The sequence below is a fragment of the Trachypithecus francoisi genome, unplaced genomic scaffold (genome assembly GCF_009764315.1).
Source record: "Trachypithecus francoisi isolate TF-2019V2 unplaced genomic scaffold, Tfra_2.0 Lachesis_group18, whole genome shotgun sequence".
Taxonomy (NCBI): Eukaryota; Metazoa; Chordata; class Mammalia; order Primates; family Cercopithecidae; genus Trachypithecus; species Trachypithecus francoisi.
This window is the reverse complement of record NW_022681463.1, coordinates 24,888,033-24,960,121: the sequence shown is the minus strand read 5'-3', so window position 1 is coordinate 24,960,121 and position 72,089 is coordinate 24,888,033. Positions and strand designations below refer to the sequence as shown.

The following is a 72,089-nucleotide window of genomic DNA, read 5'->3' as shown; positions in this document are numbered from 1 at the left end:
CACTTTTTCCAATATCTACCACAACTCTTTCTCCCTTAGCTGTTTTACTCTTACATAAAGTTAGATTTGCATCACCTCAACTTAAGGAAAAAGGCCCTAGAAGTTCTAATTTAAAGTAGCCTCTGAATGAGTTTTAGCTCTATCCTTTTTCACAGAAAACAAAAATAGAAAACTGCAATACCTTTGGAAACTGATAGTCAAGCCATTCCTGAAATACGGAAATATTTCCACTGAAAATGTGATAGATGAAGCTCAATCAGTTTTGATGGCTAGTGTATACTTCAACCACTGAAACAGGAAAATTCTGCTAATTTGCAAGAAGGTGGAGGGATAACACATGACCCTTTTTTTCCCTGCCTCTGTTTGAGAGGCCCAGAGGATATTAACTGGAAATGGAAGAAAACCTGCGGCAATGCGCACAGTGGGCATTTTAACCTGTCACAGTGTGTTAATGTATGTTTGTATTTTCTGGCCTTTTGGTCAGAATTACAGAAGATTAGCATTAACTCTGCAAGAAAACATCCAGGCCTAGCTACAGTGACTGCCTGCTGTAAGATGAAATTAGGTCATAAACCTTTCTGAACTTTGAATATCTGATCTCCTACCAACACCACAGTACATATCAAACAGGACCAATAACAAAGCACAAGCAAGAATTAAATCCTCAACATATCACATTTATCATGCCTTTTCCCAACTGTCAATTTTTTAAATGTAATATTTAATATGCTTTGGCCATAGGCCTCTTCAGGTAACACAACCACTGCCCATAGGCCCTTGGTTGTGTTACTTGCTAAAGTTTAGCCCCTCCCCCATAATCCAAACACCTGTGTTGTCTTCTGTTTTACCTCTGAAAATATAGAAAGCTAGCAATATGCCAAGCATCTCTAAAACAATACTTTAAAAACAGTAGTCATTAAAAATATGTAAATTACATCCATTTACATTGGCTCTTGCTAATTTTAAGGTGGTTTACCTCTTGCCTAAATTTTAAAACTTATACTAGCCTACACCTCTTGAATGTACTTTGCCTAAGCGAAGTTAAAAGCTGTAGCTTATAAATGAGCCAACATGACCTTCACTGTCTCTCTAGCATGATTCATGCTTCTCATTCTTCTTAGTGTAAAATATATATTAGGAAATGCAGGTAGTGGAAAAGACTGACTTAATAGTTATGACAACGAGGGTAATTGTTAGCTTTCTTTTTCTTTTCTTTTTTGAGACTGAGTTTTACTCTTTTTGCCCAGGCTGGAGTACAATGGTGTGATCTCTGCTCACCGTGATCTCCACCTCCCAGGTTCAAACAATTCTCCTTCCTCAGCCTTCTAAGTAGATGGGATTACAGGCATATGTCACCATTTCCAGATAATATTTTGTATTTAATAGAGACGGGGTTTCTCCATATTAGGCTTGTCTTGAACTCCTGACCTCAGGTGATCCACCCACCTCAGTCTCCCAAAGTGCTGGGATTAGATGTGTGAGCCACCATGCTCGGCCATTGTTGGCTTTCTTAATCACTAATACAAATATAGGCGCTCTTTAGCGAAGACATTCAGTCACTCAAAATATTTGCAATCTCAAAGTTTTCTTTCTTATTTTCTTACTATACTATACTTGGTATAAGAGTTTTTTCCTCCAGTGATGTATTAGGTTCACAAAATGCCTACAACAGTTCCAGGAGATGAACACAATAAATGATTTCACCTATTCCCTATATATCCTTGTATTAGTCCATTCTCATGCTACTATTAAAGACATACCTGAGACTGAGCAATTTATAATGGAAAGAGGTTTAATTGACTCACAGTTCCACAGGGCTGGGGAGGCCTCAGGAAACTTGTAATTATGGCAGAAGGGAAGCAAACACATCCTTATTCACATGGTGGCAGGAGAGAGAAATACAGAGTGTAGGTTAGGGGAACCACTTAGAAAACTATCAGATATTATGAGAACTAACTCACCATCAAGAAAACAGTATGGAGATAACTGTCCTCATGGAGGGACCCACTGGGTTCCTCCCATGACACATGGAGATTATGGAAACTACCATTCAAAATGAAATTTGGGTAGAAACACTGGCAACCCATATCATTTCATCTTGACCCCTCCCAAATCTCATGTCCTCACACTTTAAAACACACTCATGCCTTCCCAAGTGTCCTGGAAAGTCTTAACTCATTTCAGCATTAACTCAAAAGTCCAAGTCCAAATCCAAAGTCTATACACCCATTCCAAATGGGAGAAATTGGTCACAACACAGGGGATATAGGTTCCATCCAAGTCCAAATTCAAGCAGGGCAGTCAAATCTCAAATCTCCAAAATGATCTCCTTTGACTCCATGTCTCACACTCAGGCCTCGCTGTTGCAAGAGGTGGGCTCCCATGGCCTTGGGCAGTTCCACCCTTGTATCTTTGCAGGGTACAGCACCCCTCCTTGCTATTTTCATGGCTGGCATTGAGTTTCTGTGGCTTTTCCAGGTGCATGGTGCAAGCAGTAGGTGGATCTAACACTCTGGGGTCTGGGGGATGGTGGCCCTTTTCTCACAGCTACACTAGGCAGTGCCCCAGTGGAGACTCTGTGTGTGGGCTCCAACACTACATTTTCCTTCCTCACTGCCATAGCAGAGGTTTTCCATTAGGGCTCCGCCCTGCAGCATAATTCTGCCTGGACATCTAGGCATTTCCCTACATCCTTTGAAATCCAGGTGGAGGTTCCCAAACTTAAATTCTTGTCTTCTGTGCACCTCCAGGACCAACATTACTTGGAAGCTGCCAAGGCTTGGGGCTTGCACCCTCTGAAGCAATAGCATGAGGTGTACCTCGGACACTGTTAATCGTGGCTGAAGTGGCTGAGACACAGGGCACCAAGTCCCAAGGCTGGACCCAGACCTGGAAACCATTTTTACCTCCTAGGCCTCCATGTCTGTGATGCGAAGGGCTGCTGTGAAGGTCTCTGATAAGTTCTGGAAACATTTTCCCCATTATCTTTGTGATTAACATTTGCTGCCTTGTTACTTAAGCAAATTTCTGTAGCAGGCTTGAATTTCTCCCCAGAAAATGGGGGTTTGTTTTCTATCTCATTGTCAGGCTGCAAATTTTCTAAACTTTTGTGCTCTGCTTCCTCTTGAACAGTTTGCCGCTTAGAAATTTCTTCCATCTGATACCCTAAATCATCTCTCACAAGTTCAAAGTTCCACAGATCTCTAGACAGGGGCAAAATGCTCCCAGTCTCTTTACTAAAGCATAACAAGAGTCACCTTTGTTCCAGTTCCCAACAAATTCCTCATCTCCATCTGAGACCACCTCAGCCTGGATTTTATTGTCCATATAACTATCAGCATTTTGGTCAAAGTCATTCAACAAGTCTATAGGAAGTTCCAACCTTTTCTACATCTTCCTGTCTTCTGAGCCCTCCAACTCTCTAGGAAGTCCCAAACTTTTCAACATTTTCTTGTCTTCTTCTGAGCCCTCCAACCTCTGCCTGTTATCCAGTTCCAAAGTCGCTTCCACATTTTTAGGCATCTTTATAGCAATGCCACACTCCTGGCACCAATATACTGTATTAGTCCATTCTCATGCTGCTAATAAAGATATATTTGAGACTGGGTAATTTTAAAAAGAAAGAGATTTAATTAACTCATGTTTTCACAAGGTTGGGGAGGTCTCAGGAAACTTATAATTATGGCAGAAAGGGAAGCAAACACGTCCTTCTTTTCATGGTGGCAGGAGAGAGAAGTGCGGAGCAAAGTGGTCGGGGGTGGGGAGTCCTCTTATAAAACCATCAGATCTTGTGAGAACTCATTCACTATGACGAGAACAGCATGAAAGTAATCACTCCTATGACTCAATTACTTTGCACTTGGGGATTATGGGTCCCTCCCACAACACTTGGGGATTATGGGACCTACAGCTCAAGACGAGATTTAAGCGGGGGCACAGCCAAACCACAGCACTCCTTTTTTCTTAATTAAGTGTGAAGAGGCCTCAAAGATTATCTATATTTTTCTAGCATGTTGCTGGTCAGATTTAAATCACATGGCCATCATTAAATCAAGTTATAGCAAAAGAAATGGAACACTTTGATTGGCTTAGAATAACCAAGACTCATATCTTATGATTTGGAGTGGGTTTCCTTGGATGACAGTAGACACTTGGACAGCACTGGGGTTTCTTTTGGAGAAACGGTTGGGGAGGATGGACATTGAGCTGGTAAACAACAATGCTTCACTCTCCTTTCCATTAATCAAAATTTTATTTCAGACAAACACACATGGCTGTATGAAAACCTCTCTACCTGAGAACTCTGAAAAGTAATAATCTATACTACTTATATGAAGGTTAATTTATCATGCATTGTAATTTTAGTTTTAATTTAATATGCACATACTGTCTCTCAAAATAGATATGAGCTCTCTGAAAACAAGAATGTCTGCTTTTTCTTACTAATTCTCTTTCAACCTAAGATAATATTCCATACAGAAAAATAAAAAAGCAAATGCACTAATTAATTGATTGAATTAAGGGGTGTTTTATTTACATTTATCTTATGTTTTAAAATTACTTTTTCATCTTTCACTGACATTTCAGGAGCTTAAGGTTTTAACATGAACAAAAGTAAACTGAATTGAAGAGGATAAATGGATACCTGAGAAGAAGCTATCTAAAAGTCATACCACTCTAGAAAAAAAAAGGCTTATTTTAAATATAGAAACATCAAAGAAATGTGCAATAGGAAGTATTTACTCATAGATAGCTCTGCAATATGTTACTAATTAACACTAGCTGCTGCAAGATTTGTCAAATCATATTATTTAATAATTACAAAAACCCACTCAAATTTTAAAACACAATTAACAGCAATGCTTTTTCTGTGATGCTTTCAGGAGAGCAACCAAAGCATTACAACCATCTCAGCTTGTAATAACCCCTTTAGGTGATCTTCTAAATGCTGCCTTTGCAAAAATACATATTTTTTCACCTTTTTAAAAATAATTTCAGAATTAGCAAAACTTTTCTTATTCATTTTTCTCTGGTGAATATACCTACCAAGGTAATCAGGAATAAATTGGCCAACTAAATCAAAATACAAATCTTTGGTGTGATTTCAGCTCAGTGCAGCATCCGCCTCCTTGGTTCAAGCAACTCTCCTGCCTCAATCTCCCAAGTAGCTGTGATTACAGGCACCCACCACCATTCCCAACTAATTACTGCTTTTTTAGTAGAGATGGTAATTTTGCCATTTTGGCCAGGCTGGTCTAGAACTCCTGACCTCAAGTGATCTATCCGCCTCAGCCTCCCAAAGTGCTGATATTACAGATGAGAAAATCTTGTGAACTATGGAAAGATGGAGAACCAAGATGAACATGGTTAGTTTTAGAGAAAATCTGAAGTCAGCAGTGGGAAAAACATGAACCAGATATTTACATATTGAATATTTAATGTCCAAGAGAAACTTTCCCTGATGCATTAGGGCAATGGTTATAAAATATGTTTGAACATAACTCTTTCAAATGAAAACCTATACTGATGACATACACACAAAGCTGATAAAAGAAGAAATAATAAGCTTAATGTTAGGCTATGATCCTAGAATTTGTATGTTTAATTAAGTACCTCCTAAGAACTTCCGAGGATCTCCTGACATATGGAATAGCACAGTTTGCAAAGTATGTAATTCCAGTGAATCAGGAAGACTCCTGAGATAAAATAAACTCAGTTATAAAAATGAATATAGGTAATTTTGGCAGAAACATAAATCACAAAAGACTACTAGAATTTTAAAGAAAACTAAAATATTATCAGTAAACGTTAAATGAAAATTCAATAAATATCTCCTAATTTGTGTTTCACATATGAATAAAAATAATTTTGCATTTAGATAATTTTCTCTGATATAAATGCATTAAAGAAAGTGTCACATGGGGAAAAAAAATCCCAGGGGTAAAATGCATAATGTGATTTTGCCTACATATCAACCAAGGTTCCCTAAAGTTTTTCATTATTTCTGAAGAACTAGTGCTATTAAAGTCTGAAAAGGAACTGGGAGGACTCAGTCTCCCAAGTTAGGAAGAGGAAAGGAATTTATTTGCACTTTTATACTCTTTTCAATGAGTATAAAATAATTAAAAGGCTACTCACGTGTACTTTCTAGTGCTATAATATATTTTTCAGGCCAGAAATAAAAATGTGAACAAAAATATTCACATGTATGTACATCAGACTTATAATTTGCAGTGTGTGATTTAGATTTGTGTTAAAGCCAGCATTATAGAAAAAGTGGGCAAAAATATATGGACCAAATTAGAAGTAAATTCTGGGTACGGCAGTGTACAAAAAATTAGAATGATGAAAGGTTTACTGCACTATTGAATAGGAAAAAAAAAAACTGAAATAAAAAGAGGAGTATCCAAGGGAGAAATTAGAAAGGCGTTTAAAAGAAACTGAGAATTACCCAGAAACCTAGGTTGAAAGGACAAATTAGAGTATTTATCCTTAAATAGCTAATTTTCTCAGAAAGAATAAAACTTTTACTTTCGCCTGGTAAATTGGCTTCCTGGTCATGAGTCCGCACCTTGGAAAGAAATGCAACTGCCTTCAAAATAAAACTAAGCATAGAATGGTAATTCTGTAGAACAAGGGAATTTAAAACTGTGTGTGAGTTGGAAAGCTTATGAGGAAAAGGTACATTTATCTGCCAAAATCTCAGTGTTGTGTTAAATCCCTAACATTCAGCACTGGAGATCTCAGGGGACTGTTGTAGACTTTAATCGAAAGAACATTTTGCAGTTTGATTTAAAAGGTCAAACTTGCTAACTTATCCTTATGTGATGGTAGTTTAGTAATGGTCTAGTAACTTGGCTTGTGGTTTGTCATGACCTAGATCACTCTGTGGCAATAGGAGATTGATGTGGATACTTTGAGCTTTATTCAACCATTATAAAGAGAATTAGCCAGGCTTTTGTGTCAAACACAGTATAGCTACTCAAAGAGAGAAAGTCTAAGAAGTTGCAAATAGAGAAGATCCAAGAATATTAAACTTTTTTCCCCATAAACATTTGAATGTAACACAAAAATGTAAACATCAGGCTCCTTCACATAGAATGAAAAAAAGTTGAGAACAAAAGGCAGAAAAGGGTGTTGGTGCATTTGGCTACTATGAGTGTCTATGTCCCTATCAGTCCTGAATATTTGCTCCAATATGGAAGATAAGGAGAAGTGACCTCTTATACCTCCACTACTTGTACTTCTAAAATGAATGTTTCACAGATACTTAAGGCAGGAATGGATAGTAAATGAGTTATCCAATTATATAGATAATTAATGAAAACATTGATACCAGAAAACTAGGGGAAATTATCTATTACTTTAAAGAACAATGTTCTCAAAAATTCAGGTGGGAAGGGAGAAGTTTTGGCTCAGATACTTCTTGGTTCGGTGCATATATGAACATAGTTAGCATAACATGTGAGTTCTTTATATCTCTGAGTCACTGGACAGATAGTGCTAATAAATAAGGTAGCACAAGGTTTATTAGATAATCAGGACATTGTTGAATTCAGGCTGTTTTAATTCCTTACAGTACTATATTGAAAGCAATGTACTGGTTTTGGTTTCATTTTATTTTGACTTTTTTAAAAATTATACTTCTTAAATTGACACAAATTATAATTGTACATATTCATGGAGTACATAGTGATATTTCCAAACATATAACGTATAGTGATCAGAGGAGAGTAATTAGCATATCAATCATCTCAAACTTATAATATTTGTCTGTGTTGGGAATGTTCATCGTCATCCTATAGCTACTGGAAACTATATATTGCTATTAACTATAGTCATCTTACAGTGCTATAGAACACTGAAACTTACTCCTTCCGTCTAGCTTTAACTCTGCATTCTATAACAAATCTCTCATTCTGTAGGTTTTAGTAACAGTGCTTACATAATTTTATTATCTTTTTATAAATATATAGAGTATATAGGTGAATAAATTCTTCAGATCCATACATCATGGTAGTTTTAAAGATATGTCCACAGACTCTCAGATACTTCTTTCTTCAAGACATGGAACTTAACTCGCTTCCACTTGAGGGTAGACTGGTTTCAGTGACTTAATCTAGAGAAGAGAATATTCTAATGATGGGATTCTAAAAATACTATAGCTTCTCATGTTGATTTCTTCTCTCTCTTCCTGTCTCAATGTCTCGCTCTGAGGGAAGCCAGTTGCCATCGTGTGAGGATCCTCAGGCAGCTTACAGAGAAGCAAGGCAAGGAACTGGGGCTTGTCAGGATTTGTGTGACCTTGGAAGTGGGTCTTGCCCCACTCAAGCCATGAAAAGATTGCAGCTCTGACCAACAGTTTGATTTGAAGTTCATGAGAGCCCATGAGCAAGAGCTTCCCAATTTAACTGCTCTTGAATACCTGATCCCCAGAAACTATGAGTAATAAACATGTGCTGTTTTAAGCCACTGATTTCAAGTAATTTGCTATGCAGGAATAGGTAATTTATGTGTATACAAAATGCAATTAGGTTAAACTAATACTGCATATATATGCATATTTTTAGAATTTCCAAAGACTATACCTATGTGAATAAGGAGGAAAAAAATTCAAAGACAGTGATAAGGCCAGGTGTGGTGGCTCACACCTGTAATCCCAGCACTTTGGGAGGCAGAGGTGGGTGGATCACGAGGTCAGGAGATCGAGACAATCCCGGCCAACATGATGAAACCCCGTCTCTACTAAAAATACAAAAATTAGCTGGGCGTGGTGGTGCATGCCTGTAATCCCAGCAACTCAGGAGGCTGAGGCAGGAGAATCGCTTGAACCCCACAGGCAGAGGTTGCCATGAGCTGAGATCACGCCACCGCACTCCAGCCTGGTGACAGAGCGAGACTCTGTCTCAAAAACAAAAACAAAAACACCAAAGACAGTGATAAGATATTCTTAATTTTCACATTAAGCCATGGAAGAGTTTACCTGATTTTCATTTCAGAAAATTGAAGAGGCTTTTGGATTTTAAAGGGCTGTTTTAATTTGCTGGACACTGACGGCTGACCCAATTTTAAGTAGGAGAATGATATCAGAGTGGTAGCCAGTAAAGTGAATAGTTTGCTTTAGTCTCTCTGGTTTTTTTTTTTTTTTTTTACACATATTTAGCTAGGCCATCAGGGTTGAAAGCAAATATTTCAATAACGGGAGCAAAACAAAGGAAAAAAGTCAATCTAAACATATTTAAAAACTTGGTTTTACATGACTGCTCTCAATGCATATACTTCATTTCAATTTTTTTTTTTACCTTTACTTTACTAATCTTTTGGAGCTATACAAGATCATTAATGACCCATTCCAAGGCAAACAAGTTTAATTGTATGAATATATCACTGGGAATCTAGGCACTGACCTGCTGAACAATCTGGGAAGAAAGAGGAAGACAGAAAGCAGAGACTGAAGAAACTTCTCTTCTTCCTTCTGCCATTTTCTTCCTTCATTTCCTTCCAGAAGCCTGTCACATAAACTAAGTGACCACAATCACATCTTGGAGAGCAGACCTCCATTTATCTCCATGACACAAACAGGAAGCATTTGATTGAATAGAAACAAAAGTCAAGCATGTGATTGAGGTAATCATTTTTAGTAATAGAGGCATGTTGCTAGGATGAACACCGTCTACAACAACCATCTATGATACTGAGTTTCAAAACATTAAGTTCTACAAAAATGTGTTTATAACCTGTCCATCTCTCTCAATCTATTAAATATTCACATTCTTTTAAAAAAAATAATGGCAGTTCCTCTTGTCAGGCACATGCTAGTTCTTTAGTGCAAACTATATTATTTACTCATTATAAAAACTCCTATGAGATCGATATGGTTTGGCTCTGTATCCACACCCAAATCTCATCTCAAATGGTAATCCCCACTTGTGGAGGAAAGGACTTGTAATCCCCATGTGTTGACGGAAGGAAGTGACTGGATCATGGGAGTGGTTTCCCCATGCTGTTCTTGTGATAGTGAGTGAGTTCTCACAAGATCTGATGGTTTTATAAGCATTTAACAATTCCTCCTTCACTTGCTCTTGCTCTCCTGCTGCCTTTTGAAGAAGGTGCCTGCTTCCCCTTCCACCATGATTGTAAGTTTCCTGAGGCCACCTCAGCCACGTGGAACTGTGAGTCAATTAAACTTCCTTTGTCTATAACTTACCTAGTCTCGGGTGGTATATCTGTACTGGTGCGAAAATAGACTAATACAGAAATAGATATTATAAAAACTTTTTAAAGAAAAATCCAAAACTTAAAAAATCAGGCAAGACGGGGCCGGGCATGGTGGCTCACGCCTAAGTAATCCCAACACTTTGAGAAGCCATGGCAGGCAGATCTCCTGAGGTCAGAAGTCTGAGACCAACCTGATCAACATGGAGAAACCCATCTCTACTGAAAATACAAAATTAGCTGGGCGTGGTGGTGCATGCCTATAATCCCAGCTACTTGGGAGGCTGAGGCAGGAGAATCGCTTGAACCCAGGAGGCCGAGGTTGTAGTGAGCTGAGATCGTGCCATTGCACTCCAGCCTGGGCAACAAGAGCAAAATCCCATCGCAAAAAAATAAGGCAAGATGTTACAGAAGTAAAGGGTTTTATTTCTTGCCTGTGCATCCAGAGTCTATGTTTGTTCTAAGATTCTACACTGTCTCATACACTAAATCAAGGAAGGCACAGAATGTGGATTGCCAAATCTGGGTTCTATTTATTGTTCATCCACTAGGTATCTTGCTGTTTCAAGTAAACGACTCAACAGGTGTAGGACTCCGCTAATTCCTTGAAGTGCTTGTGTATTTGCTTTAATTTTTAAGAAAGACTGGTTAATTAAAATAATCAATTCCAACATTTTCCAATCAGATTTTTGTCATATAACGGATCTAGAAAGAGCCCCATGAAATAAATTGCTCATGCCTCTGTATAAAGTGCTATGTGAAAATTTTCTTTCAGAATACAGAGCCCTCCAAAAAATATGTTTCTTGTAATGTGCACCAGAAAACATGGCTACAGTTTTTAAAATAAAACCATGAAACGGTGAAAAGTTTTGAATGCAATATTTAGAAGCCAATGTGATTTAATCACATATTCACCCCTCTTACAACTCTGTAATTTCCATTGGATTTTTCTGTCTTGATTCATTATTTTGTTTAATATGTTTTATAAAATTGTTTTATATAGTTATGTAAAAATATATGGCGCATATATATTTATAACTTATTGCTTCAGTTAATATATGTTTAATGTGTAATAGCTAAAAATCCTTTGTAAAATAGAGTGAAAATGAAAACAAATAAGTTGTTTCTTCCCACTTTTTTTTTCTTTTTTTTTTTTTGAGACGGAATCTCCCTCTGTTGCCCAGGCTGGAGTGCAGTGGAGCAATCTCGGCTCACTGCAACCTTCCCCTCCTGGGTTCACGCCATTCTCCTGCCTCAGCCTCCGGAGTAGCTGGGACTACAGGCGCCCACCACCGTGCCCGGCTAATTTTTTGTATTTTTAGTAGAGATGAGGTTTCACCGTGTTAGCCAGGATGGTCTCGATCTCCTGACCTCATGATCCACCCGCCTCCACCCCTCAAAGTGCTGGGATTACAAGCGTGAGCCACCGCGCCCGGCTCCTACTTCTTAACTTACGTCATCAGCACAGCCTCAGACCCAGTCATCTGAACTATATTTAGCAATATTACCAAACAATAGCTACATTAATCAACAGTACTAGGAGAATCATAATAATTCAATCAGAGTGGTTATTTTTAATTATACAAGTTAAGAAACATTTCTAAATTTTTCGTTTTTGAAACACATTGTTTAGTCTAAGGCTGTGATAACACCTTTAGTCCCTTGTCAAGTGAAAGCACATATCCAGGCCATGGCGCCGTGGCTCACGCCTGTAATCCCAGCACTTTGGGAGGCCCAGACGGGAGGATCACGAGGTCAGGAGATCGAGACCATCCTGGCTAACACGGTGAAAGCCCGTCTCTACTAAAAATACAAAAAAATTAGCCGGGCGTGGTGGCAGGCACCTGTGGTCTCAGCTACACAGGAGGCTGAGGCAGGAGAATGGAGTGAACCCGGGAGGCGGAGCTTGCAGTGAGCCCAGATAGTGCCACCGCACTCCAGCCTGGGCGACTGAGGGAGAGAGACTCCGTCTAAAAAAAAGAAATAATAATTTAAAAAAAGCACATATCCACACACATACATTCACAAAGCATATATTTATATCTGTTTACATAAGCCTTTTAAATTAAGTGGAACACAAATCAGTGAAAGCAGCTACCTGGCACAGTACAATCAAAACAGCTGGCTGATTGATTAGGTTTTACCATCTGTAATTAACTATTGTATATGTATAGCTTCAAAATTAAAATACTCAAGGAATATAAAACAGATGCAAACTGTATGCTCTCATTTGGTAAACAACTTTAATTTCATGCCTTTTTGCTGCATTGTTTGGAAGTTCTTTGAAAAGCATGTATTATTCAAAAACTGAATTTCAGTCTGTTGCTTCTGCTGTGTGGAGAATGCATGTAAAAAAAAATACACAAGTATGCAAGTTATTACTGGGTTCTAATTTATAGAAAATTGCTCTCTGGCATGGTTTTTCCACCCACTGCATGTCCTTGATGTAGAGTATAATATATACCATTAGTATTCATCCATGAAAAATAAAATTTAAAAATAATAATAAATCAAATCTTAATGTTTTACTTCAAACTTTTTGATTTTATTTTATTTTTGATGGAAAAATACTGATTGTACATATTTGGAATACAATATGATGTTTTCATATGTGTATATATTTTATAATCATCAAATCATGTTAATTAGCATATTTGTCACTTGGAACATTTATCATTTCTTTGTGGTGAGAACATTCAAAATCCCCTCCTATAGCTATTCTGAAATATACAATTCATGATTTTTATCTGTCACTCTTCTTTGCCATGAGAATTCCAGATTTATTCCTCCTATTTAATTATAACTGTACTCATTGACTATCATCTACCCTTTGCCCTTCCACCCAGCTTCCCAGCTTCTGGAAACCACCATTCTACTCTCTACTTCCATGAGTTCAGTTTTGTTTAGATTTCACATATGAGTGAGATCATATATTATTTGTCTTTCTGTGCCTAGCTCGTTTCATTTAACACAATGTCCTCCAGGTTTATTGTTGTTGTCACAAATGACAGAATTTCCTGTGTTTTTAAGACTATGTAATATTTTATTGTATCTATATACATTTTAAAAATATATTCATCCTTGGATAGACACTTAGATTATTTCCAAATATCTGCAATTGTGAATAATGCTGCAAGCAAGATGAAAGCACAGACATCTCTTGGCCATTTTGATTTTGACTCCTTTGAATATATACCCAGTAGTGACATTGCTAGAACATATGGCAATTCTATTTTTAGTTTTTTGATGTGCCTCCCTACTGTTTTCAAACATAGCTAAAGATATACGTAGTTAACACATAATTGTTACAATATTATTCTGAATCTGACTGAGTACTTACTGTTACAAGTAAGTTTTATACTTTTTAACTTTTTTTAAATCAATAGGATTTTTTTATTTCAGCTTGAAGAACTGTCTTTATCGTTTCTTGTAACACAGGTCTAGTAATGATCAACTAAACTCCCTTAAATTTTGTTTTTCTGTAAAAATCTTTGTTTGCTTTCTTTCTAAAAAAAAAAATTGTTGGATAAAGTATTCTTAGTTGAGAGGTTTCCTTCAGCGCTTCATATATATCATGCCACTCTCTACTAGCCTATAAGATTTCTTCTGAGAATTCTGCTGACAGTCATGTTGGGACTTTCTTGTATCTGATATGTTTCTTGTCTCTTGCTGCATTCAGAATTTTTTATTTGTCTTTGATTTCTAGTAGTTTGATTATTATGTCTTGGTGTACTTCTCTTTCGGGTGGATTTTACTGGAGATCATTGTGCTTCCTATACTTTAATGTTGGCACCTACTCTCTGATTAAAGAACTATTTGGCCATTATTCCTTCACCTGTGCTTTCTGGCCCTTTTTCTCTTTGTTCTCATTCTACAAATTCTATTATGCAAAGCTTTAGTCTCTTGATTGTGTCCCATAATTCCCACAGGCTTTCTTCATTCTTTTTCTCTATTTTGTCTTTTTTCTCCAGTGACTGGATGTTCTGTCCAGCTCACTGTTTCTTCTGACTGATCAACCCAGTCTTCTCTTGAAGTTTTGTGTTGAAATTTTTTAGTTCAGTCATTGTGTTTTTCATCTCTAGAATTCCTATCTAGCTCTTTTTATTGTTTCTACTTTTTGTTGATCTTCTATCTTCTTTTTTGTATTGTTTGCCAAATTTTACTAAATTGTATGTCTGCATATTCTTGTCATTCACTGAACTACTTTATGAGTATTATTCTGATTCTTTTCAGTTATTTCACAAATTTTCATTTCTTCGGGGTTCATGATTAGAGCCTATTTATTTTTTATTGAGGTGTCGTGATTCCCTGATGCGTTGTAATCCTTGTGTTTTTATGTTGTTATCTGTACATTTTAGGAGATAGCTTTGTTTTCTGGCCTTTACAGGAGTTCTTTGGCAGGAACAAAGCATCACTATTTTGTTATTTTCATTTTTGAGACAGGGTCTTGCTGTGACATCCAGGCTGGAGTACAGTGGCAATCATATCTCACAGCCTCAAACTTCTGGGGCTCAAGCAATCTACTCTCCTAAGCCTCCTGAGTAGCTGGGACTGCAAGTGTACACCACTGTGTCTGGCTAATTTTGTTTTTTCTTTTTCTTTTTTGTAGAGACAGAGTCTTATCTTATTGCCCAGGCTTGTCTTAAACTCCTGGCTTCAAGCAATTCTCCCTCCTCTGCCTCCAAAAGGGCAAGGATTATAGGCATGATCCACCACGCCCAGCCCAGAGCTTCACATACTTGGTCTAGCCTGTGATTCTGGAAGGGCTAGATAGTGAAAACCCTAGGCAGGTAGAAATTGCTGAGTTCTCTAGTTGGCTGATCCACTGTCTTTGCTCTGATGTCAGAACGGGCTATTGATTGGCTTTACTGACCAACAAGACCACTGTCTGGGCTTTTCTGTCAAATGAAACTACTGGCTGGATAATACAATGGCTTCTGGTCAATTCAGTCATAAGATGTATTCCTGGCTGGAAAATTCTGCTATTTGAAATCTACAGTTAGACAAGATTGCAAGTTAGACTCTGAAGTTAGGCAGGGTCACAACCCTGGACAGGTAAGACCTGAGGCTACAATACACTACTTATATAAAACTGAAGATTTTTCTCCCTAACTGGGTGGAGCCATGAAGTGGGCTTCTAGCTGAGTTTATTGTCTCATTGACTTCCCGGATAATGTAAGACTAGCCCTTGTGTTTCTCCAAAATATAGAAAGGTGGACATATTCCTTCCTGGTTAGAGTCATTGTGTGGGCTTTTTGGCTGTGTGGAGCTGCTACTTGTTTTCCCTGGTCAGGCCCAGTCTACATCTTCTCTTCTCACAAACAGGTGAAGCGGGCAGAGTTGTTCACGTGAGTTCTAAGGCTGAGCCCAGAGACCAGCAGTCTAGGGGCTCAAGTTAAATTGTATTCCCACTGTGCTTCTGAAGGGAACCAGAACCAGATTAACTTTGTGGTTGTGTCGTGAGGTTGGCTGATATCCCTGATCGGGAAGCACAGCTCTCAGGAAAACAGAGGTACCACCAAGATCTGTGCACCAGTAACTTTTTTTGTTTCTACTTGACCCTAGGGCAGTCAACCCATGCCATTTCCCCTAGTATTCTCCATGAGGTGAAACCAGAGTGGACTTCCTGAGTAGCATCTTAGAACATTAGGGAAACTGAATGATTGCCTCTTATTCTCTTTCTTCCTGGGAGAAACTGTGAGTGCAGGGAAATTGCTGTGCCAATTTGAGGAGAAGGAATGGGGAGGCCCAGGTACAGTAAGAACATTCTTCTTACCCTTCAGATTCAGATTTCATTCAATTCTACATCCCATGCTGTTATTTCCAGCTGGTTTCCAGGTGTAGGGGTTTTCAAAGGATATTCTAGTTCGTGGATAGTTGCTAGTTAAACTTTCTGTGGACCAAGTAGAGCCTGAGATTTCCTGTTTGACTATCTTGCTGACATCACTACCAAGATTTACCTTTGATAGTTGAGACTGCTGAACTGTTTTCATCTTCTAAATTTTCATTATAAATTATTTTATTGATGTTAGAATAAGAAACAATACTGAATTACAATGCATGGCCACTCTTCAAAATATAACAGTGCCTTTGTTAGTCTTTGCAATCTTTGAAGTGACAAAGGATTTTTTTAATAGAATGTCAGTTATGTAGAAGAGATAAGGGTTTTATTTATCCTGAAACATCTATCTTTGTATAAGTATTTCATAAGAAGCTCTGTGGGATCAGAAGTAGTCCCTCCACCAAAAGCACTTCCTAAGGATCATTTTGCCTCAAAGCCCTCCTACAGGCAAGAGGAGCTTACTGGACTTCCTAGAAGAAAATGTTGTTGTGGCATGAGGCACTTCTCTGATCATATCACTGCTGTACTAAAGGTACGTTCTACATGTACTTTTTGGGAAGAAATTGATGGTTATTTCGCTAGTGTTTATTGTTGATGTAAAGGACCAAGTAAATCTCTGAAGACTAAGGTCTATTTTCTTATAAAGAAAAAAATATTCAGACTGATGCAAAGTTACTTTCTTAGCATAAATTCTAGAGTTATAGTTAATACCTTGCCTGGAATACTTGGGCCAAAGTCCAGCCATCTTTGTTGGGCTACTTATTCCGTAAAACTGCAGTTTTCTTTTCTATGCCATTCCACCATATTTTGCTGGTCATTGTGAGAATGAAATTAAAGTATGCATGAAAAGCATTTTACACAACACATAATACTTAGTAAATGTTCAATAAATAATTAATTAGAATTTAAATTTTTGTGTAACTCACTTTAATAAATAAAATCCTAACCTTTTCCACCAGTAATTAAGCAAACTTCTTCAAATATCAGGCCTTGTTAATTTCTCAGCTTTTACTCTCATGGCATGAAGTAACTTAAGTACACACATTGTTATACCATCATTTTGCTATTTCTGGAGTCACCTTTCTGAACTGTATATTGATAATCACAATAAAAAACTAGACAGCACAGCACAAGGGATCTCAAATCATAAATTTAAAAGAAAAAAATGTATATAATTTAACCCAACAGCTGAACATAAATTATCCTAGAACAATAAGGGCAAAAAAAAAATGGTTAAAGAATAGAAAGTAAAATTGTGTGCTAATCTCCATAACTTCACTAGACAAAAAACAATACTTTCATAATCTTGATCAAAGATTTTTCTTTTCAACTTATTTTGGATGCTGTTGTTCAAATATGTATGATCTACTTAGGCTAGAAGGAGGAAATGTATCAATTTGGTGCCTACTAAAGCAATATTTACTTGAATTAGATTTAGCAAAGTATTTCAACGTTATAAGATGGGTAAAATGTTCAGACATACATTCTTTCTGGGGGAAAATATATTTATAATTATTGCTTTTAGAAATTATTAAAATATAGTTAGTTGTGAAGCAATATTAGTAATGTTGGACTGTGCGTCAGATCTGCTACATATCTGAAAGACAACATTTAAGAGCTTTATTTTTTGCATTCTTCAAATTGAAATACAGCATTTTTTCAAATGTAACAAAAATAATGGTAATATTCTTTGAAAACATTTAGCTCTGTATTTTAATACCAGCAGACTTGAATTATGAGAATTCATGGAGAAGGGATTTATTAGGAGCTGAAATGACTATAGAATACTGTCATTATTGGTTTAATTCTGACTAGAAATTCTCTCTGAATGTTTATGGCAGTCCTATTTTTGATCAATGAGTTAGAGACTTGAACCAAATGATCTCTCTTCTGTTTCTCTTTCTTCCTCTCTCTTTGTCTGGCTTTCTCTGTCTTGCAAATGGAAAACATCATTAGGTATACACAGAATATAATTTGAAACTTCAAAGTTTTTATGTGATCTGAAAATCATGCCCATTTCTAGTCATATATGTGTGTAATCAGTATTCATAAGAATGTCAATTTATGCATTTTCAATTCTGTTAAATTGACTGAAATCATGTTTACTATTGCCACACATTTTTTAGTGTGCTGTATTTAATATTGTCCTTATTAATATAACAGAAATGTCGATTATTTGTTAAAGTAAATGTATGGCACAGAGAAATTTTAGATTTATACTCATATCTCTTATGTTCATATCTCTGTTTTTTACAAGTGAAATGTTTTTCTGGCCTTGTAACAAAAAATAATAGGTTACTGATATATAAATGACATTCAAATTAATTTTATTACATAGGCAATTATACAACTTCTAATATGATTCTATGATTATTTATCTTACAACACACAGTTGTGCCCTAGGTATAGAATGTATTCTTTGTTGAGGAGTTTGGACAGTACAGCAGCAGCTGCTCTAGGTAAGATAATCAGGGCAGTCCATTCTGAGAAGATGACATAATGTACACACACAGAAATATATAAATAATTTAAAGGCACAGTCTCATTTTTGTATGACATGCTTGTTTGTCACAGGAGGAATAATTGTCTTCATCATTTCTTGGTCGTTTTCTTGCTTAGTAATGTTGATCCTGAAGATCAAGTATGTTTTCAAAAACACTTTAGCATGGAGTAAGAGAACAATGTAGATTGTTCTCTCTCTCCCTCTCTTTCCCTCTCTCGTTTCTCTCTCTCTCACACACACACATACACTCTCACCCTCCCTGTAGCTCTCTCTCTACACACACAAACATATCAACATTCTGATCACCACATAAAAAATTTCTGAGATCTTTCATTTCTATGACTTGATTTATGAACAATAAACCTGGGTCATGTAATAAAATGTAACTTAGTGTATGCATGGAAAATATAGCTTAGAAAACCACCATATGTATACTATAAATAAATTGACAAATACAGATAACGGGGATACAGTACAATACAGTTACAGAAACATAGTAATCTTATAAGCGGTAAGCAATTGGACTTTGAGTGTAGATAACACATATTTGTTATTGTTTTTCAAGTTATTTTTAATTGTATTTTCTCCAAATCTCTATTCTCTGATTAGTCTATTTATTTCCAGATGGCATAATTATGTTTCCAAATTTCTAAGATTCTGCCCTTATGGTTTAACTTGTTTTATTTATACCGGAACAGCTGACTTCAACAGCTGTTTTTTCCTGAAATAGATTTTAGTCAATAGTTTGCCATTTCCCTCAATTCAGATCATCTGATTTACTACAGTAGAATATTTCTATGGAGTATTTTAGGAGTTTTTTTGTACTTGAAATGAAAATTTAACATTAGATGTTTCAAGTTGTTTGGCCAGTATCTCCCTGAAACTTTCCAATGAACCAAATTAATACATACTCATTTAGCATTGATATTACCAATTGAATAATATGGATCACTAATTCCTCTTTTGATAGGTAATCATACATATGTTTGCCAATTTTTAATAAATTCAGGTGTCTCATGTTTCTTATATGTCAATGATAAGTTGTGTTGGAATATTTTCCCAGTTATGCTATTTACAGTTTTTAATTTAAAATTTAAGTACACTTCATTGCTTTAAATACCAAAAGATTCAATACACTTAAAATTTACAAATACACATTTAAAAAGGAAGTTAAGTTAAAATAATAAAATACAGATGCTCCTCAACTTATGATGGGGTTAAGACCTGATAAACCCATTTTAAGTCAAAAATGTAAGCTGAAAACACATTTAACACCTTGATAAAACTATCATAAAGTCAGAAACCCGCAAGCCAAACAATCACAAAGCAAGAATTCTCTGCAATACAAATTTCACATAATTTTTACATAATTTTTAAAATTGTTTTTTAAATATTTTGATAATGTTCAACCATAGAGGGAAGCAAGGGTAATTAATGGGTGCAGATACTGATTTCTGATGGAAGCTTAATGGTATTCAGATGGAAATTTATGCTTTACTTGCTTTTATAAAACAAAATGAATAATAATTTCATATTTTACAAAAACAATGTTCAAGAAATGCATGATCCAACAAAAATAATGTGTAAAGAAATTCATGAAGAAAAATATAAAATTGATTGAAAGATCTTTGAAAGGCCTAGGTAAATGAATAAGTTCACCATGTTTCTCTTGAGGATGATACACTGTGAAAAGGTGCATGCCAGTTATACCTACATCAACCTACAAAGGCAATGCATTCTCTTTTTTTTCTTTTTCTTTTTTTTTTGAGACGGACTCTTGCTCCGTTGCAAGGCTGGAGTGAGGTGACACGAGCTTGGCTCACTGCAAGCTCCGCCTCCCGGGTTCAAGGGATTCTCCTGCCTCAGCCTCCCGAGTAGCTGGGACTATAGGCGTGCACCACCACGTCCAGATAATTTTTGTATTTTTAGTAGAGATGGGTTTTACCATGTTGGCCAAGATGGTCTTGATCTCCTGACCTCGTGATCCATCTGCCTAGGCCTTCCAAAGTGCTGGGATTACAGGTGTGAGCCACCATGCCCTGCTAAGGCAATGTATTTTCAATCAAAATGCCCCTGTTTTATTTTTAACCCATTTGGTATGAGTAAACAATTAATATTATAATGTATATTAAAATGAAAAGCCAAGAACAAAGGTATCAATTCTGAAGAAGAAAGAAGTGAAAATTCCACATAATAAATATCGTGGCTTACTATAGAATTATATACTGTAACACTGGTGAAAACTGTCTAGTAACACAAATGCAGAGACTGAGGTCTGTATTTTCTTGTTGGCTCTAGTTATCAGTTCAGAGACACTCTTAACTTCTAGAGGACTTTCTCTAGCCCTTGAGCATAGCCCCGACATGGCAGAACCAGAAACTGACATCATGTGGTTCTCATATCACATCTCTTGGGGCTGCTTCCACAGTCACAGATCTCTCTGACTACAGCCAGGACAGTTACTCCACTTTAAAGGAGCCATGTGATTAGACTGGGCTCACACAGATAATCCAAAATAATCTCCCACTCTCAAGGTTCATAGCCTTAATTACATTTGCCAAGTCTTCTCTCCCCATTTCGGCATAAGATAACATATTCACAGATTTTGAGGATTAAGACCTGAATTTCCTTAGGGATCATATTTTTCATTCTATCCCATAAACTGACAATGAGATAGGCAAGTTGATAGACTGGATATGTACGGATCAGATATAATATATATAAGAGCAATTTTAGCTTACTATCTGATACTTTTTAAGACTAGAAAGATATTTATTGAAAAATATTCTGTGGTGCTCATACATGTTCTCTTGATATTGAGTCCAGTTATTTTTAGTACTTGGTGCAGGGATAAAACAGGAGATACATTGACCTTGTCTAGTTTCCATCTATCTAGAGAGTCGAGTCTGTTATATCTGAAGCAGAAACATATTTTCATTGACATTTTTACACATAATTTGCATCTAGAAAAAAATGTGGGGACAGAGCTGCTCTGTCATCAGGTCTGCTGAAGGAAATCGTCACCCTCCCCAATCAAAACCAACTACTCATGGATCAACTGCATTATTTGACACAAGGAAGAAATTTTGGTGAGAGCAAGAAACATTCCTCTGCTTAAACTGAAAGATGGGGACAATATTATCTGTAGCTATCATTCATTGATTTCTAGATATTCAGAAATCACAAGTTACCTCTTGTATCAGAATCACAAGTTATCTCTATTACTTGTGTGTCTATTTCTCAAGCATAAAACTTCACAATAATATTAATCTACAATGCCTGATTTTTAGACTCATATGTGTAGTGGTTCTTAAATTTGAGTGTGCTTCAGAAGCACCTGAAGGACATGCCAAAACACAAATTGCTGGAAGCCACCTCCAGAGTTTCTAATTTATGGTACAATATACAGCCATACAAATTTGTGCATATGTAAACACAGGCATGATACTTGTTTACAAATAAAAGAGTAGAAACATAACAGTAAAAACATATAAAACAGAGCACTATTACCTTTCTTCTTCACTAAGAGATCATCAACATTAGCTGAAGATGTTTCTTTCCTTGTAATTCCTTGAAGGTAAAGATCTTTTATATGCTCCTAGGTTAAAAAATAATAATAAAGTCATAAATAGGTCTCTAATCTAGCCAATGAACAATCACTTGATATCCCTGGTCTCAGATATAAGGAGCAAACCTAGCTCAATAATCTCAACTGAAATAGTTATAAGGGTGAATCCTGGGATCCCTGCAGAACCCAGAAGGGTAAAAGAACGGAGGGGAGGTCCAAGAATAAGGGAATTTAAGGAATCCACTAAAAGGAGGCTGTGTGTAGACTGAAAGGTGACAGGAGGGCAAAGGAAAGAAATGCTTTGCCCACACTCTGGGCTCTAGATTATCAGGATCAGCCATGACTAATAATAAGTCCTCCAGCCAATGGCTTGTCTGTGCCTGTGTACCCCACCAGATGCCATGGCCATCATGGAAAGGCTATGCTTTTGTGCACTATCACCCAGAGTTGTTGAACTGTGATGCACTAATCAGCAGCCTCACTTGTAAACTTGCCATCAAATTGAGCAAAGCACACTACACCATTACATCCAAATTGTTAGTGGAGGGGTGCCAGGGAGTGAAAGCAGATTCAGCAAACACAATTATGGTGCCAAGAGTAGGCACTCAGTGAGAAAATGATGCCATGTAGACCACTGGGTAACGTGAGATTCAAGACTAAGTGGGCCAATGAGAAAGCAAGGAGCGTACTCTAGAGTGTCTGTTCTTCTGGAAGTTTCCACTGAATTTTTCTTCAGAAGTTGTTACGGCAGGAGAGGTAGCTAAAGGGCAGCTGGATAGAGTGTGATTGATTGCAGCTGTCATCCTTCTAAGTATATGTGCAACTTAAGAAAAATAGTAGTTTTAAAGAAAGCTTCCTTGAGAGCCCTTTTTACCAATTACCACTGCCTCACCCTTTCATACAGGTGCCACTGAGAAAAATGGAGAAAAAGTAGCTATTCCAGATGCCTATACTCTTCAATGTTATTGTGCAGCAAAGGGTTAACTCAGCAATTCTAGCTTGCCCAAACTGCAGATTCCAAAGGTCTTCAGGACCAGCCTTTGATCAGTTCCTGAAAGATAACCTCGGAACTCCTGGAATCTTTTGAAATACAAAGAGTGCTTTTGTAGATCTGAGACCTTGGGAATGCCAGTTTATGCTAACAATGTGATTAATGGTAGATGCTTGTTTTCTATTCCTAGACTTTGGGTCACACTGTACCAGTCTGAATTCTGGGGGTTCTGGGTCGGAGTAGCTAAGGTGAATCAAATGAGAGCCACATGCCTATAGATTTACCTTTAAGTCATATAGGCATAAAACCTATAAGTCATATAAGTCAAAAACCCTGGGAACCATGGTTCAGGTGAACTTCCCTGATTGGCACCATTTTACATGTGCTGTCACACATCGTTGCTTGGAGAATTAAGCACTGTTTCAGTGATTCCAGTGAGAAAGGACAACTAGAAGCTTGTTCCTGTTCTCTCTTGGACCATCTGCTGTAAGTGTCTTTTCTCTTGCTATTTTTAAGCTGTATCTTTTAACTGCAATAAACTATTACCATGAGTGTAACAGCTTTGCTGATTTCAGTGAGTCACTGTGGTGAATCTTTGAACCCGACAATGGTCCTGGGCATCCCTGACTCAATTACTCAAAAAGCTAACTGTTCCTCCATAGTGACAGAAATATATATCACGAGTGTTTTTGGCAAAACCAATGAGATAACTCAGTGTATTCAGAATACAACAATACACTACACATGCATACGCACACACACAGACAAAACTAGGACTCTGTGCGGGAGGGCTTGGGGTAAACAAGAGATAAAATTCATAAAATTCAATGTAAACTGCATACAAATTATTTTACTTACATAATTGTTTCTATATTTTTGGTATTTATGATTTATGGGCTTGTTTTATATTTGGTTCTAGGTGACTCCCACTCGAAATATTTTGTTGTATGAAGAAAAGGCTAAGCATGAGGCAGTAGAGCCTATCTTTTAAAGAGTAGTAATAGATAACCTGTATGACATAGGTATTGGATTAGCAGGAGACAGGGCAAAAGGTCTCTCTTTTATCACGAATAAAATAATAGAGGAAGATGAGTTGAATTGAGGAAGATAGTAGCAAAAGAGGAAATCACCTTCACACCTCTTTGAAACTAGTGATGCTGTTCTTAAAACCTCAGCTGACCCGAATGTCACCTCTAAAATAATCAGAATGTCACTCCATTTTATGAATAATTTGCTACTATTAGCCAAGAACTGTCATAATAAACACTCAAGTCTACGAGACTGTGATGGGAATGGCATCCCCAAGAAGCAGTCAGTGTTTCCGACTGCTTGGCTTCTCAAACAAAGCTTTAGTTGAGTTTTTAATGTCCAAATCCACCCAACAAATAGTTATCAGAGTTGAATTCAAGTTCAGGGAACATTGCATTTGAGTCTTGGATTTACTACCAGAGTTTTATTTCTTCTCAGCGGTATTAGGTGTGAATGATTAGCATAGCTTATTTTATAAACTCTGTGGACATGATTGGAATCCAAGCTCAAAATCCTCATAAGCTTCAATTAATTGTAAAGTCTAACTTTGTGATATTGATTAGGGTAATTGTCTGATCTTTGCTTAGCAATTATGGATAATTGCAATGGCATGCATTAATTAATAGAAACATATGGCAGTTAAACATATTTCTTTATTAATTTTTACTGAGCTGATTTTTGTGCTAATTAATATGAGTGTACTCTAGAAGGCAATAAACAATAATCTCACAGGTACACATGTTGGCTTACAAATACCAGGTTCAAGAAAGGTTTGTTTCCCGGATGGAATGCAGTAAATTTTTAAACAATATTATGTATGCTTGGTTGTGTGCAATTTTAGATTTTATGATAAATTTTAATTTTAACTTCTGTATTTTTAAAATTTTTGCATTATAGCAGTAAATGATTTAATTTCACTTTTCAGATGAAATTATTTATGCATCTATTCATTTTCTCTTATGACTATTTCCTAGTTATGTTCCCTGCTGTTCTGAGTGCTTAGAATATATATATATTATATATATATATATATATTTTTTTTTTTAATATAACTTTTGTTTTAAGTTCAGAGTTCTATGTGCAGGTTTGTTGTATAGGTAAACTTTGTGTCATGGGGGCTTGTTATACAGATTAATTGTCACCCAGGTATTAAGCCTTGTACCCAATAGAATGTATCTTTAAATTGTATTTATTCTTTTAAAATATGTAGATTGTGTGTGTGTTTGACTAATGTAAATGACACGTTGCTATAGATATTTCCTGTCGTGATTTTTTACTCAGCATTGTTTAAAGACCTATTCACACTGCTTACCATACAAGTAGTCTTTTTGGCTTTTGACTCCTGCGAGTATTTCAGTGTTTATATTTCATCTATCCCTCAATAATGTGCCCCTACACTGCCTTCTACTCCTTACCACCAGGTACCATTGCAATTAAAATCTCACTCTTGGCTTGTTTGGGAAATTTATAAGAATCTTTCTAGGATTTTTGAGCCATGAATGCTAATACTTAAACTATCTAATACTGCCAGTAGGGTTGCACCTGTGTACATTCCTACAGGAAGGGCAAGATGGTTTTCTGCTTTCAGAAAACTTCTCAGTTTCAACCTTACTAACTTTTTGCCACACTGATATATGTAGAGTAGCACCTTACTAATGTTTTACTTATTCCACACACTAAAGAAGTTGACTGTCTCTTTAATCGTTAATGATTTACTTTTGTTTTTCTACCAATTGACTTTGTCCATTTTTCTATTGTTTCTTTTGCTTTTTTGTCCATTTTAATTAGGACTTCTTTTGTATCATAGATACTCTTTCACCGTTGATTTTATGTTTTGCAAATATATTCTAATATGTTAAATCTCTGTTAAATTTGCACAAGTTGGATTTTATTGAACAGAAACTCTAGACTTAGACAGTGAAATCTTAGTATGATTAATTCAAATTTATTATTTATTCCTGTATGATTTGTGATTTATTTTGGCATGTTTAGTGTAGTGCTTAACCATTCCTAAGACATAAAAATATTTTGCATATTTCTATACATCATGTTTTTCAATTTGCTTTCATACAAGTTTTACATTAATCCTAGCTCAGACATTTTAAACAGCATAATTTTAGTTTTACTCTCTTTCATGTAGCAAACCCATTTTCCTAACACTACATTATAAATAGTTAAACTCTTCACCCTTTGACTTGTGAGACCATATATTTTCTACATAAAACACTTATAAATGTCTCCAAATTGTGTATGTCTTTGTCTGATTGTCTATTCCTAATCCATTATCATACCGCCCTTATCATAATGTCTTTACAACACACATGCTAAAGCCTCATAGGGAAAGGACTTCATTGTGACCCTTATTTTTTCAAAGCTAATTTAACTCTGTGTGGTTCTTTATTTTTAATTTTAAAAGGTTTCAAGACTCTTGAAATTGTAAAGCCTGATACTATGATGACTATTACTCTAAAACTCATTTTGGGTTTTTAAAAAATTATCATCGTATTTAATTTCAAAGGTAAAATCTTCCACGCTATTATTGACATTTTGATTGTGTAGGGGTTTAAATTATTACAAATAATGTTACTGTGAACATTGTTTCCGGGTACATATATTTATGATTTTTTTAAACAGATATGCCAATGGCTAAGATTTGGTCTTTGTATCCATATATGTCCAATTTTAGTGATTAATGTTTGGTATTTAGTATTTATTATCAATTTTAGTAAAGTTGTTTTGCAAATATAAATTGTATTTAATGTGATCTAGTAGAACATGCAATTTTACTAAAATTGTACTATGTGATCTAGTAGAATATAGTAGTTGTACCAAATATTATACTCAGTAATAATGTATGAATATCCCCTTTGCTACAAATTTTGCCACTTTCATATTGTCAAACATTTAAACATTTTGCCAACATACTGTGTTTGAAATGTGGTTCTACCCTGGAGTTTTAACTTGCGTTTTCTAGGTTACTATTAGTATTGAGCATCTGACTAGGTTCCTGGAGGGCCCCAAGAAAGGCTGCCAGATTTATTTGACTGGCTGTCTATCTGTGGGATTCTAACTTACGTAAGAGAAAAATAAATCACATAGTATTGGAATTTCTTTGTATGCACAACTAAGTCTAAACTCTCACTAATACAGAAAACTTGGAGGGCACCTGACATTTTCTGTTTGGGTCAAACCTCATTTTTACAATAGACAAATTTTAAATAGTTTAGATTTAACAGAAAGTTTGCTGAGATAGTACAGAAAATCTCCATACATTCTGCACCCACCTTCCCTTATTATCTTATATTTGCATGACTCATTGCTGCAATGAATGAAAGAATACTGATACCTGTTTGGACGAACGGAGGCAAGATGGTGCGCTTCCGGGTTCTTCATCCCCCCCACCTCAACTTTTCCCGCGCAGGCACGCGAAAATGCAGCCGGCGACCCAGGAAGGTGCAGAGCAACTGGGCATGCGCCAGGTGATGTCAATCCGAAGAGACCAACATTTACCTGGTCGCACCTGCGGAACGCCCCCCGACACGCCGTGCCCCGCCTATTGCCCTCCCACTCCTAGAAAAGCCGCTCCGGAGGGCCCCCACGCGCGGCCTTCTCACAGCCCCACTCCTGTAGGGATGTCGGGACTGTGGGAACTCCGTCGGAGAGCCCCACCGGAGGACTCTGTCGGCCTTCTTTGCCGGAGGCCGACAGACCTCTTCCCCACACCTTAGGTGACCGAAATAAACGTGCAGTTTTGCTCCTACACTTGCCTAGTCGCTGGTTCTTTTGTGCCCGCTCTGGTGGTCTTAGAAAAACAAATCAATATCTATCTTAGTTCATTTGGGTTTCTATAACAAAATACCATAGACTAGATAATTCATAAACAACAGAAATGTATTATTCACAGTTCTAGAAACTTCAAAGTCCAGGATCAAGGCACCAGCAGATTTGGTGTTTGCGGAGGGCCCTTCCTCATAGATGGTGCCTTCTTGCTGCATTTTCATATAGCAGAAGGGGAAGGTATATTTCTGGGGCCTCGTTTCTAAGGGCATTTATTGCATTCATGAGGCTTGAGCCCTATGACCTAATCACCTCCCCTAATACCATTACATTGTTGGTTAGGTTTCAATTTGTGAATTGTTAGGGGACCCAAACATTCAGACCACACCAATACCTTTCATTTTATTAAAGTCCATAGAATATTTATATTCTCTTGGTTTTAATCTGATATTCCTTTCCTGTCCCAGGATGCAATCAAATTAGTTGCCGTGCCTTTTAGGTTCCTCTTGGCAATGATAGTCATTAAGACTTACCTTGTTTTTGATGATCTTGACGTTTTGAGAGGTACTATTGTAGGATGTGCTTTATAGGAATTTGTTTGATGTTTTTCTCAGGAATATATTGGGATATATGATAAGTTGGATTCCATTCAAATTAAAAACATTTGCTCTGCGAAAGACACTGTCTAGAGAATAAGAAGACAAGTCACAAATGTTGAAAGAATATTTGGAAAGAAATATTTAATAAAATACTGTTGTCTTTAATATTCAAACTACTCTTAAAACTCAGCAATAAGGAAATGAACAAACAGGCTGTGGCTGCAGTCCCAGCTACTCAGCAAGCTGAGGTAGGAGGATTACTTAAGCCCAGAAATTCAAGTACAGCCTGGGCAACTCTACCTCCAAAAATTAAATAAATAAATAAAATAAGGTAAATAAAACAAGAAAATAAAAACTTAATTAAAAGTGGTCAAAATATCTGAACAGACACTTCACCAAAGAAGATATACATATGGTAAATAAGCATACACAAAGATGATCAACAACATATGTCATTTAGGAATTGCAAATTGAAACAATAAGATACCACTAGCTATTTAGTAGAATGACTAAAGTCTCAAACACTGGCAACAACAAACTCTGATGAGGATTTTGAGGCAATAAGATTTTGGTAAAAATGAAAAATGGCACTGCCACTTTGGAAAACATTCTAGCAGTTTCTTACAAAACCAAACACTCTCTAACTATATGACCCACAAATTAATCTTTTTGCCATTTACTTAAGTTCATTGAAAATTTATGTCCACACACACAAAAATGCACATGGATGTTTACAACAGTTTTCTTCATAATTGACAAAACCATGATGCCCTTTACTATTTGAATTGATAAGTAAACTGTGGTACATTCTGACAATTGAATATTATTCACTACTAAAAAGAACTGAGCTACGAAGCAATGAAAACATATGGAGAAAACTTAAATGCATACTACTAGGTGAAATAAGCCAATCTAAAATAAAATATATACTATATGATTCCAAGTATATGACATCCTAGAGAAGTCAAAATGATGAAAAAAAGAAAACGATTAGTGATTGCTGGGGTAATGGGGGAGAAGATGATGAATAGGTGAAGCACAGGGAATTTTTAGGACAAAGAAATGCTTCCATGTGATACCATCATAGTAGACACATAATATATATATGAATAGTCATTATAGACATATAATATGTATATGAATAGTCATTATACATTGGCCCAAACCCACAAAATGTACAGCAGCAAGAATAAAGAGTCAACTCTGTAGGAACTATGGACTTTGGTTGATAATGATGGGTTAATGTTTGTCCATTGATTGCAACAAATGTACTATTATAGAGGGGAACATCAATGGTGGAGGCTGCGTGTGTGTAGGGGGAGGAGGTGTGTAAGAACTTCATATGTTTTACTTAATTTTTCTGTGAAGCTTTATTCTTATTTACCATAAAAAGAAAGTCTAAGTAAAAGATAAGGAATACAATTATTACATTATCGATGTACAGTATGAAACCTAATGCAACCACTGAAATCATAAGTCAAAGCGTTATACATAATAAGCAACATAAGAGAAAATGAAATCATAAAATGATACAACTACTCTAAAATAAAAAAGAAAGACAGGAAAAAGAGACAAATAGGCTATATGAAAAAGCAAACAGGAATATAATAGAGCTAAACTTTGTTATAGCAATTACCACATAAAATGTAAATAGTTTAGACACTCAAATTAAAAGACAGAGATTTTGAAAAGATCCAACTATATGCTATCTCAAAGAAATGTACTTTGAATAAAGAAACAAATCGGTTAAAAGTGAATAAATGAGAAATATATCAAGCTAAATATAAAAAGCTGATATGAGTACATTACAATAATGCAAAGCAAATTTTAAAACAAAAAACCCCAATATTATCAAAATGATAAAAGGGTTAATTTATCATAAGAGCAACATATGGTTACAATTATGCTTATATGTAAACAATTACATTTGCACATCTAAAATAAATGAAGCAACCACTAATAAAACTGCAAGAGATATAGATAATGCCATAATGGCAGTTTGAGATTTCAAAGGAACTCACAGTAATTGATAGAACAAGTATACAAAGATCAGTAAGAATACACTGACCAACTGGACTGCAGTAATATCTATAGAAGCCTGCATCCAACAAAAATAGAAAACCCATACTATTTAGGTATACGTGGAGTACTTTTAGACATGGAATTAATCTGAGCCATAAAACAAATATCAATCAATTAAAAAATATCTTTTCTACTAATAATGGCATCAATAACAATCTGTCAAATCACAAAATATCTAGCAGCTAAATAATGCACTTCTAAATAACCCATTATCCAAAGAAGAAATAAAAAGGGAAAATATAAATATAAGTTAAGCAGTTTTAACTGGAATATTTGGAAGTGAAAACACTTCAAAATATGTAGGATACTGCAGAAGCAGTAAGGACATTAGGGAGTAATTAACTTATAGTGCTGAATTTCTATCTTAGAAAAGCAGAAGTGTCTTGTTAAAGTCTTCACCTCAGCAACCACCAGAAAAATAGAAAAGCTTAAAGAAAGAAAGAAAAACAAAATTCAATGTAAGGAGAAGAAGAAGAAAAAAAAGAATTAGAGTGGAAATCAGTCAACTGGAAAACAATAGAAAAATCAGTGAAGCCAAGAGCTGGTTCCTTGAGAAGATCAATAAAATTGATAAACCTCTATCCAGATACATCAGAAAAAAAAAAAAAGGGAGAACAAAAGATATAAGCATCAGGAAAAATATAGGATATTAAGGAAATTGAGTTACTAGTTAAGACAGTTACCCCAAGGAATTTTCCCAGTTCTGATGGCTTTACAGCTAGAATCAGCCAAATATTTAAGGAAGAAACAATACCAATTCTACACAAATTCATCAGAAAACAAAACAAAAACAAAAACAGAGTGAATAGTTTGTAACCTATCCTGTTAAGTTAGCATTACTGCACTATCAATGCAAGACAAAGACACTGCAAAAAAAAAAAAAAGTATTCCTCATAAATCTAGATGAAATTTGTTTTCAATAAAAATTGAATCTATCTGTGTAATCGATCTGTCTAGCTATATTAATAATTCTTGTACTAAATGCAGCTTATCTTACAAATGCAAGTTTGGTTAAACATTTGAAATGCAGTCAGTGTAATTCGCCATATCAACAAACTAAAACATGAGAAATAAAAGACATCTAAAATGAAAAGCAAGGAAGTAAAACTGTCATTATGTACAGATGACATGATCATTCATAAAGAAATTCTAATGAAATCCATAAAAAGAGCTACTAGAACTAATAAATGAGTTCAGCAAGGTTGCAGAATAAAAGAGCAAAGGACAAAATCAATTGCATTTTGAACACTAGCAATGAGCAATTAAAAATTGAGATGAAAATGTTTACCACAGGATCAATATATGAAATACTTAAGGATAAATCTGAAACACGTGAAAGACCTGTACTTTGCTGAGAGAAATTAAAGGAGCTCCATCTAAATGAAAAGCATCCAATGAACATTAATCAGAGAATTAATACTGTTAAAATGGCAATACTCCTCAAATTTATCTACAGATGGATACAATTCCTGTCAAAATCCCACCTAGCATGTTTTCAGAAACTTGTAAGATGATCATAAAATTCATATGGAAATGCAAAGGACCCAGAAATATTCAAAACAACATTCAAAACAATCTTGAAAATGATTGTAGTTGAAGAACTAACAATACTTGATTTCAAGTTTTGGCATAAAAATACGTCCTTGGAACAAAATAGACTTTAGATTAGAAACTAGAGTTGACCTACATAAACAATAGATTTTTGACAAAAGGGCAAAAGCAATTCAGGGGAGAAAGTATAGTGTTTTCATAAATTACGTTGGAACAATTGTATATACATATGTTGTTTTCCATTTTCGTTTTTTAAGAATTTTTTTATACTTCATACCATATTAGAATATTAACCCAACATTGATCATAGGCACAAATGTGAAACATAAAACTATAAAACTCCTAGAAGAAAACATAAGATAAAACCTTCATCACTTCAAATGAAACAATTTCTTAGATATAACACCAAAGCCAAAATGTATCAAAGAAAAAAATGATAAACTTCTTTCATCAAAATGAAAGCTTCTAGTCTTTGACATATATTGCTAAGACCAAATGCAAAATATGTACTGTATGAAATAAACACAAATCATATACATGGTAAAATACTTGAATCCAAAATATAAAATAACTTTCAAGGCCCATAACTTAGAAACCAGCAATCCAATTTACAAAACGAGAGGTGATTAGAACCGATAATTCATCAAGAATGACATTGCCAATAAGCATGTGAAATATGCACATGAAAAGATGCCCAGTATGATTAGTCATTCATAAAATACAAGTTAAAAGCACAACTCATTGTTACTGCATACATATTAGAATGGCTAAAAGCAAAAAGACTGATCATACCAAATTTTGGCAAGCATGTGGAAGAACAGGAATTCTCATACACTAATGGTGGGAATGTAAAATGACATAACCATTTTGGACCACAGGTTGGCAGTTTCCTAAAAACTTAAACATACATGGACTATACTGACCTGATACACTGCTATGTATTTAAGAGAAATGAAATGTATGTTTCTACAATGACTTGTACATGAATGTTCATAATAGCCTTATTTGTTATTACTCAAAACTAGAAATAACTCAAATGTCCATTAATTAGTAAATAGATGAGCACACTGTGGTATGTCCATACCATGGAAGGCCCTCTTCACCAGCCCCAGCCCCAGGGAGGAGCTCTCAGTCTCCTCATTATCTTTCAGCTTGCTCATTACTTCTTATGAAAGCTATTTTTTTCTTCTAAATAGGATAGATTCCCTCTTATCAACTATATTTCTACTGCATGAGGAATATCCACTATGATCCTTACATTAAACTACAAATATGTATATAGCCCTCCCTCTAAATAGGAACAGAAAATGTTATTTATATTTATATTACAAAATTTAGAAATATTTATATTATAAAGAATTATTTGGAAATGAATATATCACTATGGTTAAACTGGTCATTATATTCTTACAGGTCTATCCTAAAATTAGAACAAGCTGAATAAGCTGGAAATCAGATTTTTAGAACTTGTCATAGATCTGAGGATACAAAAGAGGTTTAAATGATCTAAATTCAATAAAGAAAATGACAAGCATTCCTAGGAAGAAAAGACTTGTGACTACTTACAATATTTTCTAAATATCTTAGTTCTGCACTAATTCTAATATGATTCATGTACCCAGATAGGAACAATGCTTTTCATGATATCTATTTCCAAAACGTTTACTGAATACACCATTTTAACTATTCCTATTACTTCTATAATATCAGTAAGATAAAAAGAGATAAGCATAAACTGAATCACAAAATAAAAGCCTCTGAATATAACCACTCTAAATTCCAAATTTGTGTAGTAAGCTTTAGAGTTGACCTTGCCAATGAGATGAAATTTAAACTTTGTTTTCAATGAAAGCATCAGATAGGTAACATTACTCTTAAGAAAGCTTGTAATTCTCTTTTTGAAATGCAAATCTAAAACTTAGGTATTGCACAGCGCTATAATATGGGATGTATATAACAAGAAGATACATGTTTCATATATCCTACAATAAAATGGGAATCAGTGAATGAGCCAACTTAATCTCTTGCCTATTTTAAAACCTGAGCACACACTTTCTAGTAAAGAAAATCAATAGAAAGGGAGACAAAAAATTTAAGAAAGAGAACCAAAAGTCTGAATTAGAAACATATGCTATTAATACCTCAACTCTGCTATGCTATTAGGCAGTTTTAAATACTTAAAATTTTAGCAGGAGACTGAAAGGATTATGTTTGCAGATACTATAATACATGCATAACGTTAATAAATCTGACTAATCAAGAAATCCCTGTTTAATGTATCATGACTCATGAATTCTTGAATGTATTTTTACAATTATTAGATGTATATGAGGTTTCCTTCAAGGATGTCACCTGGAAATAAAACAGATGTGGAACTTTGAAAAGAATTACTTTACAAATACCTTGTATATATACATTTAGATAACCATTTTGGAAAACCTAAAGATAAAACTTAGGAAACTAGCTTTCAACTCATGTACATCATTTGATCGCATTGCACCAGATTACTCTTAGAAGGAGAGGGTCTGATCAACACGATAAACACACTCTGACTAGGAAACTGTAAGATAGGAATAAACTCAGCATACAAGATGTTGGGACCAAGGTTGCCTGAAAGAAACAATTTACTCTGTCAAATCTTTCTATATATAATGAGAATAATAGAAGCACCATAGTTACATGAGGCTTACATTACATATTATTTGTAAAATACTTAGCATAGTGATTGTATACATTAGATACTCTTCTATATATAAATAAAATTAATAAATCAATGATGGTGAATCCAGAACTGAAGTTACAGTTTAAAATATATACTAAGAAAATATTAAAAATGATAACTGGAATAGAATGAGGGGGTGGAGGAAGATGGCCGAATAGGAACAGCTCCAGTCTCCAACTCCCGGCGCGAGCGACACAGAAGACCGGTGATTTCTGCATTTTCAACTGAGGTACTGGGGTCATCTCACTGGGGAGTGCCGGACAATCGGTGCTGGTCAGCTGCTGCAGCCCGACCAGCGAGAGCTGAAGCAGGGCGAGGCATTGCCTCACCTGGGAAGCGCAAGGGGGAAGGGAATCCCTTTTCCTAGCCAGGCGAACTGAGACACACAACACCTGGAAAATCGGGTAATTCCCACCCCAATACTGCACTTTAAGCAAACGGGCACACCAGGAGATTACACCCACACCTGTCCGGGAGGGTCCCACGGCCACGGAGCCTCCCTCATTGCTAGCACAGCAGTCTGTGATCTAACCGCAAGGCAGCAGCGAGACTGGGGGAGGGGTGCCCGCCATTGCTGAGGCTTAAGTAGGTAAACAAAGCCGCTGCAAAGCTCGAACTGGGTGGAGCTCACAGCAGTTCAAGGAAACCTGCCTGTCTCTGTAGAATCCACCTCTGGGGACAGGGTGCAGGTAAAAAAACAACAGGGAAAGCAGCAGAGGCCTGTGCAGACGCGAACGACTCTGTCTGACAGCTTTGAAGAGAGCAGTGGATCTCCCAACACGGAGGCTGAGATCTGAGAACGGACAGACTGCCTGCTCAAGTGGGTCCCTGACCCCTGAGTAGCCTAACTGGGAGACATCCCCCACTAGGGGCAGTCTGACACCCCACACCTCACAGGGTGGAGTACACCCCTGAGAGGAAGCTTCCAAAGTAAGAATCAGACAGGTACACTCGCTGTTCAGCAATATTCTATCTTCTGCAACCTCTGCTGCTGATACCCAGGCAAACAGGGTCTGGAGTGGACCTCAAGCAATCTCCAACAGACCTACAGCTGAGGGTCCTGACTATTAGAAGGAAAACTATCAAACAGGAAGAACACTTATACCAAAATCCCATCAGTACGTCACCATCATCAAAGACCAGAGGCAGATAAAACCACAAAGATGGGGAAGAAGCAGGGCAGAAAAGCTGGAAATTCAAAAAATAAGAGCACATATCCCCCTGCAAAGGAGCGCAGCTCATCACCAGCAACGGATGAAAGCTGGTCAGAGAATGACTTTGACGAGATGAGAGAAGAAGGCTTCAGTCCATCAAACTTCTCAGAGCTAAAGGAGGAATTACGTACCCAGTGCAAAGAAACTAAAAATCCTGAAAAAAGAGTGGAAGAATTGATAGCTAGAATAATTAATGCAGAGAAGGTCATAAATGAAATGACAGAGATGAAAACCATGACACGAGAAATACGTGACAAATCCACAAGCTTCAGTAACCGACTTGATCAACTGGAAGAAAGAGTATCCGCGATTGAGGATCAAATGAATGAAATGAAGCGAGAAGAGAAACCGAAAGAAAAAAGAAGAAAAAGAAATGAACAAAGCCTGCAAGAAGTATGGGATTATGTAAAAAGACCAAATCTACGTCTGATTGGGGTGCCTGAAAGTGAGGGGGAAAATGGAACCAAGTTGGAAAACACTCTTCAGGATATCATCCAGGAGAACTTCCCCAACCTAGTAGGGCAGGCCAACATTCAAATTCAGGAAATACAGAGAACACCACAAAGATACTCCTCCAGAAGAGCAACTCCAAGACACATAATTGTCAGATTCACCAAAGTTGAAATGAAGGAAAAAATCTTAAGGGCAGCCAGAGAGAAAGGTCGGGTTACCCACAAAGGGAAGCCCATCAGACTAACAGCAGACCTCTTGGCAGAAACTCTACAAGCCAGAAGAGAGTGGGGGTCAATATTCAACACTCTTAAAGAAAAGAATTTTAAACCCAGAATTTCATATCCAGCCAAACAAAGTTTCATTAGTGAAGAAGAAATAAAATCCTTTACAGATAAGCAAATGCTTAGAGATTTTGTCACCACCAGGCCTGCCTTACAAGAGACCCTGAAGGAAGCCCTAAACGTGGAAAGGAACAACAGGTACCAGCCATTACAAAAACATGCCAAAATGTAAAGACCATCAAGGCTAGGAAGAAACTGCATCAACTAACGAACAAAAAAACCAGTTAATATCATAATGGCAGGATCAAGTTCACACATAACAATATTAACCTTACATGTTAATGGACTAAATGCTCCAATTAAAAGACACAGACTGGCAAACTGGATAAAGAGTCAAGACCCATCAGTCTGCTGTATTCAGGAGACCCATCTCACATGCAGAGACATACATAGGCTCAAAATAAAGGGATGGAGGAAGATCTACCAAGAAAATGGAGAAGAAAAAAAAGCAGGGGTTGCAATCCTAGTCTCTGATAAAATAGACTTTAAACCATCAAAGATCAAAAGAGACAAAGATGGCCATTACATAATGGTAAAGGGATCAATTCAACAGGAAGAGCTAACTATCCTAAATATATATGCACCCAATACAGGAGCACCCAAATGCATAAAGCAAGTCCTTAGAGACTTACAAAGAGACTTAGACTCCCATACAATAATAATGGGAGACTTCAACACCCCACTGTCAACATTAGACAGATCAACCAGACAGAAAGTTAACAAGGATATCCAGGAATTGAACTCATCTCTGCACCAAGCGGACCTAATAGACATCTATAGAACTCTCCACCCCAAATCAACAGAATATACATTCTTCTCAGCACCACATCACACTTATTCCAAAATTGACCACATAATTGGAAGTAAAGCACTCCTCAGCAAATGTAAAAGAACAGAAATTATAACAATCTGTCTCTCAGACCACAGTGCAATCAAACTAGAACTCAGGACTAAGAAACTCAATCAAAACCGCTCAACTACACGGAAACTGAACAACCTGCTCCTGAATGACTACTGGGTACATAACGAAATGAAGGCAGAAATAAAGATGTTCTTTGAAACCAATGAGAACAAAGATACAACATACCAGACTCTCTGGGACACATTTAAAGCAGTGTGTAGAGGGAAATGTATAGCACTAAATGCCCACAAGAGAAAGCTGGAAAGATCTAAAATGGACACTCTAACATCACAATTAAAAGAACTGGAGAAGCAAGAGCAAACACATTCAAAAGCTAGCAGAAGGCAAAAAATAACTAAGATCAGAGCAGAACTGAAGGAGATAGAGACACAAAAAACCCTCCAAAAAATCAATGAATACAGGAGTTGGTTTTTTGAAAAAATCAACAAAATTGACAGACCGCCAGCAAGACTAATAAAAAAGAAAAGAGAGAAGAATCAAATAGACGCAATAAAAAATGATAAAGGGGATATCACCACAGACCCCACAGCAATACAAACTACCATCAGAGAATACTATAAACACCTCTACGCAAATCAGCTAGAAAATCAATTTCCTGGACACTTACACTCTTCCAAGAATAAACCAGGAAGAAGTTGAATCCCTGAATAGACCAATAGCAGGCTCTGAAATTGAGGCAATAACTAATAGCCTACCAACCAAAAAAAGTCCAGGACCAGATGGATTCACAGCTGAATTCTACCAGAGGTACAAAGAGGAGCTGGTACCATTCCTTCTGAAACTATTCCAATCAATTGAAAAAGAGGGAATCCTCCCTAACTCATTTTATGAGGCCAACATCATCCTGATACCAAAGCCTGGCAGAGACACAACAAAAAAAGAAAATTTTAGACCAACATTCCTGATGAACATCGATGCAAAAATCCTCAATAAAATACTGAAAATACTGGCAAACCGGATTCAGCAGCACATCAAAAAGCTTATCCACCATGATCAAGTGGGCTTCATCCCTGGGATGCAAGGCTGGTTCAACATTCGCAAATCAATAAATGTAATCCAGCATATAAACAGAACCAAAGACAAGAACCACATGATTATCTCAATAGATGCAGAAAAGGCTTTTGACAAAATTGAACACCCCTTCATGCTAAAAACTCTCAATAAATTCGGTATTGATGGAACGTACCTCAAAATAATAAGAGCTATTTATGACAAACCCACAGCCAATATCATACTGAATGGGCAAAAACTGGAAAAATTCCCTTTGAAAACTGGCACAAGACAGGGATGCCCTCTCTCACCACTCCTATTCAACATGGTGTTGGAAGTTCTGGCTAGGGCAATCAGGCAAGAGAAAGAAATAAAGGGTATTCAGTTAGGAAAAGAAGAAGTCAAATTGTCCCTGTTTGCAGATGACATGATTGTATATTTAGAAAACCCCATTGTCTCAGCCCAAAATCTCCTTAAGCTGATAAGCAACTTCAGCAAAGTCTCAGGATACAAAATCAATGTGCAAAAATCACAAGCATTCTTATACACCAGTAACAGACAGAGAGCCAAATCATGAATGAACTTCCATTCACAATTGCTTCAAAGAGAATAAAATACCTAGGAATCCATCTTACAAGGGATGCCAAGGACCTCTTCAAGGAGAACTACAAACCACTGCTCAGTGAAATCAAAGAGGACACTAACAAATGGAAGAACACACCATGCTCATGGATAGGAAGAATCAATATCGTGAAAATGGCCATACTGCCCAAGGTGATTTATAGATTCAATGCCATCCCCATCAAGCTACCAATGAGTTTCTTCACAGAACTGGAAAAAACGGCTTTAAAGTTCATATGGAACCAAAAAAGAGCCCGCATTGCCAAGACAATTCTAAGTCAAAAGAACAAGATGGAGGCATCACACTACCTGACTTCAAACTATACTACAAGGCCACAGTAACCAAAACAGCATGGTACTGGTACCAAAACAGAGATATAGACCAATGGAACAGAACAGAGTCCTCAGAAATAATACTACACATCTACAGCCATCTGATCTTTGACAAACCTGAGAGAAACAAGAAATGGGGAAAGGACTCCCTATTTAATAAATGGTGCTGGGAAAATTGGCTAGCTATAAGTAGAAAGCTGAAACTGGATCCTTTCCTTACTCCTTATACGAAAATTAATTCAAGATGGATTAGAGACTTAAATGTTAGACCTAATACCATAAAAACCCTAGAAGAAAACCTAGGTAGTACCATTCAGGACATAGGCATGGGCAAGGACTTCATGTCTAAAACCCCAAAAGCAACGGCAATGAAAGCCAAAATTGACAAATGGGATATGATTAAACTAAAGAGCTTCTGCACAGCAAAAGAAACTACCATCAGAGTGAACAGGCAACCTACAGAATGGGAGAAAATTTTTGCAATCTTCTCATCTGACAAAGGGCTAATATCCAGAATCTACAAAGAACTCAAACAAATTTACAAGAAAAAAGCAAACAACCCCATCAAAAAGTGGGCAAAGGATATGAACAGACATTTCTCAAAAGAAGACATTCATACAGCCAATGGACACATGAAAAAATGCTCATCATCACTGGCCATCAGAGAAATGCAAATCAAAACCACAATGAGATACCGTCTCACACCAGTTAGAATGGCAATCATTAAAAAGTCAGGCAACAACAGGTGCTGGAGAGGATGTGGAGAAATAGGAACACTTTTACACTGTTGGTGGGATTGTAAACTAGTTCAACCATTATGGAAAACAGTATGGCGATTCCTCAAGGATCTAGAACTAGATGTACCATATGACCCAGCCATCCCACTACTGGGTATATGCCCAAAGAATTATAAATCATGCTGCTATAAAGACACATGCACACGTATGTTTATTGCAGCACTATTCACAATAGCAAAGACTTGGAATCAACCCAAATGTCCATCTGTGACAGACTGGATTAAGCAAATGTGGCACATATACACCATGGAATATTATGCAGCCATAAAAGAGGATGAGTTTGCATCCTTTGTAGGGACATGGATGCAGCTGGAAACCATCATTCTTAGCAAACTATCACAAGAACAGAAAACCAAACACCGCATGTTCTCACTCATAGGTGGGAACTGAACAATGAGATCACTTGGACTCGGGAAGGGGAACATCACACACCAGGGCCTATCGTGGGGAGGGGGGAGGGGGGAGGGATTGCATTGGGAGTTATACCTGATATAAATGATGAATTGAGGGGTGCTGACGAGTTGATGGGTGCAGCACACCAACATGGCACAAGTATACATATGTAACAAACCTGCACGTTATGCACATGTACCCTAGAACTTAAAGTATAATAATAATAAAAAAATGATAACTGAAAACAATAAAAGACTGATAGTCTTGTTTCTGATAATCTCATGATTAATAATTACAATTTGAAAATAAGAAAACAGATTTTTAACAAGTACCAAATTCGATTTCCCCTGAGATTAATTACTTCTGAGAAAGTATTGATGAGAGTCCCTTGGGCAAGTCATATATTTTCTGGCTTCACAATTAAATGATGACCTTAAAATGAATAAAATCTTAAATCTTTTCCAAATCTTGACTTCTATGATTTTGATTTTTAACATGTAATAAATATTTTATTTAGACCTTAGTTTTAAGGGATTAGAATATATTTCGTAAAAAAAAAAAAACTACTCATGCATCAATAATATTCTGATAAAAATGATTTTCCAATACCACTAGTGGTCATTGATAAAACAGAAAAATCATTTCAAGAAAGTTTGGTAATTATAATAATTAAACAATAAGAATTGCTAACATTTGCTGATCACACTTTGTTTACCAGGCACAGTGCTATGGATTTCATTTAAATTGCTTTATTTAATATCCTCCTAAATCACATCAGGTAAGTAGTTTTGCTCATTTGACCAGAGGTTGAAAGAATTAGGTAATACAGCACAAGGGCTGGAAATGCAGTCATCTAAATTTAGATGTTAAAAAGAAGAAATACAAAGATGAAGAATTGATGTTTATGGAGAAAGATTACTACCTTGAAAATGAAAGTAAACTTGAGGCCAGTGAGTGTTTCTAGAATATGGAGTTTGCCATGTCTAGTATAGGGGTGGTTGAAGTCAGAGGTTTGGGATGTCTAATGAGGGTCTTTGTCTTCCTTCAGTTGTATTAAACAGAGCATACGCAGATGGTAAGTGTTCAACTTGATTAAATTGACCAGATGGAATTAGAGAACAAATTTGAAATAGTTTGAGAAAGAAAGTAATACAGATTTGAGGACATAGACCAACAAGTTACCAGAGATCACCAAGGCAGCTTAACTAAACAAAAGAGGGAAAAGACCTATAAGAACAGCAATAATTTATCTTATTGGAGGATTAGATAATTAAAGAATCTGTCAGCTACAATTTAATTGAAATTTAAGATGTATAAAAATGATAAAACATACTTTATATATATAATATATGTATATCATGATAGTTTGCCATAATTTAAAGAAATGGGTTTGTATTCCCAGATAAATTTTTAAGAGAAGCATAATTCCCTTTAAAAAACCTGAAAAATAATATCTATGTAGTCATATGTATTATTTGAATTTTTACAAAACTGAGGAATATAACACTGAAGGTATTCTAATTACTATAAAAATTAGTTAAAACTATGAAAAAAAATCAGATTACAGCTAACCATTTTAAAAGACCTTAAGATAAAGTCTTAAACAATAAAATCATAACACATGTAAAATCTTATAAAAGTGTCGGAAATTATCATAAAGAACTTCTAATTTTTACAAGTATTACCAGAAGTGACAAATGAGAATAATCAGTATAAAATTTTCTGTTTGTCATTTTGTTTTGAAATTTCTGGCTAAAGCTAAACCATGTGAAAAATAGAAAGAGGTAAAAAGAATTTTTGGAAAGGGTTAGATCAATTTATCATGTCTTGTGACTTACATATGGTTATATAAGACAATATGACATAACAAGAAAATCTAAGAAAACAAATGAAATATACCTGTTAGATAAATTTTCTTTTAATTAAAAGTAGAGGATGCTGATACTATTGTTTTTAAGGCATGTGGTAGCATTTAGCACTCTAAATTCACAAATATTAGTACCATGTAGATATCATGAATTTGTCTTCCAGTATTTAAAATAAGGTTGTTTTTGGTATTTTTAAAAGGATAACTCCCTTTGTGTAGAACATCATGAACACTTCAGAATGTTTACCAGTTCTGCCGTGCTCAAAATTAAGTGCATGTGCCAACCTCAATCGCTGAGACTTTCATGAAAGCTGCTGCCTATTTCCAAACCTTCTGTGCAGACTGGAGAGGGAGAAGGCAGGAAAACAGATCTACCGTGCTCTGTTGATAAACAGTGATCCAGAGGGAGCATACGTCTTTATGATACAATTTTTTAAATGTATAATATGCATCTTGTATTCACAAAAAGTTTTAAGTGGCTCCAATAAATGCTTTCTAAAGTACATGCATTCTTCTTTTTTATTTTTATTTTTGTTTTTGAAACGAAGTCTCACCATCTCCCGACTCGCTGCAACCTCCGCCTCCCGGTTCAAGCAATTCTCAGCCTCAGTCTCCTGACTAGCTGGAATTGCAGGCGCTCGCCACCACGCCCGGCTAATTTTTGTATTTTTAGTAGAGACGGAGTTTCACCATCTTGACCAGGCTGGTCTTGGGCCAGGCGCGGTGGCTCACGCCTGTAATCCCAGCACTTTGGGAGGCCGAGGCGAGTGGATCACGAGGTCAGGAGTTTAAAGTACATGTATTCTAAAGCTATTTTCTGTCTTAGAAAGGGGAGCCATTATGTAAAAGTGCCTCAATATAAGCAGGGCTAATATTAGAGAACTAAGAAGAAAGTTTCTGTCCTAATCTCCATTCATTTATAAATCGATTTTAATATTACAACTATGTATTAATAGAAGTAGGTTCTAAAGTACTTATCATTTGGAATCAGAAAAAGGCAAGTAGCCTAAAATATGAAAATAGTTTAATAAAATACATTAAAATGATTAAATAAAATTCAGTCAGGAATATAAATTGGGTATTTTGTAATAGGCAACATGAAAAACTGCTGAAAATGACAACTACATTGTACTAATATATAATATATAGCATCACAAATAATTACACATATGATATATAGTGTATATAATATATTGCTTATCTAATTTCATCTCTGTCACGTCCCTAAATTTAGACATTTTCTCTGTTTAAAGATGAGAAATTTGTAGCTCTAAGAAACAAATAGCTTTTCCACAATCACATTAGTATTCTGCAGAAATGATGTTTGCATATATATTGATCTAATTACAATACTGTGAAGTTAATTATTTTAATTAGCCGTGTAGATCAGTTCAATAAAATTAATCAATTATTTCAGTTAAGTATCCAAAATAGCTTAAATATTTAGACCATAATATTAAAAAGTATGTAGAATTATCTTAAATGCATATCTAATGAGATTATATGTGTGTTCATATCTATAATAGATTTATGGAAACAAGGAAATATGTGAATATAAAAAAAGTTCACTCTACTTTTTTCTAAAACTAAAGGGTGACTCTACGTTGCTACAATATTGCTTCTCTATTTGTCATATTTCTTAAAATCGACTATGCTCAATGATACTTACAAACTTTCTGAAAAATGGAATCTAGTAAACAAATTTTATTTGTTAATTTAATGGTCATGAAAGAAGAATGAAGAGTTTTTTTCAGAAAAAGCACAATCAGTGTTACAGGTAATTTATTAAGAATATGAAAAATATAATATTTGATGCAAGAGTATAAAATGTCTAGACTTTTAATTTTTAAAATGTCACAAAAACAATTCAACAATAACTCAATGGGATGAATGGCAAAAATTGCTTTTGTCTCTGCTTAAATGAAGTAAAGACACTGATTACCTGATTTGGTGTGGCATTAAAATATTATTTTAACAAATAGGCTTTCAAGAAAGTTTGGATTTGTTTAGAAAAATAACCAAATAGGCTTTTTGGGGAATAGAAGCTTTCATGTCAACGCTGTGTATAGAAGAAGATACTCATGTCCTAAGTTAATTTCTCAGCAGAATAAAAAGAAATTCAAAGGAAGTTAGAGAAGGGGCAGTAAAAAGAGAAGAGAAAAGGTGAACCCACTTGTTGAGTGGACTAAAGCTCAAGTTATTGGAAGGGAATGAAGGAAGGAAAATGAGTCTTAAAAACATTCTTTATTTATCATTATTACAGATAATTATGTATTTATTTATCTACCTATTTATTTCAAATTATGTTTCAAAGTAATTATTTGCCAAACATGATGATGCATAAAGGTGAAATTTTAAAGATCCACACTATCGTGGTTGTAACTTGTGATGATGGTGGGGGAGAAGGCTTGACAGTGATTAAGAAGCAGAAAAATAGATTAAAATATATACTCAGGATGAGAAAGACAATATAAAATAATCAATAAAAGTAACCATGAGTTGAGCAGCTAAATGCAGAACCTTAAGAGAGGTGAACAGAGCTAGTCTGTCTGAGCTGGTAATATTTACAGTGAAGGCTAAGTGATGGGAAGTAAAGCTCTCTAGAAGAGGACCCCGGACCCTTGCTTGGAAAGGTCTAGGGCCTGTGTTTGGAAAAATGTTGGCAAACTTTAGCAACTGTGTCACTGTTGGCGGGGAGATTTATAAAGATACAGCTAGAAAGAGCGTTAACAGCATTTCCAGTGATAACTTTGGATTTTATTTCAAGTACTAATGGAAGAAAATGAGAATTTTAATCAAAAGAGTGTCTTAACTGTTAGTTAATGCTCTCAAATCTCCAAAAAACAAATAAAAAACAAAGAAACACAAAATACAGGAAAACGTTATTATGTAAAATATAAGTTTAGTGTGAGAGTTATTTGGTAGAGTGGGAAGAAAATTGCTTGTCATCAAGAAGGGGTTGTGCAGCCCATTTAGCTCCACTCCAATCTCAAAAGAAAAAAAAATTGTAAGGCAAAGAAAAAGGAAAAAAAAAAGATACTAAAAATTTTACCCAGAACTGTTATAAAGGTCAGTGGTCATATTTTCTACATATTGACAGATGGCATATGTAATACAAGACATTTATTGATTTTCCTTCCAAAGTGTCATGAAATATGGTGAAGACACACATAAGCAATTAAAATATTGCCTTAAATTTCTTATATTTCAAATATGAATTTTAAGAACAGACAAAATATCTAATTAACTAATACCCTGCACCTGAGATCTTTAGGCCTAAATCGGGCTGAAATACAAATAGCTGACACCTTTTTCTGATATAAATACTATTGATAATGTTTCAAAGATGTGGGCATGGTCATCGACACTAAATCTATTTCCAGGAGGGTATCAGGATACATTTGGCTCAAGTAAGGAAATATCAGCTGAGTGTCTTATTAAAAGGGAGGTGGTACTGTAGGTGGTTTTATGAGTGAAAATTATCACACAGATCCAATCCTTGGCTCTTTTCATTTTTCCATTTGCATTTTCATCATGGTACTTCTTCCTTTATAATCATAGGATAGCTGCCATAACTGCAGTAATTATATCTTCCCACATTTATTAAGAAGGGAAGAAGAAAGCCAATGAGATTTCCTTTCATTTCTCTCTATTATTGTCAAGAAACTAAACATTATTCCATGACATCACAGATGACATCTTTTGTGTCTAGTTGAGTAGAACGGAATAGCCCAAGTTCTACTATGCCTGTCAGAGGGAAAAATGGAAACAGATTGTTGCAATTACATAAATTCTTACTCTGGGACCACTTTTAATCTAAGAAAAATCAGGAATCCACTGGTGAAGAAATGAGAATGACAGGAAAGTGACAAACAGTGTCTGCTGCAATAAGGAAAATATATATGCTAAGAAGGAAATTGTTAAAGTGTTTAGAAAAAGATAAAATCTAATTACCCAAAGGAGGAATGGGAGTATAGTTTCAATAAAGAAGATAATTTAATTGAACACAATGTGAGGAAAAGCACAATTATTGCTCTGTTCAGGGGAAGGAGCAATAAGGAGATTCAGAATATCCAAAGAAAATAAATCACTATGAAATTCTTTGGGCAAATCACTGTCATTTGATGTGTTCATAAAATATCACCTATTTTATGATTAGATATTATCTGTGGACACACATTTATGAAGCACAAATGAAAATATCAAGAAAAATAACAGCAAGACATCTGAAAAGCAACATAATTAAATATAGATGACAAGAGTAGAATGACTAAAATCCAAAGCACTAATAATACCAAATGCTGCATCAGCATCTCTCGTTCATTACTGCTGAGAATGCAAAACAGAACAGCTAATTTGGAAGATATTTTCAGTTTCGTACAAAACCAAACATACTCTTACCATATGACTCAGCAATCTTATCTTGATCTTATTGGTATCTACCCAAATCTGCTAAAAATGTATGTCCACACAAATACCTGCACATGGATGTTCACAGTTTTATTCAAGATTGCCAAAACCTAGAAGCAACCAAGAAGTCTTTCAATAGGTTACTGAATAAGTAAACAATGGTACATCCATACAATGAATTAATTATTATTCACTGCAAAGAAAAATGAGCTCTCATGCCAAGAAAAGATATGGGAAATCCTTAAATGCGTGTTACAAAATGAACAAAGCAAATCTGAAGAGTATAGAATCACTGTATGATTCCAACTCTGGCATTCTGGAAAAGGCATAACTATGGAAACAGTAAAAAGATCAGTGGTTAACAGGGGGTAAGGGAGGAGGGAAGAATAAATAGGTGGGGAACAGATCATTTTTAGGGCAGTGAGGGTATTCTGTATGGTATTACAATAGTAGATACATATTCTTATACATTTCTCAAAAGCCATAAAACATGCAACACCAAGAGTGACTCTAATGTAAACGATGGACTTTTAGTGATAATGATGTCTCAATGCCAGTTCATTATTTGTAAAAAGTGAACTGCTACCACCTACCTAAATTCTCAGGCCAATAGCAGCTCTGCACTTCCCTGGGATGAGGCTCCCAGAAGGAGAGACAGGCGGCCATTTTTGCTGCTCCACAGCTCCCACTACTATTGCCATCAGAATAAGAGGGTGTGCAGTGATCAGGGACTAATCCAGACCCCCAGCACAGTGTAGCTGTTTGCCATGTGGGCCCACATCCCCACTACTCCACTCTAGGAACGGCCTCCAGACCCAGGACTCTAGTCACCCCCTGCCTTGGCTCTCGGGCCAGCAGCAGCCCTGCATTTCCCTAGGATGGAGCTCCCAAAGGAAGTAGGCAGGCCAACAATTTTGTTGCTTTGCAGCCCTTCCTCCTGTTGCCCTCAGATATGGGAGGGAGCACAGTGATTGGCAACTGATGAAGATCCTGGACATAGTGCAGTAGCCTTGTGGGAAAGTGGTCAGACTATTTTCCACACAGGTCCTTACCTCCACTACTCTTCACTGGGCAGTGTTTCTCCACCTTGACCCCCAGTACAACCACATTTTCGCCATCGGGACACTTCAATCGGTGACAACTCTGCATTTTTCTGAGGAGGGAATCCTAGAAACAGCCTACAGCCCCTCTCTCATTGCAACTACAGTGGTAATGAGTTTACTGCCCTCACAACTGGAAAGGAACAAAGGGCCTGATCACTGCACTAGATCACCAGGACACCACAGCTACTATACAGAAAGGAGTTCAGTCTCTCTTCCCTGTGAGCCCCCACCCCTCTCTCTTCACCAGTCAGGGCCCCCAGCTTGGGAACACAGAACAGCTGTCTCCTACCCACAGCCAAGCATTTCCACTGCCAGTGGCTCTGTGTTTCCCTGAGAGTGACTTCCAGAAGCAAGAAAAGGTTCTCTGTCCCTGCAGCAGTTCCATCCCTGCTGCCCCAAGACTGGAGAAGAAACAAAGAGCCTGTGGACTTTACTCATTTCCAACACAACACAGTCACCATCTGGAAAGTTGCCCACTCTCTCCTAACTGTAAGCCCTCAACCACAAGCTTTTCATCAAGTGGGGCCAACAGCTGAGCCAGCAGTGCACCAGCCCCAGACTCTTGCTGACCATTTCCAGTAGCAGTGGCTCCGTGTTTTTCTGAGGTGGAGATCCCAGAGGCAACTGAAAGTCTGTCTGCTACTGCTGCTGCTCATCATCAGGTAAGGTGCCCTGGTTTTGGTCCAGAACACAGCTGCCCCACCACAGGCCAATCACACTAATGGAAAGCCACTTTGCATCTCTCTCTCAGGTGGAGCCCCAAGAGACAAGTAAAAGGTCCTCTGCCTCAGACACTGCCATGGTCCCTTCTCCTGCTGCCTCCTAGCTGGAAAGGGAACATAAAGCCTCAGTTTGCCCCAGGGCTGCAGTGTGAAGCCCAGGAGTGCCAAGTTGAGAACTGCAGCCAGCACTTAAATGGGAGAGGAGCATACACTTTCAGAGCATTGAGCGGTAGCATGGCTGCAATCATGAGGAAATACAGAGGAGTCATGTGTCTGAGCAAAAGTCTGTCTACACATCCTTTGCTTACATGCGATCTGTTGGATCAAAGTCCAAATTTCAATACCAAAAATGCTAACATACTCTCTTGTGAAACCATGGATGAGAATTCAGCTACAGATAAAGACTTGCACAAAGCCTTGGCCCTCTGGAAACATACAGAAAAGAAGTCAACTGACGGTACTCAAATTACACGACAGTTAAGGGAGCACCAAGCTATACAGATGAGAAAGAACCAGCACAAGAACTCTGGTAACTCAAAAAGCCAGAGTTTCTTCTTACCTCAAAATGACCACACTACTTCACCAGCAGGAGTTCTTAACCAGAGTGAAGTAGCTAAAAATGACAGAAATCGAATTCAGAATATGGATAGGAATGAAGATCATCTAGATTCAGGAGTAAATTGAAACCCAGTTTAAGGAAATTAAGGTTTACAACAAAACAATGTGGGAAGTGGTAAATAAAATGACCATTATAAAAAAAAAAAAACTGATCTGATAGAGCTGAAAAACACACTACACAAATTTCATAAAGCAATCACAAATATTAACAGCAAAATAGGCCGGGCGCGGTGGCTCAAGCCTGTAATCCCAGCACTTTGGGAGGCCGAGACGGGCGGATCACGAGGTCAGGAGATCGAGACCATCCTGGCTAACAGGGTGAAACCCCGTCTCTACTAAAAATACAAAAAACTAGCCGGGCGAGGTGGCGGGCGCCTGTAGTCCCAGCTACTCCGGAGGCTGAGGCAGGAGAATGGCGTAAAACCGGGAGGCGGAGCTTGCAGTGAGCTGAGATCCGGCCACTGCACTCCAGCCCAGGCGAAAGAGCAAGACTCCGTCTCAAAAAAAAAAAAAAAAAAAAACAGCAAAATAGACCAAGTTGAGGAAGGAATCTCAGAATTTGAAGACTGGGTATCTAAACTAACTCAGTGAGGCAAAAAATTTTTCAGAAAGAATAGAACAAAATCTCCAAGAAACATGGAGTACAGAGACCATGTCTCCAACTCATTGGCATCCCTGAAAGAGAGGGGGAGAAAGAAAGAAATTTGGAAAACACATTTTAGGTTATGGTTCATGAAAATTTCCCTAACCTCACTGGAGAGGCCAACATTCAAATTCAGGAATAGCAGAGAATCCCTATGAGATACTACACAAGAAGACCATCCCCAAGATACATACTCATAAGATTCTCCAAGGTTGAAGTGAAAGAAGAAATGTTAAAGACAGCTAGAGAGAAATGGCATGTAAGAAATGTTTCAGCAGAAACTCGACGAGCCAGAAGAGATTGAAGGCCTATATTCAGCTTTCTTAAAGAAAAGAATCTCCAAGTAAGAATTTCATATACAATTAAACTAAGTTTCATAAGCAAAGGAGAAATAATATTATTTTAGACAAGAAAATGTTACTAAAATGTATTTTAGACAAGGAATTTGTTACTACCAGACCTGTCATAAGACAGGCACTGAAAGAAGTGCTAAGTATGTATAGACTATAACCAACCACTACAAAAACAAACTTAAGTACATAGATCATTCATACTATAAAACAATCAAACAAACATGTCTGCAAAATAGCCAGCTGATAATATAATGACAGGATCAAATCTGCACATATCAACATTAGCCTTGACTGTAAACAAAGTTAATGCCCCAATTAAAAGGCAAACAGTGGCAGACTGGATAAAGAAGCAAGACCTGATGGTATGCTGTCTTCAGGAGACCTACCTCACATGCAATGATACCCATAGACTCAAAGTATAGGAATGGAGAAAGATCTACCAACCAAATGGAAAATATAAAAAAACAGTGGTTACTATTCTAATTTCAGGCACAACAAACTTTAAATGAACAAAGATTAAAAAAAAAAAGTTGAGCATTACAAAATGGTAGAGTTCGATTCAACAAGACAACAAACCAGAATATATATATATACACACAACATAAGATTGTTCAATTCATAAAACAAGCTCTTAGAGACCTATGAAGAGGCTTAGACTTCCACACAATAATAGGAAACTTCAACACCCCACTGACAGTATTAGATCACTGAGGCAGAAAACTAAACAAAGACATTCAGAATCCGAACTTGACATTTGACCATATGGACCTAGTAGACATCTACACAACTCTCCACCCCAAAACAACAAAATATACATTCTTCTCATCTGCAAATGACACATACTCTAAAATTGATCACATCATCATACATAAAACTATCCTCAGGAAAAGCAAAATAACTCTCAGAGTTTTGTTTACCAAATACACTCTCAGAGCACAGCATAATGAAACTACTAATCAATACTAAGAAAACCACACAAAACCATACTATTACATAGAAATTAACTAACCCACTCCTGAATGACCTTCGGGTAAGCAATAAAATTAAGGCCAAAATCAAGAAATGTGTTGAAATTAATGAGAACAAAGATACAACATACTAGAATCTCTGCGACACAGCAAAAACAGTGTTGAGAGGAAAATTTATAGTGCTAAACACTCACATTGAAAAGTAAGATCTCAAATCAGCAATCTAACATCATACTAAGAGGAACTGGAGATACAAGAGCAAATCAATCCCAAAGCCAGGAGAAGACAAGGAAAACAAAAACAAAAACAAAAACAAAATCAGAGCTGAATTGGAGGAAACTGAGATGTGAAAAAACACACAAAAGATTAACAAATCCAGGAGCTGTTTCTTTGAAAGAATCAATAAGATAAATAGACAACTAGATAGGCTAATAAAGAAAAAAAAGAGAGAAGATTCAAATAAACACAATCAGAAATGACAAAGGGGATACTAATACTGACCACACAGAAATACAAAAAGTCCTCAGAGATTACTAGGAACACTTCAGTGCATACAAATTAGAAAACCTAGAAGAAATGGATAAATTTCTGGAAACATGCAACCACCAAGATTAAACTGGAAGAAATTAAATTCCTGAACAAATTTAAAATGAGTCCTGAAATTGAATCAGTAATAGTAAGCCTACCAACCAGAAAAACCCAGGATCAGATAGCCAAATTCTACCAGATGTATAAAGAAGAGCTGGTACCATTCTGAAACTATCCCCCAAAAAATGAAAGAATATGAATTCCTCCCTACCTCATTCTATGAGATCAACATCATACTGATACCAAAATCTGGGAAAGACATGACAGAAAAAGAAAATGTCAGACCAATATCCTTGATGAACATAGATGCAAAATCCTCAACAGAATACTAGCAAGCTGAATCTACCTGCACATCAAAAATACAATCCCTTATGATCAAGTATGCTTTATCCCTGGGATGCAAAGTTGATTCAACATATACAAATCAATAAATGTGATTCATCACATAAAGAGAACTAAAAACAAGAGCCATGTAATTATTTCAATAGATGAAGAAAAGGCTTTTGATAAAATTCGACATCCCTTCATATTAAAAACCCACAACAAAATAGGCATGGAAGAAACATATTTCAAAACAATGAGAACCATCTATGACAAGCCCATAACCATCATACCAAATAGGCAAAAGCAAGAAGCATTCTCTTTAAAAACCAGATCAAGACAAGAATGACCTCTCACCATTCCTATTCATCATAGTACTGGAAGTTCTTGATAGATCTATCTGGCAAGGGAAAGAATTAAAGGCATCCAAATAGGAAGAGAGGAAGTCAAAGTATCCCTGTTTGCAGACAATATGATTCTATACCTAGAAAAAGTCACAGTCTCTACCCAAAAGTTGCTTAGGCAGATAAACAACTTCAGCAAAGCTTCAGGACACAAAATCAATGTACAAAAATTAGTAACACCTTTATACACCAACAACCTATAAGCCAACGGCCAAATCAAGAATGCAATGCCATTCACAATAGCCATAATAAGAATAAAATACCTAGGAATACAACTAACCCAATGAGGTGAAAGTCCTCTACATTCAGAATTATGAAACACTATTCAAAGAAATCAGAGATGACACAAAGAAATGGTAAACCATTTCATGCTCAATAACAGGAAGAATCAATATTGTTAAAATGGCCATACTGCCCAAAGCAGTGTACAAATTCAGTGCTACTCTTATCAAACTACCAATGACATTCTTCACAGAATTAGAAAAAAACTATTTTAAACTTCATATGGAACCAAAAAAGAGCATAAATAGCCAAGAGAAATCTAAGCAAAACCAACAAAGCTGGAGGCATCACATTACCTAACTTCAGACTATGTTACAACCTTGCAGTAACCAAAACAGCATGGAAGTGGTACAAAAAAAAAAGACACATAGACCACTGGAACAGAATAGAGAGCCCAAAAATAATTCTGTACACCTACAATCATCTAATATTCAATGAAGTCAAGAAAAACAAGCAAAGAGGAAAGGATTCTCTATTTAAAAATGGTACTGGGATAACCAACTAGCCATATGCAGAACATTGCAACTGGACCCCCTCCTTATACCATATTAAAAAAAAATCAACTCAAGATGGATTAAAGACTAATGTAAAACCTAAAACTGCAAAAACCCTGGAGATTGCTTCTTGGCCTTTTGGCTAAGATCAAGTGTAAAAACCCTGAAAAATAACCTAAGAACTATAATCGGGACATAGGACCTAACAAAGATTTAATGACAAAGACACCCAAAGCAATTGCAACAAAAACAAAGTTGACAAATATGACCTAATTAAACTAAAGAGCTTCTGCACAACAAAAGAAACTATCAACAGAGTCAACAGACAACCTATAGAATGGGAAAAAATAGAATGGGATCCTATAGAATCAGAGGAATATTAAGCCAAAGTTGGACAGTGTATAAGAACTAAGGTCATACCAGAGGAACTACGATCAAATGAAGTCACTACTGCCGTTTTGGCACTCTGATAGCTGAAATTGCCACAGACATAAATTCCAAATTATCCAAAGTTATGTGTTTCTATCACTGAATCTAGATTTTAAATGTTGGACAAAAATCCAAATTAAAATAATTAAATAAAGACATTTTGATTCCCAGATTAGTATATGAGGAAAACAGAGGTAACTCCACAAAAGAAAGAATGTAGGGAGTGGCACAGTGTAATAAATTAGAAGACAGAGGGGTTCAAACCAGTAGCCTCATTCAATAACTTATTTCTCACAAGGTTAAAATTTTCTTAAGTTTTAACATATTACAATGAGCAACTTTAATACAATTACTTTTTAAAATGAACAAAAAGTAACTATTGTTCATAATTCATTATCATTTGACAATCAACAATATAGATAAATGAGTTTATTCCGAATTGAAAAGATTATATTAAGCTAGAAGTATAACTATCTGCATGGCCTGTTTTACTAGATTCAATACACTTTTAAGAATTCTACAGCAATTTAGAGTTGCCTCAGAAGTCTCAAGGGATGGCTTGGGAGGCAGAGGGAGCAAGCTCTGGAGAATTCTGTTTTAATTAAAGCAGTTTTTCGAACATTTGCTACATTGGAGGTGTGCATAAAATTATTATTTTGAAAGGGTTTTGAGCTCCCAAAATTTGAAAACCAGTGAATTATAAAATGGCAGCTTCTACCCACACTGTAAAGAAACAATCTGTATATAAATGAATTCTGTTGTTTAAAGAAAATGATTTATTTGTTTCAAAAGTGAACTATGTTTTATCAAGTGTTTACTACAAAGCAGATACTTTTCTAGAATTTTCAATAAGCTATTGAATTTAAGTTTTATAGAAGGATAGGGATCTAGTGTTTAGTAGCACAATTAGGGAAATATAGTTAACAGTAATGTATTTATATTTCAAAATAGCTAGAAAAGATTTCAAATGTCCCATCCTAAATAAATGATCAGCGTTTGAGAAAATGAATCTTCCAAATACCCAGATTTGATCATTATACTTTATAGGTTTGTATCAAAATATCATATGTACCTTATAAATATTTACAACTACTATGTGTTCCTAAAAATTAACAATAAAATTAAAAGTTAAATATCTTCACAGGTTTACCGTTGCATGTAAACAAAAAAAAGTTAGACATATGTACAATCATTTCAAAAGACATTTAGTTTTATGTACTTAGAATCTCTTGGCATGTTTTGGTGTTGCCAACTAATTTTCACTCAAACATTCTAGTCTACCCTACTCCATAAAAGCCTTGTTACAGTTGGGTGGAAACACCAAGAGGTTCAATGGGTTAATGAGACTAATGTAATATCCCTCTGCTGTATTTACACAAGTGGAATCCCTTCATTATGTTAATAGAATCCTGTAAGCAAGCCCATGCTTTCTTCAAAGTGCACTTGCATAGACCGTACAATACCTAAGGTGAACCCTAATGCAAACGATGAACTTTGGGTGATTATCATATGTCAATGTAGGTTTATCAGTTACAACATGTGTACCACTCTGGTGCAGAATGTTGATAATGGGGGAGGGTATACATGTGTAACAACAGAGAAGACATAAGAAATCTCCGTGCCTCTCTCTTATTTTTGCTGTGAATCTAAAACTTCTCTAAAGACAGCAAGTACTAAAATTAAAAAGTGCACTTGAATATACTTGAATGCCACAAAGCATCTGAAAATATTGTAAATCTAAAAGGCTCCAGCCAAGAGGAAAATAAATTTTTATAGTAATCCTCTTATTGGCAAAAACTATCACTTCCTCTTAAACAGCTGTTAATCACCCACATTTAATCTCCAGTTTCTAACCACAAAAGGAAACTAGAAGGTATATATAGTATAAAGAATATCTTCCTATATAGAGAGAGAAAACTTTAAGATATGTATTTGTATATGCTTTTCATATAATAAAATTTGCTTTGTCTCTCACTTCTAGCTTGTTAGAGTTGGCAGAACTATTACATGCATTTGTATCTTCTGCCTAATGCCTTTCTCCTTTGCTTCATCTTCCAAATTGGAGCACAGGTATGATGCCTGGAGATGTAAAAGCCATTTTGCAAGAATGAGAATGAGTGCTACATGCTAAGGGAGGTGGAATGGAAGGTTAAGAACAGTTAAGGTAACTGAGGACATAATGAAACTGCCATACTTCCTCTCAATATTCTTCAATACTACGTATGGAACAGAAAAACATCCTGAGGTAGCCAGATTGCTGGTTCATTCAACTGAAAATCATTCTAATTGATATGACAATTGCAGATATGTATTGACTTACTATGGAAGTTAGAAATTGAGATGACAAAACACAAAGGTGAAAGGAGGTATAAGTTATACATGTTCTGCTTTTTCCTATGTTGCCACACATGACTATATATGTCCCAAATTAAAAACACATAGCTATTCAATGTTAGATGTATTCATGAAATAATATTTTCATTTAATAAAATAATCTTCTATATATTAAACAATATTGATGGATTTTTTAATTATGTAAATTTTATAAACACATACATTTTTCCAAAAACTAATAAGAAATATCATTAATTCAATGAAGCTAAAATATGAAAAATTACTTTGATGTGTTTATTCAGTTCATATTCAACTTAAAGCAACTCACCAGGATTATTGGTCATAATTCAGTTTGTTTATTCTTTTTAGAAAAAAATATATTTTACACAATAAATGTCTGTATGAGGTTTTATAGTGAGATCTCTATAAATATTACCTGATTAATTCTGAAGATTCTCAAATTTGAATTCAAGTGTTATAGAAGAAATGAACCTATACATGGTGCTCGGATCAGATCTGCACAAAACACTCCTAAATTATTATTAACATGGGCCCTGAAGGAAGACAGTCACATACTTTTGTTGAAGACAGAAGTCAAACAGGATTTATAGGGCTAAATTATACAATTTGTCAGTTCCTAGATTTTATAACATAAATTCACAAATAAAAAACCTATTTAAAACCCATTTAAATAGCTACACCCTTATAGGTCTTTCCATTTATAAATTATATGTTTATGTAACAATTGTAGACAGAAATTTTGTTCATATTAATTAATTAGAAGTCACATATGAGGCTGGCCACCATGGCTCATGCCTCTAATCCCAGTACTTTGGGAGGCCAAGGTGGGTGGATCATTTGAGGTCAGGAGTTTGAGACCAGCCTGGCCAACATGGTGAAACCCTGTCTCTACTGAAAATACAAAAATTAGCCAGGCGTGGTAGTGGGCACCTGTAGTCCCAGCTACTCAGGAGACTGAGGTAGGAGAATTGCTTGAACCTGGGAGGCAGACATTACAGTGAGCCAAGGTCATGCCACTGCACTCCATCTTGGGAGACACAGTGAGACTTTGTTTCAAGAAAAAAACACAAGTCATCGTATGAAACAAGTCCATAAACCACAGTTTAATACACAGTTTGAATACTAAATAAGATGTTGGCCATACTTGCCTTTCCTCCCAAAGTGAACTTTGGTTTATTTGACACAATTTAGGAGTAGACATTTTGTTTAATGCCTCTTTTATATTCACTGAAAAGGAAAATTTCAACATAATATTTGAAATTGTTCAGGGGCTTATCACTGTATTTTTTCTCTTTATCAGATTGTTTCTCAAATGTATTCATAATTTTTAATTTCACAATATATTTGGTCAAATCTAGACACATGCAAACATGTATACACACCATATTTATACATATTCTCATTTTTTTATGTATGAATATCAATTCCTCAACATAATGTTAAGATATTTCTAACATTGATATGGTAAATATTGCTCAATGCATTCACAATTCAGTAAAAATGTATAAAAATCTTAGAGGCATATTAAATCTTTTGTATTCACTCTTAATTCAAGAAGTCACTACAGGAGATAACATTTTTATGTAAAATAAAATTTACATAAAATTATACATAAGAATTAAATTTCAAAAGGAGTTGGATAATGCTTATACTGTTGTGCTCATTTTTTCCTATTTTAGCATAAATTACAACAAATTTTCTAAGGCAAAAACACAAATAGTCAAAGGGAGATATGGTTGTGAAATAATACAGTTAACCAAATAGTTTCTATTATATTAACAAATATTGATAGATTGATTATATTGAAATGTTTCCAAAAAAAGGCACTTATAAAGGTAGCATTCAATGTACAGACTAAACAAGCTTCAGAAAGCATTCAATTTAAACCTCTGTGATCTATGTATTATTTTGATTGAATATACTTTTTGAAATGTAAAAAACATGCATACAAAGAAAAATGAACAAATGATCATGATATGCTAACAGTAATCACAGAGATACAGTAGCAGACAACACAGTAAAAGATTAAAGTGATGCTGAGTTTTCATTGATGTATGTTCTGTCACAAAAAGTTTAGGCCACCAGTAACAGTGTATGTAATAAGATTAAAGAGATACTGAGTTTTCACTGATGTATTTTCTGCCATAGGAAGTTTAGGCTATTGTTTTCCCAACACCTCAATTGGGAAAATAAATACCTTCTAGGCAAATAGAAAGTTTCTGTAGGCCAAGGTAATTTAGTATCTGTTCTTGCAGATGACATATGCAATTTTTTATCTCTGAGACCACCTGAAGAGCTGTCCTTGTGTGCCTAAGTGGTTATTAAAATACCTCTTTGTAAGTGTTTACCTGAAGGCTATAGGAAAAGTGAAATGTCTTCTCAATTCTGAAGACATTCAATTTAATAAAGTTGATTTTAAGCTCTATTACATCTCAACTCTATTTTCTCCATGGTTTTTTCAGATGGAAGGAAGGGATGTCTCTGTTGGAAAACAGATCTGTGGTGTCAAAACACAGTATTTGGATTCTTGTCTTCATAACAGTGAAAATAATTCATGGGTAATCAGTAAAGCCATTCTGAAAAAACAAAAATACAATGACTCCTTAGGAAGGGAAAATAAAATAAGAATGCACCTGGATTCTTGATACTGTTTCAACAAAAGTAATTTCTGTCTCTTGAACATCCTAGGCATTTTCCTGACTCTTCTCTGTATGGAGCAGTTTTCAGTTAGAAATTCAAGGGAAATTTCCTTTACCTCCTTCGGCCTTATTCTAATCACACGCTCTCAATAAACCTATCTTAGGCCACCCCACCCTCCATGCCAACACTCCTAATCCTTCTCACCCTGTTCTATTTTTTTTCTTTTTTCTTTAACATTTCTTTTCTTCTTACAAACTGGACATTTTACTTAAATGTTTTATTGTCACTCCTTCTCGTAGAATGAAAGTTGTGCAAGGGCAGATGCTCAGGCAGTATCTGTGGAGATGATGGGTGGATAAAGAAATAATTAATACTCTGTAAATATTTATTTGCTATGTGCCATGTCCTTTCAGACACTATATTTTCTCTATTTATACATAAATATTCTAATGTGAAATATAGCTATTAAATAAATGCTTAAATGTCATCAATAAATATGAAATATTATGGGAAATTATAGGAGATAATGATATCAAATCCAGGGCTTCAGAGAAGTTCCACTACAAAATTGAGCTAAAATTTTGTTCTGATGAATGAGTAAAACAATTTCTAAGAAATATGAGCAAAAAGCTTTTTGTTTGCAAACATTGTTTTAGTCACCTTGCTTGTTGACCTAATAACAGTATTCAGATTATACTTAAACTTTGTTATCAGAAATTTGGTCTCATTCTTTCTCGTGTGACCCATATCCTCCAAAATAAAAATAGAATCACTTTATTGATTGGCATAGGTAGTCAAGACACCCTTACAAATGATTGACTATTTAAATATAAAGTTAGATATGACAAATACTTGTTTTATATATAAGCAAAGGGGTGATGCAATGAGGATTGTTACATCTCTTACTTTTACACACTTAATTTATCAACAACTACTGATTAAACCAGAGCTAGTAAAACACAGTGTAAAGTCTGACTAAAAACATCTCTAACGTACCAGAAAGGATTTGGCTCCTTTTCTCATGATGATGAGGTATAAATATTCCACGGAGCACTAACTAGAGAGGAAGGGGTACACACGAAAGATAGCTTGGCTATTTGGAATCTCATCAGACAACTTGCCCCTCTGTACATCTCTTTTTTTTTCCTAGCAGAATGAGGTGAAGACTAGAAAAGGGAAAATGGTCTGTGTTGAAGAGGTAAGAATCATCCAATGTCTTCGGTTTCATGTGAATATAATCAGGAGAAGGTGAAACAGAGATGGTCTGTGAATTCTTATGCGTCAGTTCACAAAGTTGCTATCTCATCTCAGACAATACCCTCACTCACAGGATAATATCATAGCAGCCTCTTTAAGAATATCTACAGGATGGGTCTGCTTGTACAGTTGTGCAGCTAAGGCACTGGTAGGAATTGTTTGCTGTGTACTATGAAAAAAAATCTTTTGTAGATGTTAATATTAGATAACATTAAAAGATGAGAGAACAAGCTGTCCAATCCTGATGTTTCTGAGATTTTGGTCAGCTGTAAACCAAAAGTGTACATATTCATTTTTCTCATTTGTCTTGCACTTTTATGGCAAGACAAAATAAGTGAGTAGGTTGAGTCTGTGCACGTTTCTGAAGAATGCACAGAGGAAGGGTGAGACCAATAATTGGGTGTGTGGAGTATCTTTCCAGGACACCTACTGAATAGTCTTTTGCCTATTACAGTGAGAAGAGTTTTTATTAATCACCAAGTCTTTGATCACTTATTCTCAAGATTTATGTAAAACAAAGGACACCATTGAATGTGAGCGTTACAATTAATGCTATTAGTCTCATAATATTTCAATATATATTATTCTTTCAGATTTAGGTATTTTACCCCTTTGTTCAATGAATAGTTGGAGAGATCCTCCAAAAATATATATTTTGGAGATGGTGTCTCGCTCTTGTTGCCCAGGCTGAAGTGCAATGGTGCAATCTCTGCTCATTGCAACCTCCACCTCCCGGGTTCAAGCGATTCTCCTGCCTCAGCCTTCTGAGTAGCTGGAATTACAGGCACGTGCCACCACTCCAGGCTAATTTTTTGTATTTTTAGTAGAGACAGAGTTTTGCCATGTTGGCCAGGCTGGTCTCGAACTCCTGACCTCAGGTGATCCACCCACCTTGGCCTCCCAAAGTGCTGGGATTATAAGCATGAGCCACTAGTTGGAGAGATTCTTATATGCAAGAAAATTTTCTTATTCTTCATAAAAACCTCCTATGTTTTATTTCCTTAAGAATAATGCATACTTGTCGTTATGCTCAAGCCAGGTGTTACTGTTACTTAGCTAGTTTTTTTTTAACTGGTTTATGTCTAACTGACTCTAGTCTTTGTCTTTCCCACCAGCTGTACACTCAAACAGCTGTGCCTCCCCTTCTTTCACTCAGAGCAATTTCCAGGGACTTGTATTTAAAGGAGAGTGAAATGTTGTCTCTAATTATAACAGCAATCTGTTCCGCAGCAGTTTTCACACTCTACTTACATTCCTTACTGTGTTTTTCCAATACTTTTACTCTTTCTTCCATTTCTCTAATTTTTGCTCTAAACCCATCAAACTGCTGATTAGCTGAATTATTTTTCACGTTCATTAATTCTAGCACACTTTTTTTGAAGCCTGTATGGTTGTTTGCACTGATATTTAACATCAAGTTTAAGTTATTTCTCAACTTGTAATCCATGCAACTTTATTCATTCATAAATAAAAACATTCCCACTCTATCCCTCCCATTGTAGTTACTATGGATAAAGTAAAAATGGATACTTTGTTTCTTATTAGGTATAATAATTTAATTCCCTCAAGAAGAGTTGCTTTACCAACTTAGTTCTAATTCTTATCCAGCCTATATTTGTTAAAAGAAATAAGTCCCTATGTTAGACCCTATTGTAAATATAGTTATAGTCCTCTTTAAGTTAGGAAACAGGAACTTTACTAGATTGTGTGTGTGTCTGTGTGTGTGTGTGTGTGTGTGTGTGTGTATGGGTGTATATGCACATATATATCAGAAGATTTGACACCAACCTCTACCCTCAACAACATGTCTTCGGGTACAAATAAATAGACGGTTTTAAGGATGGATATTTCTCGTCAGAGTGCTTGTCTCCTTAACCGTTACTCAGTGATGCAAAGCTAAAAAGAGCACTGTGCTCATGGTGGAAAATAATTGCCAGGACTTGACGGGGAAGAATGTACTCATTCCACACCCCGGGCAGAAGTCTGCTGAGATAAACAGAAGAAAGCTAGTTAGTGAGCAAATTCATCAAGACCAATATCATGTATTTCTCCCCCTGGCCTGATGGCTGATTTGCACTCCTCCTGTAAGCAACAAAACTGCAAAACCAGTGCTACAAAACAGAAGCACCTGTAAGTCCGTGGGAGCACATCTTTGCTCAACAAGAGATCCTGACAACTAACAACTAACAACTAACAACCATCTGCCTGAGACACAGTTCGAGTTTTTAAGATGCATCAGTTCCCCTTTCCAGCCTGAAGCCTCATCATCAAACAATGCTTCCAACGCTTGGCATCTTGAATTATAGAATTATAAAGGATTAGAGCTTGCTTGGTGGGCAATTATGTGAGGCAACCCTCACACTTCCCAAAAGATAATGAGCGTAGGCTAATTTGATGGCAGTTCAAGGTCATGCATCTATTTGAAAAAGAGATCAGAATAAAATCCAGATTTCAAAGTCCTGATCTAGTGTTATTTTTATGCTGCCTTCCTTAAATAGTTATTTCTCAAAGTTAAACTAAAAGTAATCAAGTCACAGGAAGCCTCTGAATTAACATGACATTTTGAAGACTATGATTTTCAAGATAAGCCTTCTTAACTTTATCCCCAAGCAATCAGCTGTTGTTTGAACTTTACAACAGATAACCCATGCTTTTGTTTTTCTTTTTTCTTTTTCTTTTTCTTTTCTTTTTTTTTTTGCCAGATCCCCTGGTGAATGAGTGGAGAAATTGTTGAGTTGGCAGCCCAAGTTTACGAAAACAATCTGTAACACTGGAACAGTGAAGCTAACTGGCACATATGGGCAGTGAAAACATGGCCATGGCCTCATTAGCACCATGTGTTAAAAAATGGAGGTAAGCAGTCAAGTGTGAAGGTGAGGCAGGCATGGAGAAGGTCTGTGCACCCTAAAATGGACATGCTTGGTTTCACTGTGGAGTTTTTCCTGGTTGTAATTAAAGCCTGATCCTTTCCAGCTGTAGTGGCACAGATTGTTTTAAGATAAACTCAATCTACAATTAAAAATCTCATTAATCATTTCCCAAATTATTTGTTGTAATATAAAATGGAGATGGAAACCATTCCTGCTGTGAAAAATGGTAACAATATTAATAATTGTGGCTGTAACAGATGTTAATGGCAAAGGGGCCTCTCTGTTACTGCTCATAGTTTTCCATTTTCACACCTCAATCACTAAGCAAGCAACTGAATATCCAAGTAATCTTTAATTCAATGTGTTTTCTATTTTTAAATACATTCAGCATTTTTAAGTGTATTCATTGTGATATAAGAATTTTAGTTGTGATTTCAGATTAAATTTATTAAAATACACTCAAAGTACCTAAGTGTAACTGGACTAAAAATGAGATTATTTAACTTTTATGGTCACTGAAAATCCATCTAGATACTTAATATTTCTAGCTATCAGACTTTGAGCTTTTCTCTGTCCTAGAATTCAATCTTCATATCAACTTTATGAGTTTATAGAAATAAAGGAACTTGCCCAAACTAATGGGAATAATCAACAGAACTCTAAATAGGTGATCATTTTAGTTGTGGTTCTATGGTAAAGAACTTCCCAATATTGTGTGTGACCAAATGTTGGCTTCCCTGGGAGAGATCCAGGTTATATTTATTGTCCCCGAGACCCTTATGGTGCATTTAGCAGTTGTTTCTGATTTTTTGTTGTTTAAAATCATTATCAATAGTTGCATTAATTTAGGATGGATTAATTTAGGATGGGTTTGGCATATCTCTAATTTTTACTTTCATCTTCTGATATTGTCTCTATTGTATCGTGTGAGACACTCATGGGTAGAGAATTGAATTCTAACACATTTCAGTCTGAAAGACAACCAAAAACCCAATTTTAATTTCTGGACCTTTTCCAGAAGCAAAAGACCCAACATATTTAAGGACAGCATGCTAACTAATACAATGAGGTACACTCTTCTACGTGGCTATCCTTGCTGGCCACTTTAAAATAGCCAGTGCGCCACGACCCTTGCTGAAGTTAGAAGACACCAAAAGCTACCAGGGTTAATGAGAAATTCTGTCAATTTTTATTGGCTATATTTTAAATACATGTATTATACAAAGAGTAATCCTGCAGTAGAACACATAGTAGTCCAGATGTTTTGTTATAATGATTATTTTTGTCATCTGTGGTTCAAAACTACAATTCTATATTTGTTATATTGTCATGCTTTTGTCTTTGTTGCTCTGTATTATTTAAAAAAAAAAAAATCAGCAGCAATAAGCCCAAACAAGTACATGTGCAAAGGAAAAATAAGTTCTGAGTTTCTATTGTTTAGGATCGTTGATATCAAAAACGTAATCACACAAAATGTTCATGTTGCACGTTTGCCATCCACATTGGTGACACAATGAAGCACAAGAGAACTCTGGGACTTGAATTTGTTGAACAATCAGTATAAAGCTAGTTGACATGTGAAAAAACTGTGTGCCCAAATATAATAATTTAGCAAGAGTAACTGCTGAAAGTGTGTTTACACACCTCCCTATGAAAGCCAAATTTACATTCAAAGATTTCTTTCCAAAATTGTTTTTGTTATACTCATCTGCAAGTTTTCCTATGCACTTCCTATGCACTACAAAAAAATCAAATAACCATGAATGTGTGGATATGCTAACAGAACTCCATAGATAATAAAATGATCCCAGTGTATATCTATGTCATCAGATAACTTCAAATACAAAGTCAGTGGAATCCTGATATAGGTTAATTTTTAAAATCCAATTTGTGAAATCAAAGTGAAGTCATTAAAAATTCATTCTGTCAAAGGCTAAACCTTAGCCATTACTCTGAATGCTACCGTAAGGTTATTATTAGCTGTCATATTTTACCAATTGAAATAGAACTTGTAGTTATCTGAGTTTACTTATGCATACACATACAGATAGAATATAATTAAAATACAAAATTTTAGTTACGTAGTTCTTGTACAAAACAAAACAAAATTCTGCATATTATGATATTTTGCACTCTGATGCCCATTATCAGTTACATTTTAGAAATGTCTGTCCTTGGAAAAACTATTTTATAAATCAACCTAAAGAACCATGTGTGGTATTTAACATTATGTAAGGCAACACCTATATTTCAGTTGAAATTTATTTAAAGTTGAAAATTTTATTCAAAATATTCACTGAATAGGAAGCTAAAATTTAATCCTTAGTAGCTTTTAGTACGTGTAGTTATTTAAAACAAGACTTAGAGCTTCCTGTTTTCCCAGGAAGCACCCAGATGGCAGCGTGGGTCTCCCCACCCATCCCACCACTGGTAGCCAGGCAAGCTACACCTGCTAGAGTTTCTAGCCCAGTGGTGCTACTTCTGCCTACATTTGCCAAGGGGTGAAACCTCCTGTTTCCCTAAAAATACCCAGATGGTGTGGGGGCAACTCTAGCCATCCCACCTCTCATACGCAGATGGGCCATACCTGCTATGGCTTCTACCTCAGTAGTCCTGCTTCATCCTGAACTCTGTGGGCAGGCACAGACCTTGTTTCCCTATGAAGAACACAGACAGCACATTGGGGCTGACCTGGCAAGGATGCCATTTGTATGCCAACTGCAGCCCCTACCTGAGGGAGCCTCATTGACCAGAATACCCTACAATAGAAACGCAAGCATGGAGACAGTAATCAGAGGGGGCTTCTCTAAGACCCAGGAGCAGACTAGAATAGAAGTCAGTGAACCACACCCACCTTATACCATAATCAAATTCCCAAGGGCATGAAGAACGAAAAAAGCATAATATTTCTGAAGGACGGCAACTTCAAAGATTAAAGGAACAGCAGTACACACAAATGAGAAAGAACCAGTGTAAGAACTCTGACAACTCAAAAAGCAAGAGTATCTCCTTACCTCCAAATAATTGCATGAGGTCACCAGAAATGTTTCTTACCCAGGCTGAAATGACTGATACGACAGAAATAGAATGCAGAATATTGATAGGAATGAAGATCATTGAGATGCAGGAGATAATCAGACCTTCTCTGTGTTATGTAAGGAGTCAAATTTTAAAATACAGAAGCTGATAGACAAAATGGCTATTATAAGAAAGAAGCAAAATGACCAGACAGAGCTGAAAAACAAAGTAGAAGAGTATCTTAATCCAATTGCAAGTATTGACAGTAGAATTGACCAAGCTGAGGAAAGAATTTCAGAACTTGAAAAGTGGCTGTATGAAATAACTTTGTCAGAAAAAAAGTTTTAAAAATCAACAAAGAAGAATGAACAAAACCCCTGAGAAATATGTACTCAGGTAAATCTGTAACTCATTGGTGTCCCTGAAAGAGAGGGAGAAAAACCAAGCACCTTGGAAAATATATTTCAAGATATCAGCTATGAAAATTTCCCCAACTTGGGTAGAGGGGCCAACACTCAAATTCAGGAAATGCAGAGAAACCTTGTCAGATACTACAGAAGAAGACTACCCCCAAGAGACATAATCATCAAATTCTTAATGTTGAAATGAAAGAAAAAAAATGTTAAAGAGAACTAGAGAGAAGAGGCAGGTCACTTACAAACAAAACCCCATCAGGCTAACAGCAGACCGATGGCAGAAACTGCAATCCAGAAGAGACTGGGAGCCTATATTCAGAATTCCTAAGGGAAAGAATTTTCAACCAAGAATTTCATATCCAGCCAAACTAAGCTTCATAAGCAAAGGAGAAATCAGATTCTTCTGACAAGAAAATGCTAAGGAGGATTGTTAACACCAGGCCTGCCTTACAAGCAGTCCTAAAATGAGTGCTAAATATGGAAAGTAAAGACCATTACTGGCCACTACAAAAACACAGTAACATAGAACAGTGACAGCATAAAGCAGCCACACAAACAAGTCTGCATAATAACCAGCTAACAAAGTGATGACAGGATCAAATCCAGACATATCAATAGTAATTTTGAATATAAATGGGCTAAACTCCCCAAATAAAGGTCACAGAATGGCAAGTTGAATTAAGAAGCAAAACCCAATGGTATGCTGTATTCAAGAGATCCATGTCACATGCAATGACACCCATAGACTCAAAGTAAAGGGATGGAGAAAAATCTGTCAAGTGAATGGAAATCATAAAAAGGCAGGGGTGACTATTCTAATTTCAGACAAAACAGACTTTAAATAAAACAAAACCAAAAGATCAAAAAAGACAAAGTGAAGCATCACATAATGTCACATAATAGCAAAGAGTTATTCTAAACAACAGGACCTAATTGTCCTAAATACATATGCACCCAACACAAGCACCCAGATTTATAAAGCAAGCTCTTAGAGACCGACAAGGGGACTTAGATAACCACCCAATAATAGTGGGAGACTTCAACACCACACTGAGAGAAAGAGACTGACCATCGAGGCAGAAAACTAAACAAAGATATTCAGGAACTGAACTGGATATTTGAACAAATGGACCTAATAAACATTGATAGACCTCTCTACCCTAAAAGAACAGAATATACAGTCTTCTTATCTGCATATGGCACATACTAGAAAATCAAGCACACAATCAGGCATAAAACAATCTGGAGCAAATTAAAAAAAAAAAAAAAATCCTGAAATCAGACCAACCTTGCTCAGACAACAGTGCAATAAAAAAATCAATACTAAGAAAATTACTCAAAACCATACAATTACATAGAAATAAACAAACTCTTCCTGAATGCACTCTGGGCAAATAATGAAATTGAGACAGAGATCAAGGAATTATTTGAACCTAATGAGAGCAAAGATACAATGTAACAGAATCTCTAGGACACTTTCAGAGCCATGTAAAGAGGAAAGTTTATAGCACTAAATACCCATATCAAAAAGTTAGAAAGCTCTCAAATTAACAACCTGACATCACAATTTGAGGAACTAGAGAAACAAGAGCAAACCAAGCCCAAGGCTAGTAGAAGTTAAGAAATAACCAAAATCAGAGGTAAACTGAAGAATATTGAGACATGAAACAAACATACAAAAGATCAATTAATCCAGGAGTTGGTTATTTGAAAGAATGAATAAGATAGATAAAACCTTTGGTAGACTAATAAAAAAACAGAGAATATCCAAATAAACGCAATCAGAAATGAGAAAAAGGACATTACCACTGACCCTGTAGACATACATAAACCTTCACAGACTGCTAGGAAAACCTCTATGCATACAAGCTGTAGAAAATCTAGAAAACATGGATAAATTCCTGGAAACAAACACAACCTCCCAAGATTGAACCAGGAAGAAATTGAATCCCTGAACAAATCAATGATTAGTCCCAAAATCTAATCATTAATGAAAAGGCTACAAACCAGAAAAAGCCTAGGACCAGACACATTTACAAATTCTACCAGATGCATAAAGAAGAGCTGGTACCATTCCTACAGAAACTATTCCCCAAAATTGAGTAGGATGAACTCTTTCTTAACTCATTCAATGAGATCAGCATCATCCTAATACCAAAACCTGGCAGAGACACAACAAAAAAAGAAAACTTCAGACGCAAGGTTGGTTCACCAAACATAAATAATAAACGTGATTCACCACATAAACAGAATGAAAAACAAAAACCACAGGAGCATCTCAATGGATGCAGAAGAGGCTGTCATAAAATTTAACATCTCTTCATGTTAAAACCCTCAACAAAATAGGCATGGAAAAAACATACCTCAAAATATTAAGAACCATCTGTGAAAATCCCATAGCCAACATAATACTGAATGGGCAGTTGGAGGCTTTCCTCTGTAAAACTGGAACAAGACGAGGATACCCTCTCTTACCTCTCCTGTTCATCATAGTACTGAAAGTCCTAGTGAGAGCAATCAGGCAAGGGAAAAAAAAAAGGTATACAAATAGAAAGAGAGAAGTCAAATTATCCCTGTTTGCAGATGATATGACTATATACCTAGAAAACTCCTCAGTCTCTCCCCAAAAACTCTTTGAGTTGATAAACAACTTCAGCAAAGTTTGTTTGTTTGTTTGTTTGTTTTTGAGACAGAGTCTGGCTCTGATGACCATGCTGGAGTGCAGTGGCATGATCTCGGCTCACTGCAGGCTCTGCCTCCCAAGTTCATGCCATTCTCCTGCTTCAGTCTCCCGGTAGCTGGTACTACAGGCGCCGGCCACCATGCCCAGCTAATTTTTTGTATTTTTAGTACAGACATGGTTTCACAATGTTAGCCAGAATGGTCTCGATCTCCTGACCTCATGATCTACCTGCCTTGGCTTCCCAAAGTGCTGGGATTACAGGAGTGAGCCACCGCACCTGGCCTCCAGCAAAGTTTTATAACATAAAGTCAATGTAAAAAATTAGTAGCACTCCTATACACAAACAGCATCCAAGCTGACAGCCAAATTAAGAATGGAATGTCATTCACAATAGCCACAAAAAGAATAAAATACCCAGGAATACAGTTAACTAAGGAGGTGAAAGACCTTTACAATAAGAATTACAAAACACTTCTCAAAAAAATCAGAGATGACACCAACAAGTGGAAAAATGTTCCATGCTCATGGATAAGATGAATCAATATTGCTAAAATGGCCAAACTGCCCCAAACAATTACTGATTTAATGCTATTCCTATCAAAGTACCAATGACATTCTTCACAGAATTAGGAAAAACTATTTTAAAATTTATATGGAACCAAAAAAGTGACTGAATTGCCAAGGCAATACTAAGCAAAAAGAATAAAGCTGGAGGCATCACATTATCTTACTTCAAACTGTACTATGAAACTACAGTAACTCAAACAGCATGGTAATGGTGCAAAAACAGTCACATAGACCAATGGAACAGAATAGAGAGCCCAGAAATAATGCTGTACACCTATAACCATCTTACCTTCAGAGAAAATGACAAATTTCCCATAAGCAATAGGAAAAGAACTCCCTATTCAAAATATGGTGCTGGGAAAACTGGCTAGCCATATGTGGAAGATTGAGCCCAAACCCCTTTCTTACACCATATAAAAAATTAACTCAAGATGTATTAAAGACTTAAATGTAAAGCCTAAAACTATAAAAACTCTGTAAGATAACCTAGGAAATACCATTCTGGACATGGGATCTGGTAAAGATTTCATGATAAAGATGCAAAAGCAATTACAACAAAAACAAAATTGACAAGCGGGACTTAATTAAACTAAGGAGCTTCTACACAACAAAAGAAACTATCAACAGAGTAAACAGATAACCCACAGAATGGGAAAAATATTTGCAAACAATGCATCCAACAAATATTAAATATCCAAAATCTATTAGAAACTTAAACAAATTTGCAAGCACAAAACAAACAACCCCATTAACTCTTTTCCCATTTTACCCAGGAATACTTGTCAGTGGTGCTTGTGGCTGAGACATTTATCCTAAATAAGTTTGCCACAAAATATCTCACTTTTATTATTATTATTGCATCACTCTAGTGTATCAGCTTTGGAAACAAAAGAAAACATTGTATTTATAGCATTCTGGTTTTAGTAGATGTATTTCCACTCACAAAATATAGTAATTCTTGATCACTGAAAATGTCCAATCTGAGAAAATGTAGCATTCTTGCATGTGATGTTAACATTGTTGTTGAACAATTTTTGGCCTAAGATTGATTTGATAAATTCAATTTTTCCAAAATGGATGATTCTGATGATTCAGACAGTTCTGTTTTTGCTTCTGTTTAGAAATAATTCCAAGAACTTTTATGTTTTCTTTTCACATTGAAAATCAGTCAGATTTGCTTCAGCCTCAAAGTGCATGTTTATGTAAAATTAGATGAATGCTGGCAGCGAGCTGTATTTTTTTTTTCCTAAACAGCAAAAAAGTTAAAAAGTGGGCAAATGACAAAAACAGACACTATTTAAAAGAAGACATACACGCAGCCAAAAAGCATGTGAAAAAAATGCTCAACATCTGTAATTATTAGAGAAATGCAAATCAAAATCACAATGAGATAGCATCTCACACAGGTCAGAATGGCTATTATCAAAAAGTCAAAAAATAACAGATGCCGGCAAGTTTGTGGAGGAAAGGGAACACTTATACACTGCTGGTGAGGAGTTCAGTTATTGTGGAAAGCAGCTGGTGATCTCTCAAGGAATTCAAAACAGAGTTACCATTTGACCCAGCAATCCCACCGTTGGGTATATAACCAAAGGAATATAAATCATTCTACCCTAAACACACATGCACATGTATGTTCATGGCAACACTATTCACAATAGCAAAGACATGGAATCAAGGTAAGTGCCCATCAATGGTAGACTGGATTTTAAAAATGTAGAAAATATATACAATGGAATGCTGTACAGCCATTAAAAAATGAGATAATGGTCTTTGCTGCAAGCAGACTAACAGATGAACAGAAAACCAAATTTCAGACATTCTCACTTTAAGTGGAACTAAACATTGAGTTTGGACTCAAAGAAAAAAACCTATAGCCACTGGGGCCTATTTGAGGTTGGATGGTAGGAGGATGGTGAAGATAGAAAACTACCTCTGGGATACTATGCTTATTATCCAAGTGCTGAAATCCATGACATGCAAATTGCCTGCTAAGAAACCTGCATGTCCCGAGCCTAAAATAAATGTTAAAAAAAATTAAAAAATAATAAAACAAGTTTAAAATGCAAAAACTAATTTTTTGTTTTTCTTGTATGAATATTTATCAAAGAAAGATACTCTGAAATCCACAGGTAAAA

General features: G+C 36.0%; 1 long non-coding RNA gene across 1 annotated transcript; it reads left to right on the top strand.

Annotated features, from left to right (window-relative positions):
- Positions 1-15,140: 15,140 nt before the first annotated feature.
- Positions 15,141-62,853, top strand: LOC117063390. Its single transcript, XR_004428898.1, has 6 exons — positions 15,141-15,270; positions 18,461-18,516; positions 42,005-42,089; positions 56,211-56,309; positions 60,294-60,338; positions 62,258-62,853. It is a non-coding gene; the product is annotated as an uncharacterized LOC117063390 (long non-coding RNA).
- The last annotated feature ends 9,236 nt before the right edge of the window (positions 62,854-72,089 follow it).